Source organism: Alosa alosa, chromosome 6 (assembly GCF_017589495.1).
Source record: "Alosa alosa isolate M-15738 ecotype Scorff River chromosome 6, AALO_Geno_1.1, whole genome shotgun sequence".
NCBI classification, from domain to species: Eukaryota; Metazoa; Chordata; class Actinopteri; order Clupeiformes; family Clupeidae; genus Alosa; species Alosa alosa.
The window spans coordinates 26,725,585-26,792,082 of NC_063194.1; the positions used below are offsets into that span (position 1 = coordinate 26,725,585).

Genomic DNA, 66,498 nt, shown 5'->3' on the forward strand with positions numbered 1-66,498 from the left:
TAAGCCTTTTCACGTCCCCCATTCTTTTTCTTCTTTCACAAGCGGGAGCGCAAAGTAGCCTAACACTTTTTGGCTTTGGCTAAATATTTCTAAAATCATTTGAGTTTCACTAGTCACATGTTTTAACAAGCAACAATTGTTATTGAACTAATAGACGTGTGTAGTTAATAAATAAGTAGTTTCCAATTAAGCACAATCACAACAGTTTACAGTCAGATATAAATATATATGTGTCTTGTGTAAAAAGGGCAAAAAATACTGTACCAGCTGGGAAAGTGTCAGGTGGGCCACTGGAGGGAGGGAAAGCGCCCAGAAGAGACACCAATTTACCTGTGCAAAAATAGTCACACATACGCTGATAGCCACACTCACAGCAAAGGGTGGTGCAAACACGCAATTAAGAGTACACACACACACGCTATAAACACACTAAGCATGCAGGTGACCATGACCAATAAGGAGGAGCAAAGACTACCCAACCACCAGTGGGCCCGACCGATCTCCAGCTGTGGCGATATACAGCCAGTATAGGGTGATGTAGCTTAATTGTAGTCTACGGGGAGATGAACACAGTTGGTCACAAACAAAACAAACAAAAATTCTAAGACGCCAAGAGACAAATCCCCCCCCCCCAGCATACAGACATGCAGGCGTAACGAGACCGATCACCCACAATCAACAAGCCTGGACAGCCGCGTCTGTGTGCGGGATAGAGTACATGCACTTAAACAATTTGTAGAAATCATACATAAAATACAAGGCAGAACAGCAATGGCATTAAGTAGTTCTTCCTGGGGGCAAACAGAGCAGTACTAGCATTACATTTGAGTAGAGCAACAGATACGCAATGCTACCCATGACAGTAGGCTACATGTTGATATTACCTTGCATCCACGCTAAACTGAGTGCCCATTCGACCAGTCGTAGTTGCAGAACCCACCTGTTAACCGTTTCCAGAATATAATTTTAAAACTAGCACACACAATGAATCAGTCAAAATTCGGAGTAAAACGCACCTGATGAGCAAAACGAAGGGCTCAGTTTCAGTCCCTTTCAGAATAGGCTGTTTCTGGTGTCTGTTGCCTTAAATGCAAATGAGCTGTTGTTGGCCACGCCCCTCTCAGGAACTGATCCCATGTTTACGTCAACGGGCAGCATGGTCATAATGTAAGCCAGGGAATACGAGTCTGTGTAGGTGACACGGTGACGGAGGATTCTCCACCTGAAAGCCTCCAACTGCCAATGATAAAATGCAATTTGTTATGCAGGAATAATAAAGAATGTGTGTCAAACGTCATTGACTGTTCTGTTTGAATTTCCAAGTTATTGGAGTTTCGCCGAAACGTCTGCCACATCTTGGTCGAACCCTGGTCGAGTAGCGCTGTCAGAAACTAATGACTTTCTGCAGGCGCTTATGGAACCAACAGAGTATCTCGTAAATTACCCCACTAATAATTCTCTGAATGGTACGAAACTTCTAAAGTAGTACACCTATGTTCTTTACTCATAAAACAAGGCATTGGAAAGTTTGTAAGTACACCAGGAGTTTATTTAAATAACACTTGCCTGATAGCTTCTACTCTGCTGCTATCTACCACTGCGTCAACGTTACTTCCGTAATTTGGGAAAAACCCGTAAAAGTCCTGGCAGGAAGCGATTACATCAACGTTTTTTGGTATATCCAGTTTTTAATATTTTTTTCCGAAGTGTTTACAACTTAGTGTTAACTAATAATTGTTGCAAACTAGTAGCCTAGAAATCTAGACGCACCCTAGCCGCAGCAAATGACATTTGCTGCCAGGGCTAGTCTGGCAACTCTCTGTTGGCTTGTGAGCTCGAAAAATTAAATTTCTATCAGGCCAATCAAATCGTGTATAGAGTTGTTAGGCGGGCTTAACATAATGATTGATGGCAGAGTTGCAACGGTTTTGCTTGAATTCCCTGCTACTTGAAAACAAATAAGATAATGTTGTTGTTGGGGAACAGTGTGACACGAGTTAAGCTTTTATTAAGTTGGCAAAAGTTTGAACTAGCCAACTAGCTCCGCTGGTGGGAAACCATGGGACTCATAGCGCTGTCCTATTGCGTGCAAAGTAAATTTGAAAGACAACCGATTATCCCGCCCCTCGGTGGCCCTGATGTGGGAGTGCTGACAGTACTTCATTTATTGAAAAAAATATCAGAGATAACGCCTTGTAACCTTTCAACGTCTTTCAGAAATGTTTTCATACTTCCTGAATGAAGAAGGACTCCCCATCCCCAAGGGTCTCCAAACAATTGCCCGTTTCAAATACATTAGTGTCACACCAAATCCATTTTTGGGATAAAATCTTTTTGTTTAGGGCTGATTCAAAATATTATGCCTCGACTTTTAGAATAGGAGAGCATCTGTGTTATCATGTACTTAAATAATGAATTACAATTGCATTCATTTTTATTGGTTTTATTCAAAATCAAACTTTGTGAAATGTGCTTGGGACAGTCACGCCAGTATGAGCTTTGTCTGGTTTGATTGAAATTGTTGAAAAACAGGAATATGAATTGCATGTATGCTCTGTGTGTTCTTATAAAACAGCATTTTCTGAATAATACAGTATAACCACATTTCTTTACAGATTTTGCCATTATTTAGATATGTTTGACACTCAGGCCAAAAAAATGCATCCACATGCAGGCTTCAAGATGCAACAATGCTCTGCATCAAATTGGGAGCACATGCTCAAATTCATGCATGGCATGGAATGTTTTATTTGTCAAAGAATAATCAAACGACTAAACTTTTGTGTACCTGAGAGTGTGTGGGGAGGGGGTATGTTGTGTGTTTGGGTGGGAGGGTGATGATGAAATGGTGTGTGTGTGTGCTGGGGGGCAGTGTATGTTGGGGGATTAATGGGGTGTGTGGGGTAGGGGGGTGTACCTGTGTGTGTTGGGAGGGAGGGGGGGGTGAAATGGTGTGTATGTGTGTGTGTGGGGGGGGGGGGGTAATGGGGTGTGTGTTGGAAGGGGTGTGGTGTCTTTGGATGGGGGGATGATGAAATGGTGTGTATGTATGGGTGGAGGGTGGGGCGTCTGGATATGGTGTGTGTTTGTGTGTGTGGGGGGAAGGGGGTGCACGGGTGTGATGAAATGGTGTGTGTGTATGGGGGTTTGTTGTTTGGCAGGCGGCACATATATCAGACCAGACACTATAAATGGTTACAATAATAGTATCAGACAGTACAATATTTATTTCTTGCTACAAATCTACACATTTAAGCAAATTATGTCACACAAATCACATTTCAACAGATTCAGCAGCCATTACCAGTGTCGTCCGCCATTTTTGTTTACTTTTCACAGCTGTTTCACACGTTGCCGCAAAAGAATTATGGGTAGTAGGGAGCATGGAGGATGCAACCAGACTAGAGACGGTTGATAAAGGTAACTAGAAAATCTTTGATGCATCGATGCTGCCTTCAAAAATGACCGTTATTCGGGTAGTTCTAAGATATCTTGGAAGGTAGCAAAAAGAGTTTTTTCGGTTTTGAAGCACACTTGCTTCCTCGCTCCCCAGTTAGATCATCTTAAAAGGCAGCAGTTTTTACCGTTTCGAACAGAGCCTAAGTACCCAAAACAAAGATAGAACTGGGAAGAAGGGGATAATATTCACTTGAATTGATTTTAAACTGATGCTATATTGATAATTATATTCATCATAAATACAATAATATACTGCTCAAAAAATTAAGGGAACACTTAGTTTTCCACAATTGTTAAAACACATTTTTTTAAACCTTCCACCCTTTTCTCCATTCTCAAACTACATTCACAGAATGTCTGACAGTTCTTGCGAAATGAAACACTCGCCTCAAAAGTTTTACTTGTGCTCAGAGCCAAACAGTGTCAGAGTACCGATCCAGTGTATGATTGAAGTGTTCCCTTAATTTTTTTGAGCAGTATAGATGGATTGTAACTTTTCATGAACACTAGAGACTAGAGAAACAACCATGCAGATTTATAACGCAAGATGTGAGCCAGATAATAGGTCCTTATAAATGCACTACAAATGTACAGCTAATTTATTCATGGGTTCTCCATAAAGCCTTTCTTAGCTTACACCTCTTCTCCCTTTCTTACGGTCTCGGTCAGACACACACACACAAAAGTTGGGAATGAGGGTCTGTAATTCAGGGTCTGTAATTTTTTTTTCCATTGGATTTTACAAACGCTGATACTTGTAGATGTGCAATTAGCTTATATTGTCCAGAATATCACTCTACCTAAGTGTGTATTTGTTGTGACTATTGCAATTTGCAGCACACAATTAATTGGAAAAGTAAGAAACAAAGGAAATTATCAGTGTACAGGTCACTAACTGAATGAAGGTCACTAACAGCTAACTGAATGAATTTTTGAAAATCAAGATTTGCACTGTTTGATTTAAGCTTACCACCACCATGCTAGCACAAGATGTGGTAGACAATAGTTAAGACCTACACATTCAGTGCAATTTTATACAATTCAAACTGTTATACACTCAGCCTTAGCTAGGCACACTTGATTTTATAATAAGCTCTGAACAAAGCCAAAGTTTCATGTATCAAAATCAAAAGTTGGATCCATCTGGGCACAATATGAAGTACTGGGAAGACTGCTCACTGGCCTGAAATGTCCTTTGCAGTACTGCAACACTGAACACAGTTCGCTAGAGCATTGCATCAAATGTGTTTATTATTCATATCAATGAATGTTCTTTGATGTCATTTATGGAAATGTCTAAGATATACTATTTGATGCTTTCATACTGTAACAGATGTTTGGGAATTATTACATTAAGATCTGATCTGAACCATTCAATAAAAACTTTCAATGTAATCTGTCAGAGAAAGTGTTCATAAAGTGTTCACTGTGCAGCATGGTAAAACAATAAGATGATGACAAGACACAAAACATTAACAGACCATATATTTACACTCAGTCTCTACTAACCATGTTAAAATCAAAAATAAAATATTTTAAATAAAACAATACTGACCCTGCATTTTCTAATCATCTCGGACAAATTTCACAGATTATGCTTTAAGTGGGCAATCCAGCCAGGACATCAATATCCACTTAAAGCTGAGTACATTATTGTGCAAAGATTTTCTAGGCATGATCACTTCAGTCTACCATTAGTCATTTTCAGTTAAAAGAGGTCTCATAAGCTTAAGTAAAATTAAGTACAGTACTACATACAGTAGTCATTTCCGCAAGTATGTACAATATATAATGCAAAATATACACAGGAGATGAAGACATTGCTACTTAAGGGGGCTACCTGAAACACGACATATGATGCAAAAATAGATGAGGGCTACAACACCCACTGGGATGAACTCTGAAGGTGAACTGATTTCACATTGTTAGCATATGCGTTTGTATGTGTAGATGTAGCCATTGCAGTAGGGGCAGGTGTGCGTTACATCCTTCAGGTCATCAATCAGGCAAGGAATCAAGCAGCATCCAAGATCACACCTAGAGTGCAAAAAAAAAAAAAAAAAAGAAACACTGTTCACTGAGCAAAAACAGCTACACACTCACACAAATGTTCTAAGGGATTACAAAAACTCCAGGGAAACCACTGAGCCACTTACCCCACAAAGAAGCAGAATAGGCAAAAAAGTGAGTTCATGAGGCCGATGTCATGGCTAATGCGTGTGATAATGGCCTGCTGGCAGTGTGGGCACACTGTCTGCACTGGACTTGACTGGAACATCTCACCCTGAAGCACAGTCACTGTAGTGGCTGCTCCAGGAGGTGCAATAACTGTGGCTGTGTGCCCTCCAGCAGGGCCAAAACGACCGGGCCCTGAACCAAACTGCCCTGGCACCATCTGTGGAAAATGGTGATGACCTGGTGATGGATAAAAACCACCTGTAGAGAGTGGAAATGATTTAGGATGGGGTTAGATACTAGTAATTCAATAATTTATGACGTGAATTTGTTTTTCACTCCGTAAAAGACTGGAAATCACAGTGTGTGTACTGTATTATTTTGGCAGGCATACCATGTAGGTGTGGCATAGGCATTGGCTCTGGGCCATCACCTGGGACATGAGGTGGCACAAAGCCTGGGTGAAAAGACGACTCGTATGGAGGTGGACCATAGTCGGGAGGCTGGGGCTGACCCTGAATGGGTACAGAGGTCACAGGGGCAGAACCTGCAGGACAAATTAAGAGTCACAGACTGCTTTACATCCTTTATATTATGTTTAAAAACAGCATTTTAAAAAAACGAATGTAGCTCTCTTGCTGTATCCATATTTTTCCTTTTGTGTCCTGTTGCATAAAACTCTAATCTAAAGCTAAACTCTTAAAGGGATACTTCACCGATTTGCATTAAGCTTTGCATCATTAGAAACTCTGTAGTATTTTCGAATGATCGTGTTTACGAGGGAGGTTAGCACAAGAGATTTCTCTATTTCTTGCCTGGAAAAAAGCAAGCAAGCAAGACAGGAGATTTCTGTATTTCTTCCCTGTAAAAAAATTCTCCGGTAACATAAAAATTGCCATTTTGAGTCATCGGAGGATTTTTTGGCCAGAAGCTGGAGACTACATCTCTAGTTCTGCAGGTTTTCAAACCACCCATAGGGAGTGGGACGTCACGCCCATAGCTGTCAACCCTCCCCTTTTTTCCGGGTTTCTCACGTATTTTAACTTTTTTCCCCCGCTGTCTTTCCGACAGCTATGCATGCTCAGAATTTAGAAATAGTGTGGGCCATCTTTCTTTGAAGCTATGCTAACAGACTAGACTCCTGCTCTGCGGAGAAAGCTGAAAAGTAACGACGTTTGCGGAAGGTAGTTTTGAAACTGACATGGCAAAAGGGGATTTTGAAGACCTGGTGCACGAATCCGATGCTCATGACTACCTGTACGAGCCGCAATACAGTGAGGAACAGTTGAGGATGATTGAGGAACAGGAGGACTGCAGCAAGACCGACTGTCTGTCGGTTAGTAGGAAGAGCCGGGCCGACTCTAGCAGGGGGGGCTGGTGGTGTCAGTGCTCTCGCGGAATCGGCTGAGGAAACGGCAGTATGTAGAGCACCATAACTTTGCGCCACACATGGACCTGGAGACATTTTTGAAGGCGAGAGACTGGGGAAAGGCAATCGTCTTGTTTTGCCTGCCTGTGTCCAGAACAGGCAGGCAGGATTCATGGCAACGTTACGGACAGTAACGTTGGCTATCAAGTAACTGGGGCTATCAAGTAACTGTTGATGCTCAGGATTAGCTATAATACAACCCCAAATAAGAACAAGTTGGGACGTTGAGCATCTCATGGTTAAATGTAGACCTTTCTATCTACCCAGAGAGTTTACCGCAACTGTAACAGATTACATAAATTCGTCGACGTAAATCATTTGCGTCGACTGTTCGCAATGTAGATTTATTAACGCATCAGTGATGATCTACATCCCGATTTAAACCAAAGATTCTAGAGCGCACTTTGAGAGATGTATCCAAGGCTAAACATATTTGTTACACATGCTACAAAAAATAATTCTGTGCTATGGATGATTTACCAACGTAACACCAGTGCAATACAGTTTTCCCTATGGCTATACATGCGTGAGACTGACAGGGGAGCTACACCAGGTACGTAACTGAAGCGTTCCGTTCTTGTTGTGTCTGCTGCACTATAATCCACTCTATTAGCTACACCAGACATGATGGCGGCGCGTACGTTTGAAAAAAATAAAGCAGTCTTCTAAAATACTTTTTACACATCGCGAACGGAACGCTTCAGTGCGTCAGGTGTAGCTTCCCTGTGAGACGCTTGTTTGTTTGAAGTGTGCCTGTAGGGTATGTGAGGGGAATCGATGCGCTTTGATTCCAACTTGGTAGTAGTAGTCTACAGGATTAAAAAGCATGCCCACGTGTGTGCACATAGTATCCAAACAATCCTACAACAGCTTGCGAATTATCCTCCCAAGCCTAGCAAGTGTTTTGCCTAAAGCGAAAGTATATTCCGACCGGCCGAGGTGCATTCATATCTCGTCTAAACGTCTATGACAATCGCCTTGTTCCTTGTACTGAAAACCCAGACACCACCATTTAGTTGTTTGAGATTTTAAAGGTTTTATAACAATGATACAGATTTTGTGGCTGGTGCTACAAATCTATTCACCTTTGCAGCACCAATACTATGCAAAAAAGTTAACTATGCATACAACCCTGGTATCGCACATATCTCATGTAGGCTATTCTGTCTGATACGCCATGCTGATGTTATAACCCTAAAATAACTAGCCCTCATCACCTCACACATGAAACATAAAAAGGTTAATGCAAAAAAATTAATGAAATGTTAATGAGAAACTTTCTGATATTTGGGAATGGAAAAATAATTGCAACAATAATAATGAACAAATTAATTGTTAGATTAATCGTTTAAATAATAGTTTGGGACAGCAATTTAATAAAAGGTAAATCATGGGTTACACTTTACTTGACAGTATCGACATAAGAGTGACATGACACGGTCATGAACATGTCATACAAATCATGCATAATTAAAAAATAACTCAATTTCGGCTAGGTCTACTTGGCTACACAATAATGTTTCCATTCCAGCACAGCGCACGTTCAATGAATGAATGAAAGCGGCTGCATTGTTTCGCCATAAACAGCGGGTGGAAATCCCGACAGTCTTTCAACTACATGAAATGTAATAGTGACCCATCAAATACCGTCCCAAACAGTGAACCATCAAATACAGTCCCAACATTTAGCAATATATTAAAACAGACCAAAAGTAAATTAAATCCCAAACCAAACTGAAAATCTTCTGATTTTGATAGCCTACCGGTATAGACCCTTTCAAGAGAGTTCCATTATCAGCATCATAGTTGGCCCCACAAGGCTTCCGTTTTAACATTCCATATGTTATCTTAATGCAGAGGAAGTAGATGTTCAAGCATTGTTTTTGATATTATTGTTAAAAGGGTCTATACCGCTCCAAACGAAATGCATGTCTCACAATAAAACGCATGTAAGAAATAAGGGCCTACCTCAAATACAAGCCTGCCCAAAATAAAAGCTTGTGCTTTGCGCAGCCTAATTAAATAAAAGACCCCGGCCATAATTTGAGGATTTACAGTAATCTTAACTTTTTACTTTACTTTACTAGCTAACTCCCTCCTCTTTCAGTCTATGCTCCCTGCTCTGGCTCCATTTGTTCTTGTTCGTTAGGGATGCACAATATATCGGCGGCAGATATATTATTGGCTGATAAGTGAAAAAATGAAAATATTATTATCGGTTCGATAACAGAATTCTGGCCGATAATTTGCGCCGATATTTTTTAAAGTCCTAATTTAGGCCTAACGTGAAGGTCCGGCCTGGCTACACTGAGCTACTTGAGCTTGGTTGGCTATACTTTTTCCTCAATATAATGTCAGCGGTGTAAATGTATTTCACCACTCTAACAAAATCTGTGGATATGCGTTCATTTGGGAATCTGTGATCTCAAAATCGTCTCGTGAATGATCCGCCATTTAACCTTACCAGAGCGGAGCTCAGCCCTATCTAGAGCCGTCTTGTGCTGGTGTGTTTGCACTTTACCACGCTGATCGGGGAAACAAATAAGCAAACTCGTTAGTGGGACGAGTAGGCTACATATGTAGGCCTAGTTCTAAGTTGTGTTTTAGTATTATATTTGCATTACGTTAGCTTGGGTTTTTGTATTACTACCTAGAAATATGCTAACCATTCCTGTGTCAGTTCCAGACAAGTCATCATAACAAGTTATTAAAACCTTCCGGGTGACCCTTTCATTATTGCTGCAGCAGGTTGTGCGCAACAGAGTAGACGGACATAAGATACAGTCTGAGGAGTTGCAGCTTTATTCAGTTACCCGCAGTTGAAACTAGTTTCCCTCACAAACTCTGATTTGGTCACTATACTGCCTATTCCCAGCTGAGCCGTTTATGAGCGTTTAGTCCTAAATTAAAATGATTCATACTCTCTAGCCACTCACTCGCAATTCACTGACGTCAGGTTCACTTAAAGGAGCCACACATACTGTAGGGCTAGGCTACTGTTATGTTGTTGACTGCCGCACTATTGAGGACTATTATGAGTTCTGTCCATCATTTGGTGGTAGGTAAAATTACTGCAATAAAATTATGCTTATTAAATGCTTTCCCCAAATCACTTTTCACAATTTTTTTTCCAAGAGTAATATTATCGGTTATCGTATCGGTATCGGCCACAACAAACCAATGAATATCGGTTATCGTTATCGGCCCTAAAATTCCATATCGGTGCATCTCTATTATTCTTCCTTGTGTTTTCTGCTGCTCCATTCGTTTCCATGGTTTCTCGCGCTGGCATTTCACTGATTGATTTTCTTTACAGAAACAGGTCTGGTTTTGATGCAGTGGCATCTAATGTCCAAAGGACCACAGCCATCCAATATTGTTTATCTGCTCTATCCCTTGTATTTCATTGGATTCTCTGAATATTTTAATTATATTATGTACTGTAGATGATGAACTCACTAAATACTTCACAATTTCATGTTAAGAAGCATTAAAAGGACATTGTTTAATCATTTGTCCACACATGTTTACACAGAGTGATGAATGCCCCTACATCCTTACTTTCCCTGCCTCTCTGAGAAGCTCTTTTTCATACTCAATCGTGTTGCCAGTTACCCTAATTAGTTATGAAATAGTCCCCCTTTTGTTTTCTTTATCATTACACAACTTTTTCAGCATTTCGTTACTCCCGTCGCAACTTTTTTTGGAACATGTTGCTGGTATCAAATTCAAAATGAACATATATTTTCCATTTAATAGTCAAATTTGTCATTTTCAACATTTGGTTTATTGTCTGTACTTTTTGCAACTAAATATGAGTTTAAAGATGAACTGAACTGGAATTGGAAACTGGAAAAGTAAAGGTGATATAACAGATGTATTTTATTTCTTCTCATTGGTACAATGATTAAAATGACTGAATTTATTAAAAGGGATACAATTGTTATTATAACCTTTATTTATTTATTTAATCACACAGATAACAAACATTTTAAAAAAGAAAAAAAGATAAACAGATTTTTTTCATATACATATTTCTTCTCATTGGTACAATGAATAAAATGGCTGAATTTATTAAAAGGGATAAAATTGTACGGTGAAAGTGTTGTTGTTGTCACACGGGCGCCGCCATGTTGGATTTTAACAATCGTCACTGGCATGGTAAGCTACTCTGCACTAGCACTAGCAGCCATAGCAGATAATGAGTCTGAGGCTAGCTGACATGGCTGAGAAAACTAACATTAGGCCTAGCGGAGTTACATATTGGCCGGCCATAAGCCGTTTATAGGCTAGCCTACATCACAAAATCTCATACAAAATTAAACCAAACTAGTGTAACAAAGGCAAACACTTTAACAGGGGAAATTAATTGGGCATGAATCATTGTACTGAACGCTATTTTGTCAATGAGCAGAAACACTCAACATTCAAACTATTGAGAAGATGCGCACTATGGAAACTGGTCTGTAACTTTATACGAATAACTAAACCACAGCGGGTCTGTAAACAGAATCCAATGTCCCTTTCTACTCACCCTGAAGCAAGTTGTTCACCGTCTCAGGGCAGATTGTTGATGCATAGGGAGTTAAACTTGCAGAAATAGCTGCTAATTCCACAGCCATTGACTCGTGCAATATCAACATCCACAAGGTAAATAACTGGCAACTCTCCACTAGCCTAAAGTAAACGGCACAACTCGCGAATCCTCCGGGTAACTGAGTTTTTAAGAGTTTCAAGGGAGGGAGAGAGAGAGAGCCCGTGTGAGTTGCTGTTATGAGTGCCAGTAGTCCAGACTGCGTTAGCCTACATTGCCGTGACAATGCGTGTTATATAGCTTATTCGTATACACCATAGGCTTAATGTGGTGGTGGCCGAGTATGCAGTTGTGTGGAGGACGTACAGTAGGCAATGTGTGTGTGAAGGAGGGAGGGAGGGAGACAGAGAGACATCGTGCGTGTTGCTGTCACAAGTGTCCCTCGTCCAGTTTTCTATATGGCCTGTAGGCTAGGCCTATGTTGTGCCGCTATACACTGCACAAAAAGTATTTATGTATGTGTTTATTTCGGGGGCATACTTTTTGTGCAGTGTATAGCGGCACAACATAGGCCTAAAAGTATGCCCCCGAAATAAAAACATACATAAATAAACATATTTATTTATGTATGTGTTTATAACACATATAAGACGCTGCAGCTGTTGCCTATAGAACTTCTCAAGTCCTACCATGCCAGTGACGTCATCGAAACTGGCAGTGTTCTAATACTAAAACACAATTTTTGTGTTGCTTAAAAAAGGCTACGTATAGATTTTTTTAATTAAATTTTTTAGCGTAATTTATTTTTTATTGTCATAATCAACACATTATCAACGTTGATTCTTTCAGTTCAGTTCATCTTTAAGAGATTTGCAGATTATTACATTCTGATTTTATTGACATTTTACCAGGGCTCCGAACCGGTTCAAGGAACGAAAACGAAAACCGAAAACGAACGGAATTTTACGAGGAGCGGAAACTGAAACGAAAACAAAATGGTCTTCAACTGTTCCGGAACAGAAACGTTATTCTGAAATCGACAACACCGGTTAATAACGTTTTTTTTTTTCGTTCTCTAGATATTTTATAAAATATCACAAAAGCATATCCTAAGTGTTCTACTCGTTTGATTGTAGGCGAACAGCCTAATACTTTGATTTCTGCAGTTTGAAAAAAAAAAAAAAAAAATGGACCTTTGGTCCAAATGTGTATATTTTGTCTTGCTGTTGTAATGTAACCTATCCGCCTGCCACCGGATCTTAGGCCAGCTCAGAGTGTAGGCTACTGAAACTGATTTGGAAATTGTTTGTAGCCTATGCGTAATAGCCTATTTTGCCTGTCCACGCCTTGTTGTTTTAAAGTCGGATTTGAAATGTCTGCTAATTATAGCCTATTCTATGTAGAAGAGTTAAACGGAAATTTGAGATAGGCCTTGTCAGCAACAGACAGGTTCGTTTTATAAACAGGGTTGGAATTATAGCAAGCCTTTGAAGATCTCCATATGGATAAAACTTAGGCTACAACCAGGTAAGGAGTTTAGCACGTATCCAGAAATATTTTTGATAAGAAATTATTTATAGGCATAGGTTAGGCCTACAGTAAGTCTGTAGGCTATGGGATAGATAGCCCATCTGAATGTTTTTGGATGCCGATGAACAATTCGATTATCGATTATCTCCCCATTAATTCACTAATAGCAACTTATACATGTTTATTTACACATCTGAATGAAAAAAAACATGAATTCTTTAACATTGCAATATATGTTTATTGCTCTTAAGATTCCAAAATAAAAGACTATACAAGTGCAAAGTAATGCATTCTTAGTCAGAGGTAGCATTCAATAAAGTTCAGTAGTGTATGTCTAATTGAGTGCCTGTCATTTTAAGCCGTTCGTGTAGGAATCCTTGCAATTAACATTAACACAGTTAAAAGGCTGCTGATGTGTGGATGCGATTCATAACATAGTTAGTTCAAATAACGGTTCGTACTTCTCCTTTGGACAAGCTTGGAAAACACTTTTCCATTTACATCGTCGGGATTTTACAAACATTCAGAGTCAATAAAATGAGCCCTGCATGAGTAACGAATAAGCAGCTGCAAGTAAGCATGCTAAACTTGACACCCAAACAGTATTCTAACGTTAGCTTTGAGATACTGCTTGATTGCATACTGTAACTTAACTTAGTTTAGTCTCCTCAATGTACTATGTTGTGATAAGACCTTAGCAGAGTTTACTTTAACTTTAATTCAGCAGTTTTAATGCTGCAAATTTGAGCAGCATGGTCACGATGATGCTAAGCGGATTTAATAGCAATTTAGCCCACTGTGTTCTATGCAGTGCTTCTATGTGGCAACAACAATCCTTCAACAATCGTGAATATTTTGTTAAATGCACTGCAGAGGAGGAGCAGCGGGCTCGTTACGAGAGAGCGCGGCGGGGTGAGGAAAGGCTGTGTGAGTAAAAAGTGCAGCTCAATGGAAGATTTAAAATTAAAAATATTTAGCAGCACACTTGACGAATCGACGCTCATATTTTGCGTCGACGTCATCGATTGCGTCGACGTCATCGATTACGTCGACGCGTTGTCCCAGCCCTAGTGTGGAAATCGTCATATCATTACAATTGCAGTTATTTTTATAGTTATTGTTAGACATGACGTGGTGGTAAATGCTACTAGATTTCCTGTTCCAAAACTGAAAAGCTGTGTGCCAAATTTCGCAGGAATGAAGAACAAAGAAAAAGAATACTGCTAGTTGCCACTACTTCAACCCTATGGCCACTCCCCTGGGCAAAACGAACAATACAAACGTATCGTGATGGGAAAAAAAGATGGTACATTTCAACCATTAAAATAACTGCAAATGAATCAATCCAATAGCCTACACATATAATGCAAAGGAGGCTAACAAATTCAGATAATTTACCTGACACAGGTCCATTCTTCTCATCAACTGATGGGGCACTGGGACCCCCAGGGTATGGAGGGGGAGGATCACTGGACATGATGTACAGATGCAGAAGGAATTCCAGTCAAACCTAACCTTGTAATTCAGTCAGTGGATGTGGAAGTAGAGTGCAGACAGTCCAAGCCATATGCTGCCATACGATGAATCTCACCTTTTACTACAATTCAACAAATAACAAAATGTGCTGTTTTATAGTTATGTAAGCAAATGTAACACAGAATAAGCAGACAAAAGACAATGAAGTGCAGATTCAACTCATGACTTTTCATTGTCTTAGACATTTGTTGCATTCTGGAGTACAATAGTAATTGGCAACAATTTACACAGTTTCTCTTTCTAAGTTGTTTGAACGCAACAGTCCAAGTTAACTGACTCACATGTCGGACATTCCACTAAACATTTTCCTGCAGCTAGGCTATATGATTTCTGATGTTAACCACTACATCTAGAGAAGCACATTGTGAATGTTTATTTTAAACTACAATCTTGACTTTGTTAGTTTAATCTATGCTTTCTCACCAGTGGGACCACACCAGAGTTTGCCAGATGATGTGGATTGAGAAACTCTTTTTGGAGGTCTCAGACCGATCAATTTCGTGCACACCGGAGTATGATTGTTTGTGATTGTGATTGCTGCATTCCGACCATTGCAAACAAACCAAAACAAGGGGTCAAACACACTACAGTTTGACAAGTGCAATTGTGCAACCTACGCCGATGGTAGGTCACAGGCTGCGATGTAAGATTGTTGGTAAACAGACTGTGCCGGGAAGGGACATGGTCAATATGGCAGTAGTTCAAGGAGGATATAATGCTTTTATAGTTATGCATTCTTCCTTGAGAAAAAATTAACTCCGGGTAAATAGACAGTGTTGATTTTGGGCTGAGCTCAACTTGCCGCTCTGCCCCACATTGAGGCCAGCCCCAATCTGCAAGCTGCAGCCAGGGGTACTTGGCCAGATGGGGGCATTTCACTGCTTGCTCACATCAGCCGAAGTTCAGTGCCATGGCGCCATCTCGTGGCCATGAAATATTCAATGTTATTATGTTAAGGTAAGATACGGAGCCCGCAAAGGATCAGGGTGGGGATTTATTTATGTTTTTGCGTTCCCTCTCAATAAAGTTTGTGTTCCCTCATAATACAGCCTATTTCATTAACATACAAGGATATGAAACATACTTGGAGGTTCCCTTTGAGTTGGATCATTGGATGGCAATTAATGGATTTTCCTTAGCCTGTGCTTTCCACCAAGTTACGCAAAAAATGTACACGTAGCTTCTAGTTTTTGCGATATTGTTGACATACCGAACCGCAGTAAGCCATATGGTGCAGTAAATGTAAGCTCTTGATAGCGCATGCCACTAATCATTGCTTTAACCACCTTGCCGTGTATATCTTGTACCAAAATGTAGTTAATTATTAAAGTGAAATGGTTGCCATCATAAGTTAGTGGCGTCAGTTCGAGTACAGTTTCGAAGTATTGTTTTGATGTGTTGAATAGAACGTAAATCTCTAAAAAGACTATAACGGTGACCAACGAATATTTTGCCCGATAGCGTGACAGCGGTCACATGCCTATTGCCTAACTATTAAATATCGTGGACAAAGGTTAAGTTAACGTAAAAACAAACCATAACAATAACGTTATCTAGCATAAGATAAAAAATGCCCCAAATAATTAAGTAATCTAAATGAACAAGTCTTAACTTAAAGCTAATGTTATATCCTTATGTCTTAAGGATAGATGGAGGAGATCAATTGTCCTAGTTAACTTTATCTGATTAGAACTAGATTATGTAACCAAATAATCTATGTCAAAATTAGCCAGGTCAGCTAACGTTACGTTCTAACGTTGTTTTCGCTGTTATCAATAACTTGCATGTATTTTAACGTTACAACCGTAGGGACAGAAATGTTAACGTTGGAGAACAAAAACGTTAACGTTACGTTACTCTATGAATATCAAAGCTTGATACAACTGTTAATTGTCAACATTAACTCATACCGTTACATTTACTTCAAGTTAACATTAGCTGCTACAATAAAAACACAAGGGCAGCTAACGTTAATGCTACATTTCGCTAAATGAGAGTTATGCTTTTCCATGGAATTTATTCGAATTTCGTGTCTTTTGACGATTCCGGAAACCATAACGTTATAGGTTTGTAACTTTAACGTTAGAAGCTAGTTAATATAGCTTCTAGGCGTTAACGTTAGCTATGCAACGTTATCCAATAACGTTAGCTAAGTAACTTAACGGTGAACATTTTGTAAGCTGTCTCTGGCCTTCGCAATCACCCACACGGAATAAAATACAAGTATGACAATTACCTTTGCAAGTGGAAAAGATAATATGGGGTCTTGTTAAGTCGTTGAATAAAAATGGTCAAATTAGTGCTGGTCAGTTGAAACAGAGAAGACTGAGCTGGAATATTCTGAAATCTTTGGCCTAGCAACAGATCCTCAGAACCTTCTTGAATCCCATGACGCTTTGCGCAGTATCACGGAAGTTCAACCATTAAACTGAAAAGTAAACAAACCATAGACAGTAAAAGATGGACACAGCTACCTGGTTAATAAGTCGTTTAGGTTTAGAGACTAGTGACCGTCGCAGGAAGTGCATCATAACCAAGGGGCACCAGACCCTCTTGTAACAGCTGTGGCTGCAGGCTCGGAAAATTAGTTAGAAAATAAGGCAGAGATTCTCTGAAAGTAAGTTCTTCTTCTATAGCGGTTGGCAACCAACTTTTTGGGTGCATCACCGCCACCATCTGGACTGGAGTGTGGATCAAGCTGTCAATAACCCAGTAACCTTCAAAAAATAATACATCCTCTTTGTAGTATATCATAAGTTTAATGTCATCTGGTTTTCATTAAGTTGTAAAATCAACCTTTGCCTGGCTTGATGGTATTTAACAATACATAACAACAATTTATTGACGGTATTTAACAATACATAATTGCATGCTCCATGGTCTCTTGATTACTGCAATCTATCTAAATTGCAGGAACGTCTGTCTGTCTGTCTGTTTGCCGCATTGGCACCGTTGGCGTGATTGATTTGAAACTGGGCAGGTGCCTCGCTACGGGTACGAGTAAGTGCAGTGGCAAATTTGACGTTGTTTGGATTAGAAATGCAAAAGATATCGGTAAAAATATAGGTAAAATAGGCACATAGCCACTCCTCCATCTGTGTGTTTGTGTGTTAACCGCATCTGTCGAATTTTACTTCTGACTTAGAGTTGGAACCCTGGAGCTCTGAGCTGAGTGCTTGGTCTGGCTGGCTTGAGCGCACATGTAGCCTCAAGCATGCCTACGTTTGGTCAGTGTTTTCTTTCTCTCCTTTTTTTTTTTTATTTCAATTTCGGGTCTGTCAGTCAAAACCGGGGACAGCTCCAGCCGGGGACGTCTGGTCACCCCACCTTGAATACTATATCGATGTCTCCCAGACTGTTCATTATCCTAAACAAATTGCTTCATCATGCAATCAATCAATTTCCTTTTCTTATAATTCTTATACCAGAGGCGGAGAGAGTACATAGCTTCATTACTTGAGTAAAAGTACAGATACCCCTTGCTAAATTTTACTCAAGTACAAGTAAAAGTACAACAGTCAGATGTCTACTTAAGTAAAAGTACTGAAGTACTTGTTTTTAAAAGTACTTGAGTATCAAGAGTACAAGAGTAGGCCTACATTTTCTAAATATTGCATTACTACTGCCACATGTTCTCACATTTATGTACAGAAATGTCCTACATGGAGTTATGAAAAATGTTAATGTTAATACCTTGGAGAATGTAAAAGGAATTGAAAGTAAAATTTCCATCTTTTTACCATGTTGCCAGGGATGGGCAGTATTTCTAATACATGTATTTAAAATACGTTTTTCAAATACAAATACTATTTTGTAATTGAAACACTTGAAGCAAAAACTATCAATAACTTGTCCAGCAAATTGAAATTGTCTGGCGAGCTGGGGCCACGGGTTGGCACATTCCCGGGATGGACCTGCTGCGTCTTTATCCATTGTTTCGTCCATGGTTTCGTCTCTTATCTAAATCTGACCATGGAGTTGACTTTTATGAAAGCTGAAGGTGATTGCTGATAGGCTGTCCCAATCAGTGGCGCCTGCACAATCCAATCACGTTTGAGAGGGAAACAACAAATTGAGAGGGATTTTTTTTTTTTTTTCCTTTTTTTTAGAAGAAGTAACGGGTACTCATGGTTATGGATAGAAATGTAGTGGAGTAAAGAGTACAATATTTGCCTCTCAAATGTACTTGAGTAAAGTCATGAGTACTCCCCAAAAATGATACTCAAGTAAATTACAGATCCCTCAAAATTGTACTCAAGTACTGTACTCAAGTTCGTTAGCCTGCCTCTGCGCTGGGGATGCAGGATGTAAACTGATCCTGCTTCTCGCGATGTCTGAGACTTTGTGAGACTGAAGGTCGGCAGGTATGATACACCGAACTTGCAAGCGGGATATTCTTCCTACAGGCAGTAGGGGCGGGCAAGAGAGTCTTCATTCGCCCTGTAATGAGTAATTTAACCATATACCGACTTACGAAGATAATTAATTAACACGAAAACGTTGCCTGGTGTCCCTTTAAAATACATTGTCTATCATTAAAGAAATAACAAGGGACTGATAATGCTCACTTATTACACGGCTCTTCATAATGCTGCAGAATGCTGCAGAATAATGCTGCTCCATTCACTTGAATGGGCTTTCCCAACGTTCGGTGGTCTGCTAATTCTCAATAACAGACCGTTGCTAAGTATAACAGACCGCTGTCAAGGAAAATTGGCTTTGTGCTTCTATTTCACGTCTTTCATATCACTACGCAAGGACTGGAACTTCATTCAAAAGTGAAAGCAGACGGTTGATCAGCTGTGTTCTAAAGAATGTTTGATTCAAGTTCAGCGGGTGCTGTTGTCGAACTATTTGTTTCTCACCAAATGCCACGATGAAACGGTAACAAATAGGCTATAGCCTAGGCTATGTAGGCTAAAGAGTCACATCGTGGGGAGTTTATAGTTTTGTTTTGGCAAGTAGCCGTGTAATAAGCGGGATAATGTATAGAACGCCGGTCATTGGAAAATAAGTCCCTTCAGCGCGGAACAAGTCCGGTTCACCCTGTCGGGACTTATTTTCCCAATAATGACCGGCGTTCTATACATTATCCCTTACTTGTGGGTTGCCGTTTTCCACTCTGTAGCTCTCACTTAATTCTCCATTTATTTTCATCCTTATTGTTTTGTCAGATAAAAAAATATTTTATCCACTGAAACATCCTTCCTTTTACTCCCATTAGTTTTAATTAAATCAGAAGACCATTTTTCCACAACACATTGTATGCCTTTTTGAAATCAAAGAATACTGCCACTACAGATTCTTTATTTACCCGAGCCTTCCTTACATCTTTAAGGCATACAATGGATTCATGATAATTTTGCATCAATCCTTTAGTTTCTACCCAATTTGTAAGTCTGTCATTTATCACCCTCTCCATAGTTTTTCCCATCTGGGATGTTAATGCAATTGGTATAATTACTTTTTATTTGGGGATCTTTCCAATTCTAATATGAATATAGACTCTCTCCATGTTATAGGAATTAATCTGTCTACCCATACCTATACACAGATTTAACAAAACTTCCTTCCCCTTGTCACTTAAAGGGGCCATATGGAAAACTCCCTTTTTCTGTGTTTTTGTACTTCCATTTGGGTCTCTGATGCTTCTTCAAACACCCCAGGTGCGAAACAAAAGCGTGCGTTGTGTTTTTGTGGGTTAGTTGAGAGAGGTTGTGAGCTATTCAGAAATCTCCCTTATTGAGACGTCACAATAAGGGAAATTTGAATATTACTACACCCAGAGCCATATAGGGCGCTGACTACCCACCCCCATCTGAAAATTCCCACCCACTAGGTTAGGAACTTCCTTTTGAAGTTCCTCCATTTTGGTAATCGCCTATCGTTTCCAACCAGCACCATGCGAAAGTATCAACAGTATTTTGTGTAGTAGGCTATACAAAATATCCAAACGTCTTTTACACACCTGATAGCATCCATATTTCAAGTATACAAACAGAAACTCCCCAGAACACGTCTCGTTCTTGTTGGCATATTTAAGCAATATGACATGAGTGGGAGCAGGGTTGGTAAACAATACCCCCATAGTATGAAGGCCATATAGCATAGCCTAGCCTAGCCTACACTGGAAGCGACCCAGACCATCCGGTAATAGGCAGCCAATTTCACAAATGCTTTTAAACTTTTGAATAGGCTACATCAACTAGGCTTATATACCGAACCAAATAAAGTTTTACTCATTATCATTTAACTGTTAGGCCATGTTACATCATGCAGGTGTTGATTCTGCTATGGTTATTGTATTTAGCAGACGTTTTCGGCTAAACTCCAATAACTTGACTATTAGGCTACTTGCTTGCAAGACCTAAGCATATTCCCCCTTTAACTCAGAAGCAGCATATTATATGTCCCATTATTGTCAATGTGAATGTCAATTTATTTAAAGAGCATGTAACAACAATTTTTTAAAACCTTTCTATTTCAACATGTGTTCTTAAGGTTGCTATGGCATTTCCAATGACACATCTTTGGATGGTTGTAGGTGCACACGTTGTGGCCATTTAAAGTTAATGTTCTTATGATAACTAATTTCAGCTATTTTTACCACTGGGTATCACCCAGAGAGAAGAAATACTATTTTCTGATTGGCTGGTGGGGTGGCTATTAATTCTGAATAACAGGACACCTATGAAGTAGATCTGGTAAAAAAAGTTTAATCACCGTTCCATATCAATGCTTATGAATGGTAACTATAACAACCATAGTAGGATGATGGTTGATCCTGAAAGCAGGCTTCGCAACAATGGAATGTAAACAAGCTAACCCCTAAGTCCATGCGATCGCTGTTATAGGGCCAAAGAAAGTTGTTGGCTTCTTTTTAAACGGAACCGCTTGTTTCCTTTGCGTGTGAAAGGCATCACTTTTGCCTATAGTGGCAACCGGGTGATAAACGGGATAACGGCCTTCGAGGTGTCCTGTTATACGGAATTAATGGACTTTGGTGGAGGCAACTCCCTTCCGCTGCGCGTTGGGGAGTTCTTTGCATCTCGTATAACATACCAAATCATTATAGCTGGAAGTAGAGAATCCTCAGAGGATAAAAGGTGTGCATGGTGTGCAGATCTTAATGAGGAAATTACTGTAGAAGAATGGAAGGATGTATGTTTACAGTGTCATGTTCAAACAATAAATACAAGGTTCAAGCTATTACAGTACAAATGGTTGATGAGAATGTACATTACCCCTGAGGTACTACATCGTATCTACCCTAATATGCCTGATACATGTTTCAAATGTGGCACGCATAAAGGCAGTTTATATCACTGTATTTGGGAATGTTCCACCATTCAAGAGTTTTGGAAGGAGATTATTATAATCTTATCAAAGGTAATAAATGAACCTCTTCCTCTGTGTCCCAAACTTTGTATATTTGGACTTTTTCCAGAAGACTGTACACTTAGGAAGTTTCAGAAAATTATGGTCATACTGTGTCTTCTTGAAGCCAAACATAAAATTGCACTGTCATGGAAATCAGCTCATAGACCAAGTAAACAGAGTTGGGTTGAGGGGATATTGCAATGTCTTGCTATGGAAAAACTGACTTACATAGTTAAGGGGAAATATAAGACTTTTGTGAAGATGTGGGGTTCATTTATGGAATTTCTGGAAGGCAATGATTTTACTATAGTCCTGTAGCTTGCCGTCTCTGTGCATACACACTACATGCCTGTCTGCTGTTTTTTTTGTAGTTTTTTTTCTGAATGATTTTCTTTTTGTGATAAGCATCTGCTAAAACTCAACCATGTTTCTTTTCCAGTTTGTAATATTGTGTGCTTTAGAGTAATAATGGATGTGCCTCTTTGTTCAATTTTATGTTTTGTTTCTGCATGTCTTTTTTGTAGTAACTAAAAAAGTTAATAAAGATATTGGTCAAAAAAAAAATAATCTGTATAACAGGACATCTCAGCGGTGTTATCCCTTACGTATAACACGAGTCATTCTATGATACCATTTGCGTTCAGGCATTTGATGAGATGCAGAAGGCACAAACTAGAGCCAAAGTGTGTTTCTAAAGCCTAAAGTCAATAATTCAAGGGTTCTTGTTAACTGTTCTTGTTAACTTGTTGTTACTATTCTTGAAGAGCATCAAACTATTTTTAACCATTTTTCACAAGTCCATGACCATTTCCATGCCCGGATTGACCAAAATGACATTTACATCTAAAACATCACCACATAAATGTTATATTCTTATCAAACATTTGTATTTTTTTATGAAATCTGATGAACATTTTTTTGGAGGTAAATATTTAATATTTTGCTTGCATCCCCTGGTTTGACTTACCAACCCATCGCATCAAAGGGGTGAATGGATGAACAGAACATTTTACCTTGTTTTGTGATGTTAACACTGAAAGTATACAACTTAGGTCAGTCCAAGAAATGCTCAGATGTTATTTCACAAGCACAGTTATAATCCTGTAATTAGGTTTCTGAACTGGTTGCAGTTCCTTCTGTGGTTCCACATGAGGGCGCTCGTCCACGAGTGCAGAATGCATGGAGGTCTATGGAGCTGTACACCTCAAAATCCACTTTTCTTGGGATATAATCTTTTTTCAAGTAATTTGAGTATTGCATTCGAAAGGGGAGGCAAAGAAAATACACTTGGTTGAGTATTATATTTTTTAAAGTCACTTAATTGTTCTAAAAAGCCTTTCAAATGTGTCAATGATGTCATTCATTAGCACAATGCTAGCGTGTTATGTGCAACGACCCAACCTGTAGAAATCAAAAGGACATAAGTACTCGTTCATTCAACTTTGAACATTCATTCGACAATCAGGTGAAAGAGACAAATTTAGCTGTCTAGCTCCATTCACTCCCATTCATTCTGCACTCATGGCGATCGCCCCCAGTGGAACTGCATCCAAAATTCGGTACAATGGGTCTTAATACGGAGTGGCAAGGCTCTCCGTAGACGGGCTCTGCTAATTTCAAGATCTGCTTCTGCTTCAAAGCCAGTTTAGCCTACACATGGAGGCAGGGTAGGAATTTCACGGCGGCCATGGCCGTCTTTGCCCCTTGCGTTGGCCGTGATGCCCCATTGAAAATGTTTACAGGCCACTGTGGCCTTTGTGCCCCCTTCTTTCAATATTCTGGTTTGCGTATTTTATTAGCCTATAGCCTGACAAAATAATCTTAGCATTCACAGCGCAAATTAGTCTTTTATGCAGTGGAGAAAGTGACAGCGCATGGCAAGAAAGAAAGTGCCTCCAGATTCACCCATTCTTCTCAGTTTAACTACAGTACTCGAGAAGTAGCCTGCTCATCATACAGACATACAAGTATCACATCACATGAAAGAGCTTTTTCTCAGCTTGTAAACGATGTTAGCCGTTTGGTGAACGGTTCGCGAGACAAATAAATACTATAATTAAATTGAATCATACATTCTAGGTCCTGCGCCTATCTCCCTACCCATTCATCTTGGTGGAATACTTCATGAACCCTTCTTTCAAAACATGGCAAACCATATATCAAAATAAACAGCAGACCTTACCGAACACGGAGGTTTAAAGCAGTCCCCTGTACAGTTAGCCGTTCCAGAGTAATCCGGTTTTAAATTTGCAGCAAATTTCGACATGCATGTCTCCACATTTGGGCTTTAAGTTTCACAACGTGTTTAAATTTTTCGATGTGATTTCATAACAGGCCAAATACAAAATGTAAATGTTACAATTATCGCCTAGATTTCGGTAAATATTAAAATCAGAGGATATAGGCCTACAGCTGACTAAGAGTTTGTTAAAGTAGCCTTAATGATCACAAAATGCTAAGGCTATTTGAGTTTCTTAAAGCTGCTGTGCTTAAATTGTTCAATACATGACTTCAACAGGCCAAATATAAAGTAAATGTTAAATATAGCCTAGATATCTGTAAATATTAGACAATCAGATGATTTACAGTTCTATGTAACATGTCATGTTTCATACAGTGATAGGTCTACTGCATAGGCTGAATACAATTTTGATCATTTTTAGAGTCTACTACTGTATAGGCTAACTTTGGCCTTTGTGCCCTGACATGTGGCCTTGCCCCTAAAATGGTGAAATTCCAAGCCTGCATGGAGGTGTACATGATTGAGACAGAATTGGAGAAGGAATCAAATACTAAGAGAATCAGTCCCTCAAAGATTGGAATTAAATATTTCTGACTGTCGAATATTGTTATTTTGTAGGTCTATGCTTTCTCTACTGGCACTTCAGCCTTGGCACAAAACATAACCCCCAGACACGCACTACCAGTAGCCTATAACCAGAGCCCTTCTACGGAGAGCCTGTTCACTTCTTATTAGCCCCATTGTACCGAATTTGGTTGCAGTTCCACCAGAGTTCCAATGATCGCGAGCAAATGCAAAATTAATGGGAGTCTATAGAGCTAGACGGCTAAATGGGTCTCTTTCACTTGATTGTCGTTTCTGCAAGTTCAATATGGATTATAGGTCAAAAGTTGAATGAATGAGTAATTATGTCCTTTCGATTTCTTACAGGTTGGGTCGTTGTTGCGTTGTGAATAACAGTATTCTGCTAATGAATGACATCATTGACATGTGTAAAACGCTTTTTAGAACAAATAAGTCTAATTAAAAAAATATAATACTCTTATTCAAAATATCAGCAAGAGAAGGCTATAGGCCTACTGTTTCAACCTAGGTTATTGTTTAGACTATGAGATGTAACAGGCAGGTCAGCCAGGTTGATCTGTTGACTGTTTGCAGGTTATGACATGACTCTTAGGCAGAGAATAGCTGTTGCTCTCAAACACTCTCTACTTAATCAGACCCACAGAGTCAGTGTACTGATGAAGGAATAGATTAAAGCTGCAGTTGGCAAGGCTGACCGATTGAGGGGACTTAGCCAAAATGTTTAATTTTAATTACAACTCTCATATGCCCATCCCCCACTACCACCGAGCACCCTCTCATCGAGTTTGTGCTCGTCAGTGTGCACCAGACCACCTGACTGTGATTGACAGTCAGATCTCACACAGCCCTGCTCTGATTGGACCAGAAGAACCGGGAGCTGTTGATTTTTGCAAAACAAATAACAGGCTCTAGGTGGAGGTAGAAGTGCGTTTTTCTAAAACCGGCTGATTTATGTTGTTCTGTCGGAGCATAGTGTCGGTTTCAGTGAATATCATCAATTATTACACGGCTCTTCACAAGGCAAGTAGAACGCTCCATTGACTTGAATGGGATTTCCCAAAGTTCTAGCGGTCATTATTTCCGAGGAAAGGACCTCTGAAAAAATAATGATCGCTGTCAATGGCAAAGGAGTTTGTGCTTCTAATTCAGGTTTTTCATATCACTACGCAAGGACTGAAACTTCATTCAAAAGTGAAAGCAGACGGTTGATCAGCTATGTTCTAAAGAATGTTTAATTGAAGTTCAGTGTGTGTTGTTGCGAACTATTTGTTTCAGCAAATGCCACGATGAACGGTAACAAATAGGCTAGGCTATGTAGGCTAAAGTCATATCGTGGGGAGTTTATTATTTCGTTTTGGCAAGTAGCCGTGTAATAAGCGGGATAATGTATAGAACTCCCCTCCCTGAAGGACATTTACACCACCCACCTCACCCGCAAGGCGACCAAAATTGTGAGTGATGCAAGTCACCCCGCTCACAATCTGTTTGATCTACTGCCCTCTGGGAAGAGGTACAGAAGCCTGCGCGCCTCGTACTGCTACCAGACTCACCAACAGCTTCATACACCAAGCTGTAGGATGCTGAACTCTCTCCCTCCTCTCCCCCCCTCCCCTCAGCTACATAACATCCTGGACATTGAACCCACAATGGCCGCCTGCACTACTCCACTTGCACTTGAACACTTGCACACTTGTACACTTTACAACTTGGTGTTGTTGTCCTGAAAACACAACACTTCTGCTGCTCTTACATAACTTGCACCACTATGCCACTTTCTTTATTACTTAGGTCAAAACAGAACTACCCAAGCCTTTTATTGGCCTGACTTTGCACTAGTATTTTATTGACTGTCTATGCACAATTTCAACCAAATTTTGCTGCTCTTATTTTTTCATTATTATATGTGCCCTCTTATTTACTTAATTACTTACTTTTTTGTTTACTTGAATGTTATGTTTGTCTGTGGACTTAAATTGGTAAAATATGTCTTGTCTTCACCGTGGGATAGTGAGAAACGTAATTTCGATCTCTTTGTATGTCTGGAACATGTGAAGAAATTGACAATAAAGCTGACTTTGTCTTTGACTTTGACTTTGAGAACGCTGGTCATTATTGGAAAAATAAGTCCCTTCAGGGCGGAACAAGACCGGTTCGCCCTGTCGGGACTTATTTTCCCAATAATGACTGGCGTTCTATAAATTATCCCTTACATAAATCTTGGCAACTGCAGCTTTCAATAGACAGATACGGAAGGTTTGCAATGTGATGTCATGCTCCCTTTAAAGAGTATTTTTAGTACTTTCTTAATACAGAAATACAGTATTTTATTTTGATACATGGTGTGGCTAAAGTTTATTTATATATGCTTAAAATAGTAAAAAATACTTAAATACTTAAAAAGAGTAATTGATATTTCATTTTAAAATACATTTTGATGTACTTTTGACCATCCTTGCCAACAGCTAAATCAGCAAGGCAGCTACAGTGTTACTCTGGGGGCATCTTTAAAATCATGGCCCCCAGAGAGATGCACAACTGAATAAAACATCCTTGACTTTGTTTGGGTGGGCAAGACACAATGCTTGGGCTTAGCCCACCCTGGCCCCTGAATCGTCAAAGCCTGTCCAGCTATGGTTTAATTAGGCTCCTGGTTGTTCACTTTTTGCTCTTAAAATTAGCCTGGAAAAAGTGAATGAGTCTGGTGACTCTCGATTGGAAAATGGGTAATTGGCCTAACATGTCTGTAGGAACATGTCTTGTCTGAAGGAAACGGTTATGAACTATGGTGTTCCAGACTAGATCGCCCTGAAAGAAGATCTAGGTGGGCGGGGCCAGCTACTTAGCCATAGCGTGTTGAGCTTGATTGACTTCAGCAGTGTCTGCTGCCATCGGGTAAGTGAATGGGAGACCCATTGAACCATCAATTAGAAAGACACATCAGCTCACACCAGGGTCGGCAAACATATCGGAGCGGTCGCGAAATGATTTGCAGTCTGAATTAAAGACATTTTATTCCAGTTATACATTGGATGAGTGCTAGTTATCCTTTGGATGTAATACATCAGATTGTCAAAGGCTGCCATTGACATTAATGCCTTTGGTGTTGGCATAGCCTACCTATTGGAGAAGACATTTTCTGCCTCGCGACACTTGACCCATGTTTTTTTTGGGCATCGCCAGACGAAAAGTTTAAGAACCACTGGTCTACACTACACTAGTTGTGCCCACTTCAGGTGTATTTGTTTCGCAACGTGCGCGTAAAAAAATGGCTAATTATGTACTGTACAAACAGGCCACACTGAGGTAAAAGCGCAGACTGCTTGTCGCAATTGTCAAATTGCACTTTTCTGTCTCCAAGTTGCGGTTAAATGTGTCAAGAGAACGTTTCAAAGACAACAGAATCGCTATTTAGAGCACCAGTTTTGCGTCTTTGTACTATATCAAAAGCAACCTTAACTTTTGATGGCCTTTCGAATGTCTTACTTTCACTTTCACGTCATCCGCTTAAGCTTTCCTACTTGCTAGATTTGACCAGTCTTCCATAGCCTATGTGCACAAGTAGTTTGAGTAGAACTACTGCTCTTCATTATCTTCCTGCTTGTTGACATCATGTATTGTATTTAGGGCTGTCAATCGATTAAAAAATGTAATCTAATTAATTACATATTTTAATATCTTAAAAACAAGTTTGGCAGATGAGTGAAGAACAGCCAAACCAACATTATAGACTTTAAAGTTCAACGTGTCTCTCTTTTGTTATAATTCTCCCTTTGGGTCAGGCATCAGCATAGTGCCTGGTGTCAGATTTTTAGCATGATAAATGCAAATAACTGAAGTTACCACTCACTGTCAATGACATGTGCAGAGTAGGCTACCCTAACACCAAGGTAACGTGTGGAATACCACCTATGATTTATCCTTTTTTTTATTGTGTAGGTTTTTATTCACATACCGTAAAATATGCAAATAATAGCCCAGGCTTTTATTTTCCCAAATCGCCAAACTGCACCAACTAGTATTAGAGACGGGCGTGTCTATATGAGACAGGCCTTTGCTGTAATTCCCTTTACACAAAACTTGTCCTCTGTAAAGATGCAAAATATTATCAAATTCATTATTTCAAACACACTGAATGTCTACCCATGACTAGGCTATCCGATGACAATTACAGATCATCATTCATTTAGTGTTGAAATGTTCATTGAGTGAGATAAGATCCAAATAGCGGGGATAGCCAGAACAGATGAAACACGTTTTGATCAAACATAATTTACAGCAGCATTTTCAGCACGAATGAAACAGCATGAGAGAGCATGAACCATATCGTTTCTCCCATATTTTATTTGGCAAATTTGACAACAGTCAGCTTACATGGCGGTATGCATTTAGAATAAAGAATAACGTTCATGAACCTTTTTGTTTTGTTGTTGCCAGCATAAAAACAAGCTTACCATCGGCCTATCCGCAAATTTGAAACAAAAGGGATGAATTGAACGATGTCGAAGTCGGACAAATAGGTTCATATTGATATAGTTCATATTGAAAAAAGTTATACAATTTGGAACTCACAACAGTTTTTTGATGGCATCTAATCATAACGTTAGCATGCGCAGTCTGCACCATACTGGCTTTAACAGATGATCTTCCTTACTGCAGAACTAGTAGATTGATGTTCCTGTCAACAGTATTAGTCTGAGCATTCTTTTGAAAAAGTAGGCCTAGGCTAAATGTTTCATTCAAAGCAGTGCTTTCTCTTCTGCCTCCTTCAGTCATGATAGCCAGACTGCACTGGGTCAAATGTCACTATGAAATGCGATTAATCAGCGTTATTATTTCTGTAATTAATTAATTAAAATTAACATGTTATTTTGACAGCCCTAATTGTATTATTTCATGATCGCTAAACGTTTGATTCCTTTTAATGTTGTCATCAGTTAACTTCATTCAATTGCGCTTGAAGTATGTCTTTCAGTGGTTAACGTTTGTAAATTGCGGTAAGGGGCGGAGAAAGTCGCTGTTTACCCGATGAACTCCAGGTTTGATAAATACGATGTAACATAAGTGTCATAGTGTGCGGGTTCTGCGGGTTGGCCATGGCGCTGATAACGGTATGTTCACAAATGTACATACATCTGGCCCTGTATATCTTATACAGTTTATGCACCACCTGCCTATACTGTGTATCACATTGCACCTTTCTGCTTTTTTGCTGGTTAGACGCAAACTATGTTGTCTCTGTACTTACTTAATGACAATAAAGTTAAATCTAATATAATCTAATCTATGAGTTCTGAGCTGACAGACTGCATGATGCATTCAAATAATTCAGTTACTATACAAAAGACATAAGATGACTAACAGAGATCCAACAGACAATTTATTTGGCTCAGCAAGGACATTTACATCACTTGTGAATTGTTATTTCTTGTATGCTGGAAACAAGTTGAGTGGACGATGGGTTAGGTCCTTCAGCCACAAAGGTATTTTTAGACTGTGCTGCCAGCAGAGGTGGAAAAAGTACGAAAATATTGTACTCAAGTAAAAGTACCAATACTTTGATGAAATATTACTCAAGTACAAGTTAAAATACCGATCTGAAAATGTACTCAAGTAAAAGTAAAAAGTAGTTCATTTAAAATGTACTTTAAGTAAAAGTTACTTAGTTACTTTTTTTTTTGGTGTCGTGAAGCCTTACAAACACACATTTCTGCAGAAATAGATGCCCGATAAGTGCCCAAAAAGCGTTGCAATATGGCCGCCGAGTGGAGGTACTTGCCTAAAAGGACTTTGGTCCTAGCTCGAATTGCTGCAGCTAAGGCAGCCATGTTCATGCTCCCAGTGTGTAGCGCTGTAGCTGCAGCAACTCGAGCTAGGTAAAACCGATTGTTTCAGTTTTGTTCATACCGACAGTACTCGGTGACGTTGAGAAATGTCAAAAATGTGAAAAATCACCAGGGTTCTCCTTTAAGTTTGAGCAGTAGTTGACTTCCAAAGTTAGTTGCACTCATCCTTGGTCACTTTGCAGTGAACAGTAATCCAGCACAACTGAAAAGCCCCTGCAGGCAGCTGAGGCAGGCAGGCCAATGTTGAGTTGCAGGGAGTTTTTTTATATTTGGAAACGAGCAGAAGGTTCAGCAGATTAAAGGGCGTCAAACTAGGGGGGAAAGTGGGAAGTATAGGGCCCCAATGGAGGAGAGGGCCCTTGAAAAGTGGAATACGGGGGGCACAACATTTTCACCTGGCATTAGTAATAACTCAGGTAATCCACACAATAAAAATCCAAACAAGTCCATTAGTAGAGTCATGTGTAATGAAGTGGAATAACACAGGGAAAGTATTGAACACGCTAAGAAAAGGCACTAAGGCAAGTAAAGGGAAGGAGCGAGCTGGAATCTGTAAGTAGTTAGAGAGTACTTATCCTTTCTATCTGTGCAAATTAATATAAGCTTGGTTAGTAGCCTACATATTGATGGGCTATAAAAAGGTTTTTCATTACCAAGGTGTCACACAAGAAACATTTCATGATGGATAAAAGCAAAAAGCTCTCCCAAGACCTTTGCAACCTTATTGTTGCAAAACATATCAATGAAACTGGTTACAGATGCATTTCAAAACTTCAGAATCTTCCAGTAAGCAGCATGGGAGCCATTATCTGCAAGTGGAAGGAACATCACTGCATCATCAACCGGCCATATTTATGACCAGGGAGTCAGAAGGATAGTCAATTACAAGAGCCAAGGACCACTCGGAGAAAGCTCCAGAAAGACTTGAAGGCAGCCAATTCAATTAAACAGTTCTGGAAGTAACTAAAGATCAGGATTCACAAGAGGGACCCCTGGAATCTGTTTAGAACAATGGACCAATAGCACACCTGATACTGTGACTAATCAGTTTTGTCATACAGGAAATGTCTTGAAGCTGTCATTACAAACAAAGGCTTTTCCACAAAGTATTGAAGAAATTTCAGTAGGCATGTTCAATACTTTTTTCCTCTGTCATTCCACTTTATTACACATAACTCTTATGTTTGGATTTTTTATATGTGTGTTAACGTGTGGTGAACATTTTGAATAGACTCACTGGAAGTTTAGGCTAATTACTGAAAAAACATTTAAGTGTTCAATACTTATTTCCACCATATATTTATTTTACCTGAATATTTTAACTTCCTTCCTTTTAACTTCCTTCCTTACTTTAAATGTCAAAATGAATGTCAGACGAAATTTAAAGTTTGACTGATTGTGATTTTGTATACAACATAGTGAAAACTGTCTAAGGTCACTCTCACTCTCCCTTGCTAAAGAGCTAAATTGTTTATTCCGCCTGCACGATTCATAAGTAGTCTATCTTTTGTTTACTTAGTTGAGCATCGCTAGTAGGCCTAGTGGACCGCTAATTGTTGTGCTGCTGGTACAATGTCTTTCTCCAAGGAAGCCAAGTCAGGTTACCAAAAACAAAGGCCAAAACAGGAAAAAGAGAGACAGAGGAAACAACTGCTAATAAACTTCTTTCCAAAGAAAGGTGAGCACAAACGTCAAAACACGAAATCCCATGGGGTTTGCTTGAATATCTCCGCAATCATTAGTGCTAAAACGAGACAACCCATTGAAATAGCGGAAAATACATACACATGTAGATGCATCTCGTGATCCATCTCCATCACTTTCAGAAAGACTGCATGGCGCCAGCTTGATTCATGTCCTGTTGTTGGCTAGCCTACATGCTGATCATTATCACTTGGCTAGTGGTTTTAAAGCAGCATTTTTTCTCTCCCTTCCCGTTTCCGTTAGTCTTAACCTTTTTTTTTTGTTTTACTCAAGTAACGGATGGGATTTTTGATGTAGCGAAGTACAATACTTCACTCAAAATGTAATCAAGTAAAATTTAAAATACAGATTTTATAAACTACTTAAAAAATACAAAATACACAGAAAAACTACTCCATACAGTAACGTGAGTAAATGTATTTTGTTACTTTCCACCTCTGGCTGCCAGTGAGTATAATTCAATAACTTAATTACAAAATATAAGGGCATTTCTACGGAGCCCGGGAAGTGTTATTGCAAAATATCTCTGTATTTCGAGAAAATGTGCATCATTTTACAAAAATTAAAATGAGAGCACCAATTAGTGAAATGAGCACACTATTTTGTAAATCGTGCGCACGATTTAGTAAATTGTGCTCACAATTTAGTAAAATGTGTGTACAATGTACTAAATTGAGAGCATAATTTACTAAAATGAGCACACTATATAGTAAAACGTCCACACAATTTAGTAAAATGACTGCACGTTTTCTGGATATACACCAAAATTAGCACCAATACATTTCATTTGTTCATGACAATATATAAAATTGTAATCACAACGTCTGAAAATTCCTATAGCAAATACTGTCACTTTTGGCAACAGCAATCAGTCTCTAAGCATTTGTGATCTTGCGATTCCATAAAATCAACATACATTTCTCACTGGCAATGGATTGCAGTTTTTAATATTACCACAAAAAGTCATGCAAAAACATACTAAATTATAACATTATTCATGATTACTTCGTTTTCTTTAGTGTTTTAGAATAAAAATGTAAATGTTACTAAATAAGGCTACAGCATCCAATTAATTAAAGGAATGTTCCAGAGCAAAAACAACCTAGGCTAGCCTGGCGGGCCATCCTATATCATTGAAATGTATAGTCTGGAATCGAATCATTCACCTGCTTAATCCAAGGGGCGGGCAGAGAATTGTCTTTCAAACTGCCTAGGCATGCAATAGGCCAGCTACGACCATATCCGTATCCGATCGGCGGCAAAGCGGCAAATACATCCTTCTTGAAAGGAATGACTTAAGTGCATTGTGTTGCTCTACTTTCAAAGAAAAGCACAAGTCCAACTCCTCCAAAGTTGACGTAACGTCGATTCAAACAACCGCTCTTCGGTTAGCCATAGCCACCTTCCTTGTTGTTCACCGTCGCAGGATGTCGTTATCCTGTTAAGCCCGCTTTAAGACTCTCTAACGAAATAGAGCGCTGTGATTGGAGAACATCCACGGTGTTAAGCCAATAGAAATTCCTATGGTTCGATACTAGATGTACAGGCTGAGCAAATTAATTTGCCGCCGCTCGGGTGCGTCTAGATTTCTAGGCTAAACCTAGGCTCTATTTTCAGCAGAGCATAATTACGTTAATTGATGGAGTTTTGAGCAAGAACGTTGTTTGGATTAACACCAAATTGGTTTACAGTGAAAGCAAACAAACATTAGCGATACAGGCTATACTTTCCGAGGTAGCTGCCAGATGCTGTCAATGACCATCATTCAAAATTGAGGCAAGCCCAATTTTACATTTTTAGCGCTTCTTGATAAAGTAATGTTTAAAGGAACCATATGTAAGAAATGTAAAAGAAAATGGCCCTGATATGTCACTAGACATTAAGAAATCATGTTAATTTCAAATACTTATATCACTGACAACAGTAGTCCGGCCAGGATATTGTCATTTAAAAAGTGAAGTTGCAGCCCTCAACTGTTGTTGATGTTGTGTTTTGTCATGTCATGTTGTGTTTTGGCCTGATGCGCCACCCTCTACCTCTATCTACTAATCACAAAGTCAGTAGTGTTTCAGCATCCGGGTTGGCAACCTCGAGTCAGAGGGGAGGGGGAGGGGACACACCACTCTACAGTAATTTGAAAGTGATTGCAGTACCAGTTTTGGCCACAATCTTACATATGGTTCCTTTAATATCAAATGTAGCTAATTTATGTAGGGGTACATTATCACAACTGTTCTTTTAAAATGTAACATATAACTGAACATTTCAGCAGGCGTCTGGAATACCTCCTAGCTGCTCCTAGGTTCAAGCGGCCAAAACGGGACTTCCAGAGTGTTTTTTGCAGCTGAAGTCGGCAGTGGTGTATTTAGTGCTAATGCAAACAACGTTCTTGCTCAAAACTCCACCAATTAACATAATTATGCTCTCAAACAACATTTTGATCCTGTTAGCTTCTGAAAATAGACCCTATGTTGTTTTTGCTCTGGAACATTCCTTTAAGTCCATGTCACACGGATTAAATGTTCTCCCTGTCACATCATTGCAAATGCAGATCATTAGCCTAGTGTTGTCCTGAGTATTTTTTTTTAAATAAGAACCCCAGCTATGAAGAAGCAATATATTTTAAAATCATCAACATACTTCATAAGTAATTATTTTAATACTAACATGATTTCATCCTGCTATTGATATGACATGAAGGTGGCAGGATTAGGATTAGACATATTTTTGGTCTCTTCTTCCTTCTTCATTGGCAATGTGCTGTACAGTTGCATTGTGGTGGGAAGGAGCTTTGTAAGCCACTGCTCCATAGCTGTCAGAGGATGCAGATGTGAATATTTCAAATGAATGCATGTGTTTATGACTAGTCTGATTAAAAGACAAAAAGTGCAAGACACACGATTGAACTATTTCCCAGCTGTTTTTACATCTTGTACAGGTTGTTGTGTTAATATTTATTTTACAACATTGTTTACACATAGGTTATGGTGCAGAATGTGAACATACTTAGTCTTCTCAGGCTGAAGTCCTTTGTAAGCAACACAAGCCAATATCCCACCCAATAGCACCAATGCTCCTCCTATCCAAGCCACAAAAAGTGCAGGTCCAAAAGTGTACCTGGCATTTGAGACACAAACAAGCATTAATATCAAACACTATTCAGTGTACTGTATTATCATAGCAAATTTAACCTGATACAATGGCTTTGACCAGGGGTGAGATTTATAGTGAGATTTATTAGGATTACAAATACTGTACACTGCATACCTAACTGCAATAAGGATTATTTGTCTCCAGAGTTGCCATTCTGTCTTTAATATCACACATTCTGCTTTTCATTTCTACCTCAACAGGATCAGCTTACCTTGGAATAAGGTTTCCTCCCATTCCACCAATTCCTCCCATCTGTCCTATCATGCCACCACTATTGGAGTTATACATGGTACTCATAAAATTAGCCACAATCTGATTGGCATAGATTGAGGCTCCAGCGATGCCACAAATACCTGAATAAATAAAACTGAGAATCAGTCTTCTGTCTGTTTAGTCTTCAGTTAAGAAATATGCCATGCCAAAGTGATTTGGCTGTAGGCCAAATAATTATGCCTCATGGCTGTGATTTGGCTGTAGGCCACAGGTAATCACAGCCATGGGTACATCTTTTACCAACCCCATGATCACAAGTGCCTATACATACACACGTATACCCCCATACACATACACACACACACACACACATATATGCACACACCTTCATTTAGACCAGGGGTCTCAAACACCCGGCCCGCGTCCTGCCCAATTCCGTTGCAGAAATTGAAGCAGAAATTAAGCAGAAATAGGCCTACACCAAATGTTGAAAAACGTTCACGTGTGATGAAGTCTTAGGTAAGCTATGTTATTCACCTATTCTAATTCTGAAGGAGAATATCCTTTTGGAGATTATGATCGATCGTCTATGACAGTGATAGTCACGGTGCGTCTGTGAATGGAGGTGCGTGTATACAACGGTGTCCTCTAAGCATACCATGCTTTCCTCTGCTTAAATATGTTCATCCAGTATTTACTGAAAGGTGCATAATTTGAGGTGCTTGCCATCCAGTGACAAATTAGATGGGTAAATTTACCCCCTTCATAAACTTTTGTTTTACTCAAAGATTTTTACATTTACAGTAGGATTTTTACATTTTTACAGTCTGACCACTTTCAAGCCATGGTCTTTTGAAATTTTGATATAAAAATCCAATTGTGTTGCTTTCTTAACCCTGACGCCTAGTTTGCCAGGTTTAAAAAAGTTATGAGAGGAAATTTGGTCAACGATACCCGGGACACCGAAACACCGGGGCACGTGAAATTTGGTGGGTATGTAGCCCCATTAGGCTTTTACGGAAAAATGTTGTTTGTCTGTTGTTTTTTCGACAGTCAAAACAAGGTTTAGTTATGTCATTTTATTTGTCATGGACATGAATAAAGGGAACATTTTACCAACCCCTATTTCTTCATTGCACAGAAGTAGGCTCAACACAAAGTTAGTGTGGTTAACATTACCATTTGTCGAATCGGAATCACATCTGCAGGGAATAAGGTAAAACTACCTGCTTGTGATGACGTGCCAATTGTTTGTCCCCAGTTATTATACGGCTCTTCACAATGCAAGTAGAACGCTCCATTGACTTGAATGGGATTTTCCAAAGTTCTACCAGTCATTACCCAGCAAACATAAAGGTATGGTTTTCTACTATTAGGGAACCTCCCAGAACGTTCCCTAATGGATAATAAAAAATTATCCTTAATATGACCATCAGGGAACGTTCCCTTAATAAACATTCCCTAAAGGTTTCCTAATGGTTGCACAAAATACCTTTAGGGAACAATTATTTTAGGGAATGTTCCCTAATGGTTAAAAAATCCATATACCATCAGGGTATGGTGTTCCCTAAAGGTAGTTTTGTGCAAAAGAAAAATGTATACCTAATCCTAAATAATTAATTAAGGTTGAATTTTTGTATAATCAGTGGAGTAGATCTGTCATCGTGTGGAGATGATTTTGCCTAACATGCCTAGGTGTGTCTGTGTGAGAGAGAGAGGGAGAGAGACGTCGTCGGGGTTGCCCTGACAACGCTAAACTTTTTGCCCCAAGTTTCAACCAAAGGTAGGTTAGCATTAGCTCTCCGTCTGGTTCGACCACGGATTCAAGAGGCTTAACAGCACCGGGGCTGTGCTGATTTGCACAGCGTCATGTTGAGGTTGCAACACTTCGTAATTTAGCTTTAGTTAGTCCCGGCATGCATTAATGAATTTCAATTGAAAGTTTGTTTTGATTTTAAACAATAGCCTATGGTTGAAACAGTAGGCCTATCCTTCTCTTGCTGGTGTTTTGAATAATAACATGATGGATATGCCCATTGAAAATGGTTTAGTTAGGCTAGTTTATTGTTTATTATTTATAATGAGACACTGTAAACGTGAAAGAACTAGGTATGACCCGGTATATATATATATAGGCTACAGCTGCTTCATAGTAGTAAGACGAAGGAGGATATATATGTCGCGCTGGCATGAGGTGAGTAGCCTACTAATAGATACACGCAGAAAATATGATGACTGTATATGATCAAATAATGACTGTCACATATGATACGTCTACTTAAATTTGTCCTATCATGAGCGGATATGTCTCCCAAGTCAAGTTATAGCCTAGTCAGTGCCCTGTAAGAAGGCTTTGATTTTTCTGTGCTCAATCGAGTTTTAAACATGATTCAAAAAACGTTCAGCTAACGTTCCCGGAACCAAAGATTTAACGATGAAGGAACGTTCCGGCGCTGTCAAGAAAACTTTCCTGAACGGGAGAGAAAGAAAGAAATCCACGTTTAAGGTGATAACACAAGCTGAGGGCCGTTACACCTCATTAGTGCATTTCTTTCTGTGAACCGAATGCCGTGGAGTCCATTATCCCACTTATTTGCCAGGGTACTTTTGAATGGGAATCGTAGGGGCACTACTATTTTGATACATGGTCGCGTCAAAATCGCTATTTTTAAAACACTAAGAAGGCTCAACACAACATGAAACTTTGATCGAAGTCATCAGTGTCTCTACACATGAACTTGAGCATTGAGAGCATTGTTTGTGTACACAGAGTTTACTAAAAGAAAGGTTTTGAACAACTCCCTTGGTTTTTCTGCTCGCCGCCATCTTGCCAGTCAAGGAGTGAGTTGTCCAAAACCTTTCTTTTTAGTAAACAATGTGTATATGAACCATTTTCTCAGGGACTTCTCTTTGGACATGTTTCTACCTCTTTTCTGACAAGTCCCTTTAAAGACAGTATTTAAATAAAAATATATTTTTACACCAGGACCCCCGACTCCAAGCATTATTGAAGGGTACAGTGTTCTCCCCAGTGGTGGATGGTGCAAGCGGAGGTGGCACTAGCGCCCCACTCTTGTGACATTAACATCACAGAACAAGGTAAAAATGTGCTCAAAATTGGATGTTTTATGGGCACAATCCACCATATAGCTTGTTGGCCTGAGTCCAGGCTCAAAACTATATACAAATTTTTCTAAATGAATGGGAAATTTGCTTCTGGAACCAGAACATATGTGGAGGTAGGCAGTCACTGTTGAGCTCTGTAGACCTCTCCATATGTGTCAATTTACACGTCACTTCCACAGGTGATTTCTGGGAAAATAATGAGGATTTTGAATAATCATACTTGTCTAACTGTGTCTGTATTGAAGTAGCCGGGAAAAAAGATGTTGTGGCCTGCATACTTTTGATCTGACTAAGAGTGGTTTTTTTGCCATCTTTGAAACCATTTTGAAAGTGAACTTGCTATACCAAAGCTAACTACTTACAGTGACGGACTGGGATTAAAAAACGGCCCTGGCATTTTCACCAACCAGCGGCCCACACGGGGACGTGCATTGCACGCGCGTGCATGTGCCCGCAACAGCCAGATATAACTTCACATGCACGGACATAACACGTTTGTAGCCCCATTGGTGATGAACTCTAACTTTAATATGCATAAAGACTGAACCAAGAACATGGCTATATCAATGCACAACTCCAAAAAAATGAATGCAATATGAAATATGAAAATGAAAAAAGAATAGCCTAGAATACATGGATTTCTATGCAACGTCACGAAAACATGCGTGCGCAAGAGCAGTGCTCTCCATGAAAAGAACAAAATGAGTTTCTGTGCTGAAAACTGCACCAATTCGAAATCACGATGGTTAGAGAATGTTCAATATGTTCAATATCCCTAAAGGAATGCATGTCTTCGCCAAAAAGGACAAAATACGATGTTAATGCAAATGAACGGCAAACTCTAAAATACAGCCTGAAATAAGATGTTATCATCATTGAGACAACAGGGGACCAGGGGTATATAAAAATTTCCGATTGTAGCTTACAGCAGCCGACTATTTAAGTCAAGTTTATAACGTTTATAACGTAAGTCTTATTCCAAAAATAATTCAGTGGAAATGCATAGATTCCAGTTTCTTCCAGTAGCAGCAACTGGAATCCATGCATTTCCACAGAATTATTTTTGGAATCTGATCCCTTATCATACCTGTTCATTCTTACTTTCGTAATTTCGACTTATCGTGACTAGATTCAAGATGGCTGCAAACGCTAAACTTCGTGAAGATACTGTCTGCATAAATCGTCTTGTAAGTAAACTTCCAGTGCTTTTTCAAAGTTCTCAATGTTTCGTTTTAAATGTCAGGGCCCTCGCAAGTCTACCAATGAAGTGTGGAGATACATTGAGCCTCGTAAATGGTGTAAAACAGTGATTTATTTGCATGGCTAGCCCGATGCCGAAGCACCACCATTGAAAAAGCTGTTGGTAGCATCGGCTAACTAGCGCCAGATTTTGGAGTGCAGGGGACAAGCAGTGATGGGCTATGAGACATACGTTCACACTCGGTATCATGTTTCAACACACTTTAGGTCAATATCACACCGGAATTCTCCTTTAATTAACGTCATGCAGTTAACAAGGTGCGAAGGAGCTTGCTCTTCTCTGCAACCCTGTCTATCACGTCATCAGCATCCAAGTTCATTATAGGACCTCTTTCTCTGTCGCCATCAGCATAAAGGCCTCCAAATTATCCTATGACAATCGTGTCCTTAGGCGATTCTTGATGAATTTAAGAGTGGAAAAACTCTGTTTGCATGCCACTTGAGTACATGACAGTGTTAGTAGGAATTCATTTGCTAACCATATAGGCTATAGTTGTAGGCACAGGTAGAGAGGTTTAACTGCTGGAGAAGGAAATAGCAACAGATTGCACAATTCTTGCAGGTAGCACATTTCTTGCTCACCAGGTTTATTTCTGTATCTTCCTATAACTCCGCGGCATCATCAAAGTCTGATGCTTTGACTGTATACTCGTTTAGAGGAGACTTTTTCAGGCTGTCCCAGTGCGTGGCGAAATGTGTCAATTCCGACTGTAGATTTTCAACCGTAGCACCTTCAACTGAATTTAAGCAGACATGCTCTTATGTTTCGAAGTGCATTTGGGGGCAGTTTATTAGCTTTTATAAGGGGAAAATTCTGAGGATCAAGGCATGCTAGATCGGCAATTCCCCGTGCTGAAGGAAGTAGACGCATTTGGTTATGAAATTCCCAGAAGTCATTGCTTCATGTAGCCTAACTTTTGCAAACCAATAATAAAATAAAAGATACAGGCAGCATATTTATTGTATTCCAATTTCGAACAATGCACTTTTAAATCATTTGATTGAATAAGGTTACAAAAGAATGTAGACTGATATAAATATTGAGGGTCACCATGACTGTAGTGTAGAGACTCATGTCTGGTATAAATACTGATCAGTTTCATTTAGTGAAGGAGGAAAAGGGAGTTAAGAGATAAATAGCTTATTCGAAGCCATTTAACAATATTGATGCTTGATAGTGGGCCGAGAGATATTGTAAAACCGTCTTTATGATAAATGGGCCGCGCAAACCCGACAAGCATGCCGCTCCGTGATTGGCCGGCCCAAACGGCCCACGAGAGGCCGCGGCCCTTCTGGCATCTGCCCAAATGCCAGACCGTCCAGTCCGTCACTGACTACTTCTACATATTCAGGGCAAATGAGGTTTGTCGTTGGCTAGCCACTGTAGCATAATACATGTAGTTAGCGGCAAATAAGTTTTAGCTTCTACATCTACATTGACTGCATTCTATATGCCACTATGCTGTTCCACTCAGTTCCATCGGCTACTTTTAAGTTCAAATAATAATCTTCAAGACCCAAACAAAGAACAAAATCAACAAAAAAAATCATTATGTCCACCTGCAACCATAAACATGATTCCAGCAGTCAGAGTCATTTTTCCTCTGGGAGAATCTTCCATGTTGCCCATTCTCAAGCATTTCAGGGAGAAAAGGCTAATCAGGCCACTGATGACCCCCATAACGATTCCCACAATCATCAGGGCCCTCACAGCTTGAAAAGAACCTAAGAAATATAATAAAAAAATACTTCAGTCCCATTTCAGTTAGTGAACTTTGAGACCAGGCATTTAAAAAGAATCCTTTGCATTTCCCTTCATTCTGAGCAGAAATGTTAGTTATTACGTTCCAAAGGCCTTTCTTCTAATTAATAACCAGTTAAAACATTATAGAAGAATGGTTAATAACATTCTTTTTAAAATTACAATGCCTTTATAAAATGATTTATGGCAGATGGCACAATAAATGCCTTAATCAAAGCATATAATTTATGAAGGCAAACTGTTAAAAGCCTTGAAAGTTATCCCACTTTAATAATATAAACGAGCCATACCAGTCAATGGTATGAAGGAAATGCTTTAAACTATGACGGATAAATTATTATTGCTGTTGCAATATCATTGACTCAGTGTTTTACAGTAGGCCTACAGTAATGGCTTTTTACAATCTATGAGTATATGTTTGTCATTTTACACCTAAACATTAATCAATTAATCAGTCAATCAATTAAGAAAAAACTCGCACACCATTATTTGCCGTTGAAAAATAAATAAATAAAGTGTTTAATCCATCAAGCCAAGATGCTACCAAGTGAGGTGATGTACAAATGTTTCGGTCCTCAGACCTTCATCAGTGCAAACACATAAACATTAGGAATTTAACTGAATAGCGAAATATCTTCCGACCTAGAATTTACACACTGTTTCAGTCTCAAGTTAGATAAGGCAGCTAACAACTGAACAGAAGAGTGGTTTTACACAGTAAAATGAGGATCTTTACTCTCATTAAATTTAAATCCTCAGACAAAATACTGTGATATAAGTAATTACTTCAACAAGTTTTAAATTATGTGTTATTACATATTTTAACTATTGTTTGGGTTGTAAATACAAAAGCAATAGAATGGTACTATTGCATTGGGATACTCACCTGAGTAACCCAGGAGACCATAGAAAGGCCGACATTCGGTAAACCCTGATGTGGATACTTCACAATTTCGCCAAAGTCCCTTATAAGTGTACACAGCAGTCACAACATCCCCTTGACGATCCTGACTGCTCCAGTTATCCATGGCAGTGGAGGCAATAAGAGCTGCAACACCAATAATGCCCAGGACAAAAGCACCAGTCTGTAAGATGGTGGAGGCCATGTTTGGTCTTTTCTCTTTTCTTTAAAAAATATTTCTCAGCAGTGAAGCTGACCTAGAAAAACTAAAGTTGTGTTAGGTGGGGCTGCTCCGTGGATTGATATAGCGCATGCTCTGAACGAGGATATGTGAAAAGCAGAGATAGGTGTACCTGGTACCATTTCACTGTTCAACGATGTATGGGTGATCCAAATATGGTCACAGCTTCTTCCACAAGAAAGAATGGACAAAACAAATACACCCAGGCAAGGGTGTAACCAGGTATGTACAAATATGCAAATATACACATACAAACAGTTTCATTTGATGAACAGTTATTGAAAATCAAAAAAAGTTAAACTATTGATATGATTGTAAAGTTGGTCAAATGAGTAACAGTCTAGCTAAGCTAGTCTCTGGTCAACAAATTTGATGAGAGGAATGTGTGGCTATGCAAACACACACAAAATAGTGTCTCTGAAATGACCAGTGGGTCATACAGTACGTAAGGACATTTGAGTCAGTCAGCTTTTCCAATCTGAGTCAAAGAAGCACATATAAATGATGTGCTTGCTTAAATGGCCTGTAAACATCCACCACATGGGAGTTACAGCCATGTTGTTTCAGCCATGTATGCTATGCAGTTGATAGCCTGACATTACAAACTGAAGTCATTCTTCAGGTCATAGACATTCAAGGCGCGGTACTCAGGAGGTGGAATAACAGACTGGCATTGCAAACATTGTTTAATTCCATCTCTACGTAAATGTTAAATTCTATTCCCTGGGTATAAAAAACGAAACACAGTTAATTTTCACAACACATTTCACTTTAAAGGGTTGTTGCAAAAATCCGGTAATGTTAACATTGTGACAACACAATGATGACTCAAAGAACACTTGTGTTGAGCTCAGTTTACCTCTGGGCACACCAACTCCATATCACAAATGCACACACAGTCACAGGTCTTATCAGTTTGCAAACACATACTTGATGCTGTGATTAAAGAGAGCTTCATTCTTCGCATATGAGTCGATACTCACAAAGTTTCACACACGGTCTCTTCAGACCAATGACGAATAAAGACATTATCTAAAGTTATCTGGAATAGTATGAGTGCAAATATCATATCCAACATTTTATTGCACATGGACATGTGCTATCTGCAAAAAACGCCTTCAAAAAGATGCAGTCAACTGGTGGGACTGTTACCTTTAAGGGACACCTGACTAAATACAGTATGACCTTCACTGAAGAGTCAGTAGAAGAAAACATTTCCTGTATCCTCACCACAGGACTTCAAGGCTGTAGGAAATGTTAGGGACCTGGTAGGAGGGCATGGCTGGTAGTCCTTCTGTGTCAGCAATGGAATGAACTGGACTTGCATCATGATGAAGCTGCACTGGACTTGAGAAACGTGGCCCTACATCTGGTGTGGAGGACTGTGGAGAGCTTTCAGCTTCATTATCTGCCTCAGGATCATGCATAGGATTTGGGCCTTTGACCTGAAATGACCGCAACTTTAGATTAGTTTCTAGTTTTGTGTCTTCTTTGTGTCAGAAATGTTTACAATCGGCTGATTAACATAAATCATTAAAACAACGGATTTATTAATACATACCTTATCATGGCTCTCAGTGTCTGAAGTGTCCGACTCTGTGATTGAATGTACAAATGGTCTTGTACACAGGTAAAGTCTAACCATTTTCAGCTTTGACTGCTCATAAAGGTCTGCGATAGTACTAGTTATGGCCACAGGCTGTTTCTTGAAATCACATATCTCATATGTAAAGTCCTCAATAGGTCCTTTAGGTCAGGGGTCCCCAACCTTTTATGTACCATGGACCGGTTTGATTCCTATTTTTTTTTCACGGACCGGCAGTGGGGGGGGGGGGTTCCATGTTCCATATGTGTTGTGCATGCATTACTTGAAAAGAACTAGCTCCAGTTATGTATGAACAGTGAAGGTAACGATCTCTTGTGAAAAACGTGAACTTGAAGAAGTGAAAATTGAACAATATGAACTATGAATATTGAACAACTTGAAGCTACATCTATAAGTGTGAACATGCTTAACAAAATATGGGAACAAAATATGAGAACTAAACGTGCATTACGAATATAATCAGTGGGAGCCCTGCTTGTTTCCCTGCAACAAGAAGCTTCCATCTGGGGGTGATGGAAGACAGTGACACCCTCAGTGTGTTTGAAATGTCCAGTCGATTGCATAATTTGGTCTTAGTTGCAGTCATTGCGAAAACCCGGCCTCGCGATAGATACGTGGTGGGAAACGTTTTCAGCTTTTACGGCTATCTCGGGATATTCTGCTTTGTTTTGATCCAAAACCCGCCAGAGAGGTTTCCTTATACACACTCTTAAGACCACCGTCATTTGCAATTTCGATCAACTGCGCTTCCTCCTGCGCTGACAAGTTAGGACTATTCGGGATATTGACAAATGGGTTGCGGACCCACTCATTGGTTTGTGGATCTTTGTTTGGAGGATGGGAAGTAACGCTCAAACTCATTTGAAAGCGCAACAAGGTGATAGCGCACCAGTTGCGAGAGAAAGGGCCCTGCCTCAGTCTCTCCCAAAACCCCCACTACTGTTTGGAACATATCAAATACACCCCGGTCCACTCGTCGTCCCCACAAATCAAGCTTGGCTTTAAATGCAGCGACTTTATCTGCCAGTTTAAAGACAGTCGTCATTCTCCCCTGGAGTGACAGGTTGAGGTCATTAAGCAACCCGAATATGTCGGTAACACTTTATTTTAATGTGTCGCTGTTACAGTGTACCTACCTAATTAGGTACAGTGGTACAACCTGTGTAACAACATGTACTATCAGGTACTATCATTGTACTTGCATTATGTATTTGTGGGTACCTACATATAGTTGTTACATTGTAATACTGAGTGCTTTTACAAAACTTTGCCAATTTGCCTAAATTTTCATCAGAGGCAAAGAGCTGACCTGAGACCTGCTGGATGGGGTAAATCTGGTCATGATAGATTTGATATACAAAGCATTCTTAGCTCCAGTCAAGGCCTCATTGTCTTCAGTACATGTAACAGCTGTGCTGCTACAACCTTGTTACTCTTTGATACAGTGGAATAAACCTATTAAGTGTACCAGTTAATTACTTACATGTACATATGACATGTATGTTATGTCTTCGATGTCTTGGAACAGGTCTACTAATTCACTACATAGTACATATATCAACACAGTTGATATATGTACTATTGCTCTTGATACAGTGTTGCTCTTTGCTCTTTGATACAGTGGCATAAACCCATTAAAATGAAGTGTACCAGTTAAGTACTTACAATTACATATTACATGTATGTTGTGTCATTGGTGTCTTGGAACATGTCTGCCATTACCCTACATACTGTAGTACATGTATCAACTGTGTTGGTACACATTTATTACTCTTTTTGATACAGTGGAATAAACCCATTAAAATAAAAGTGTACCAGTTAAGTACTTACATCTACAGATATACATCCTGTAATTGATGCGTTGAAACGTGTCTGCTGTTACACCACACAGTACATGTGAATTAGTAGACCTGTTCCAAGACAAGACCTGTTCCAGTTTATTCCACTGTATCAAAGAGTAACAAGGTTGTAGCAGCACAGCTGTTACATGTACACTGAAGACAATGAGGCCTTGACTGGAGCTAAGCATGCTTTGTATATCATCTATCATGACCCGATTTACCCCATCCAGCAGGTCTCAGGTCAGCTCTTTGCCTCTGATGAAAATTTAGGCAAATTGGCAAAGTTTTGTAAAAGCACTCAGTATTACAATGTAACAACTATATGTAGGTACTCACTAATACATTATGTAAGTACAATGACAGTACCTGATAGTACATGTTGTTACACAGGTTGTACCACTGTACCTAATTAGGTAAGTACACTGTAACAGTGACACATTAAAATAAAGTGTTACCACATTTAAGACAGCTCTGTCAATCTGCAATAACAAACAAAGTTATTGTTTAGCACCCCCACCCACCCACACACACACACCACGCTTAGACATACAAAATGTGTTAGCCCTAATCATTTTCAGTAAAGGCAGTGTAGAAGATTTGGGTGGTCTAGATTAATCTAGGCACAGTTGTAATGTAACATGTTTTGACATGGTTAACACAAACTCCTACTAATTTTAGTGTGTATTCAACGTGCTGTAGACAACAAGTTATTACTCCAGTTAAGATCTGTGAAATTATCAACATAATCTTTGTCCATTTTCATTCTCTGCAGGTTGTCCTCACTGATATTTCTTAATATTAGGAAAGACTCAAGATCCTGGTCCATGTCTAGACAAGATGAAACACAGAATAAAATACAGCTATGGCTTTAAAATGGTTGACAAGAATCTCTGACAAATTCGGTTTGACGCTATTAACATGGGAATGTGTTAAAAACATAGACGCTTTGTTTTGAACAGTCAAGTTGCGTCCCAAACCATGATTAGCTAACAAAATTCCCGTCTGGTACGTTCAGGTGCTGTCACATGTTGAACTGTAGCCTACGTCAAGGGCGTGGGAAGGGGGGTGCTGAGGGTGCTGCAGCACCCCCTGCTGGCAGGAGATAGATTTAAAAAAAATATTATATATATTTTTAAATAATTACTAATTCGCTGTCTGACATTATTTATATTTTTGTATGTGAAATGATGAGTCAAATAGCAAAAAAGGGTTATGGATAGGTTTAAATATAAACAGTTATAGAGATCAACGTGAGTTGATCTCTATAAGTATATATATAAACAGTAATAGAGATCAACGTGAACGTGAGTCAGTTACTGTAAGAACCGTAGCGTGGTTTCATCTATGTGATAGCGATCAAGTGTGTAGGCCTACGGTTGATATAGGCCTACATATTCTATGTGATTTACACGTTCAAAAAAACATGGATAAGCTGAAAGAAACTTTAATTGTGTTTTACAGTTTTGCAAAAATAATAAATGCATAGCTAGTGAAATCATTTCACTATCCTAGTCGCTAAGATAGAAATTATTAGGACACATACTTGCTGTGGAGATGACACTTTAGGCTATTCAGAAATAATTTGCGAGATCATTGCAGCCTGATTATTAGCCTATATTTAAAGCCTAACATCTCTGGAGTGGTTTTGACGATCAGAAAAGTAATTTTCCTTAGCTATACTGAAATAGGCTAATGATGTCAAGTGCACTTCTGTGGGGGTTAGGGTGGGCGCAGTGGACTCGGAGTGCTGTCGCGGAACATTGGAATTTGTGGCTGCCCAGGACTTTTCTAAAACGTCTCGCTATCACCCGCACACCTAGGGTTGGGCACCGAAGCATAGTTCTAATATGGCACCGGTGCCGACGCAAACGGTAACTGCATCGAATAACAACGTGGATTTCGGTGCCTCATTTCGGTGCTTAAATAGTGTTTTTTATATATATATATTTTTTTTTTATACGAGGCATCACTGCATGTCATGCGCCATCTCTAACGTTTTGCTCTGATAGCAACACATCCAGATACAGTTAGCATTGGATGTATAAACCAGAGGGGTGCACCATATAGGCGAGTGGACAGTGTTTGACAGCTTGCGTGAGCCCAAGTGCTTAGGCCTACTTTAAAGCGATATCACAAGCTGCTGTCAAAATCTAGCAGTGGGCCTAACTACACACAAGCAAAAGGCTATGAAACAACATCAACAGTAGCCTATATGTTACACAATATCCTTGCTAATGCGCTAACTGGCATTTATTTGAAATGTTATCAGCAAAGTTGTAAGGTGAAAACTTTATTTCACAGTGTGTTCTAAACGACATAATGGCATGATAATAATCTTCCATGTGCATGAGGCCCATATAGCATCACAATAAATATGAAGATCATGTTAAAAGTTTGCTGGCAAAAATATAAATATGTAGTTTACATACCTGATGTCACTGAGCTGTCAAAGAGGCTACGAAACCATCTCCGTAAGTTATGGCTAATTAAACTCAGCTGATTGGTGTTAGCGCATAGCCATAGTTGCTGTTAAAATGCTGCCTACTAGGCTAGCGCTGGGAATCTAAACACTTCAACACCGACATGTAGCCTCTAACATGTTCAAAACTATTGCGTGTTATGGGTTAAGACATTACATTTCTTGAAGCATTTGGGAACACACTGAATTAACTGGAAAGTAGAGTCCGTGTTAGATTAGCTTGCTTGCAAATGCCGTTGTCCATGACTTGGCATTTCTATGGCAAGCGGTTTTAAGGCAAACCACCTACACTGGGTAAACTTGAAAGCAGAGCTTACCATTGTGTGTGCATGCATGGCAAGCTGTTTTAGGATTTAAATGTATTATTCGTAGGAGCAATGAGATGTTCAAATTTGTCTTATCAATAAAAAATAAAAAAGCAATTCATGCTTTAGACCATTTTAATTTAAAACATTTTAAAAACAAAATACCGGTTCAGGCACCGGCACCGTTTTAAAAGTATCGATTTAGCACCGGTATCGGATAAAACCCAAACGATACCCAACCCTACGCACCGCACTAAAATTACGTATTTAGCAGTCAAAAATCCTAAACATGTCCCGAAATCATCGGACATCCATTATTTTTGTTATTCAGCACCCCTGGTCAAAAAAAGGTTCCCGCGCGCCTGGCCTACGTAAGATGCTTTGTGAGGTTAGGGTTAGCAATTAGCTATTATGCTAGCAGAGCTGTTAAGTAGCCAGTCGACGGTATAAACACGAAAAAGGAAAAGAAAACATGAACGTACATAAGGCACACTAAAGTTGCTACTTCCCATCACTGTTGTATAGATAACTTAGCTATATTTCATACAATTCTTACAGCTGTGCAAGCTGTGGCAACTTATTCCGTCACCTCACAGGATCCCGTTATCTTGTGAATCCTGTTGCCGTCTGCTGAGTGTGTGTGTAGGCTACATTCGGTCTCCCCCCACCAGATTCCACTCACTATGGTTAGTCTACTCATGTTAGGTCTGCAGCTGATACAAACCACTAGTGCACAGCAGGACCAACTCTAGCTTAAATGAATTATTCGGAGTAAAATTCACTTTAGATCAATTTACGGATGATTGGGAGTACATACATTGAGTTGACATCAAAATCATGTCATTCGGATGTGTTTTGAGAAAGTTTGATTTTACCGTTTTTAGTCAAAACTCGTTAGCCTGTTAGTGACCAGAGCATGTCATTTCGCCTACAAAACGCTATTTTTATACCTCTTCTACAGTTCCAAACAACATTACACTTACGTGGTAGTGAGTAAAGGGTCCCTAAAGCCAAACCGAAATATCCCGAGGTCTTTATGTGGTTGGATAGAGAGTCCAGAATGAATTTCATCAAGCCAGCACCTTTCCGGAAATGTTGCTGCTGCAGCTAGCATCTTTAGGGCAAAGTCTGTAGGAGTCGATTGCATCACGTCGTTGCACGACATCACGTCACGTGACATCACGTCACGTGACATTTCAAAATTCCAACCTGTTAGTAAGCTAGGGTTTGCTGTTGCATACAACTTCATTTCAATTTCGAAAGAAATACTGGACTGTTTTTTTTTGTTGTTTTTTTTTTTAACGCTTAATTTAAATTGTGAATTTCCAGAGCGTGTTACTCCACACTCAGCAATCGACTCCTACGGACTTTCCCCTAAAGATGCCAGCTGCAGCAGCAACATTTCCAGAAAGGTACTGGCTTGAAATTCATTCTGGACTCTCTATACGACCACATAAAGACCTCGGGATACTTCGGTTTGGCTTTAGGGACCCTCTACTCACTACCACGTAAGTGTAATGTTGTTTGGAACTGTAGAAGAGGTATAAAATAGCGCCTTGTAGCGGCTAAAATGACATGCCCTGGTCACTAACAGGCTAACGAAGTTTTGACTAAAAACGGTAAAATCAAACTTTTCAAAACACATCCGAATGACATGATTTTGATGTCAACTCAACGTATGTACTCCTAATCATCCGTAAATTGATCTAAAGTGCATTTTACTCCGGATAATTCCTTTAAGCAGCCGTGCGGCTGCAAAACTTTAACTTTTAATTTGTAGATAGTGCAGGCACTGAAGCACCTACTTTACATTGTTAGTGGCTTGGTGGTGCTCACGGCTCAGGGAGGAACGTTCAAGCAGTTCATGCAGTTGTTTAACATAACCAAATCTGCAACGCACACTAAACTTCAAGTCAAAACGATTTAACTGAAACATCCAAACTTACCTGTTTGTGACAGCCAGCCTGGACCAGTAGCCTAGCCAAGCCTATGTATTCAGGAACTGACAGTGCGCCTCCTACGTGAATGGGGTCTGCAATGTACAGAGCCCCCAACATACCAGAGGAAGAAAAAGGTTTTCTTAACACCAAAAATATTGCGAGGGAACGCAAAAGTATTGCGTGGGAACGCAAAAAGTATTGCGAGGGGACGCAAAAAGTATTGCGAGGGGACGCAAAAGTGCGGTCTAAAAATATTGCCCACCCTGTCCACAGGGGGGCTCCGTAGAATTCTGTGTCCAAAGTTTGCAAAGGAACATAAAATACAAGCCGGGTGCATTATTTTGAAAAAAAGTGTGACATCTTGCAGCTGCACGGATCTGGCTAATTCTTACAATACAAACAAGCATCACGTTCAGCCAGATCTGCATATTTGATCCTTTTCAAAACACATAGGACGATATTTTGCACCCTGGCGCATGGTGTAAAACTCGTTTTCCACCTGGCGCAAAGTTTATTTTCTTATTTTGCACGTACCAGGGGTGTGGCAGTTAACAACCTAGGGAGTGGCCTAGCGCATTGGTTAAAAATCGCTATTGTACACCACCTAAAACGCATTACGCCACTGACCAAGAGAAACCTGGTCAGAAGTCTATGGCGAGTTGTTTATATGTTATTTTAAGAGCGCATTGTCATATTGACGTATTTTTAAAATACGGTCTCGCAAGCAGCCTCCTTCAGCCAAGCCGCTGACTGTCAAAATACCGATGCATTCTTTGACGTCACGCTTTGCGCCGTTAAAGGGAATTACAGATGTCATTCTCATTGGTTTAAATGATGTTATGCCCCAAACACACCCATGACTGATTAAGAAACCCAGGAACACCTTGTTGCGCCATGCGCTTGACGTTGGATAAAACCCTCCCAATGTGGACTAGACATCCTACTAAATTTGAATAAGCTTTTGACGAGTGACGATGCGCTTTAGACTGTCATGATAGGGCCCATGAATAAAATCAAAAATAGGCCTGGATTTGATCCTTTTCACCACAAGACATTTGAGTTACAAAATGTGTCTTGATTCCGACAGGTGTTGCGCTAGTTTGAGTTCTCTGTATTGGAGTAGAATGTGTTCTGTGGTGTTTTTGAGATGAATTAAGAATGTCAATTTTTCATGGCGGAGCAGAGTGATTCAGCATCAGTAACTCTCTACTCCCTCCCCTCGACTTCTCATGTAACTTACTTAACAGTCTAGTACTTGAGACATCTGATTTATACAATCCAACCGATTGTGACTGCCAAACCCTTCTGTAATCGACATGTTAACTTTATTTAACTGCATGATCATTGTGAGAAAACTTGTTATCCTCGCTCGGTAAATTAACTATGGTTAGCCTCGCCTTGTGACAGCGCAGGAGACAGTTTGTACTTTAATGTTTTTCGCTGGTAGCAGAGGCATAGCAAAAGTAACTAGAAATGCAATTCCAAGAAATTACCAGTGCATGAAAATGCAAAAGTTGTGATGTAAAATATCATGTATAGTTAAAATAGATAATACAGAGATGGTTACTACGGTTATGCTAGGATAACTATGTTAACCATGCTACTTAGCTAACTTAGCTAATGTTTACTAGCAGTTTTGGTAAAATTCTAACTATGTTAACATGCTACTTACCTAATGTTTTCTAATAGTTTTGCTAAAAATGCTAACTATGCTAACAATGCTACTTTGCTAACTATGCTACTTAGCTAACTTAGCTAATGTTTTCTAGCAGTTTTGCTAAAATGCTAACTATGCTAACATGTTAACTATGCTAACTAGCTACAGTGGGTAGGAGTCATAGTTGATGACACGTGTTGACATAGTTGATGACAAGTTAAAAGTTGTTGATAGACAGCTATTTTAATAGATAGATAGTTTAATGATAGTTTAAAGGTAGACTGTTTAAAAGTTGAATGTATATAGTTTAAAAGTTTAATGTAGATAGTTTAAAAGTTGTTGATAGACAGCTAGTTTAATGTAAAAAGTTCAGTAGTTTAAAGAGTTAAATTGTTTAACAGTGAATTATTGTAGTGGGGACTTTTATTTTGAAACAGTTTTGGGCAGAGGAAACAGTTGAATCGGATGTGTAGTCTTAATTGACCCAGATTGTATGCTTAAAGCCTGAGGCTGCAGGTGGCCTGAACACCTGGCATAGGATTCTAATTGCTTAATGGCCATATTATGATGTCACAATCGGCAATGTTAAGTCTATGGGGATTTTTAAAAAGTTTTTCTTTAATAGTTTAAAAAGTATAAAAGTTTCAAAGTTGAAAAGACATAGCAACCTGGTCCGTTTGAAGACCTACGTTACAAAGTTTGAACGAAGTTTCTAAGTTAAACTGTTCAAGAGAAATTGCGTACGGAAAAAGTGGTAAGCGGAATAAGAAGTTGCCTAGGAAGAACAGTACAGTGCATTTTCATGCACTGTAATTATTTAGAGATATGGCAGACCTAAAGTCCTCACAGAGACAACACGCTGATTTTATTGAAAGGAAACTAATGTGGGGACTCTGAAGAATTGAAGAACATTGCAGGTCTATAAATTACCAAATGTGACCCCTAATAAACCCTATTGCCACTAGAAATGGTGAATCAAAACTTGTAGTATTTGTTTTGTTTTATTAGATTTCAGACAAACTGGCAATGACCTTCAACTAATTATTTTACATTTAATCAATTACACCAACAATATCTTATTGATAAAATATGTTTTTTAAAACAATCATAAAAGTGTTTTAACAGAGCTGAATTTTCAACAAACGGTTTTGTTCCACTCTGGGTGCCTAAGAACCTCTACAAGCTTGTCAGTTTTTCACGGGCAACCAAAGCCTGGTGAATTTTGCACCCCAAAGTCCATGTTTTCCTTAAACAGAGTATAGTTAGCTAGAAGAGGTATTGTTATTGTGTTCCCACACGTGTTGGCCAAAGGATATCTGGAACAGGATGTGAAGGTGATCGAGGGCCGTGGAAACATTCTCCCTGGTGGTATAGCGGTCAGGCCCGTGCCAAACATCATCAGTTCCATTAGACACACCGATCCTTTTTCTGTTGGAGAAAATAAAAACATAGAAATTAGAAACAGTGGTGACCATAACCTGAATTTCATCCTCATCAGTCAGCATTGTCCTGTAATGTTGCATACCTTCACAGTCCAGCAGGTACTCAGCCCAGAAAGTCAGAACTAAATTTTCCTCCGTTCTCCTGTTGCTGCCGTATGTGCTGAGGTTTGGGGTGAAAAGCTGTTCAATGATGGTTGGAGACAAAGCGGTGGTTGTGTGTTGCAGGATGGGGGCCATTGCTGTGGGGTGCTGGCACAGTGCCTCCAGGAAATTTAAACTTGCCAGTCCCTCTTTAAATCTATTATAAGTTTGCAAAAGTCTAGTAATGCTTTGTTGCAATCTTCCATATGTGAGGGACATGTACTGTATGACAACCTCATCTAAGTGGTAATTCATTTCTATTAATTCTTTTTAATTCTAATTAATACTAATTCACCGATTGGGTTAAATGCAGAGACCAAATTTCCCTCACGGGATCAAAAAAGTATATATACTTATACTTTTTTTAGTATTTCACTGAGCCTTGACTCCCTTACCTATCAATGACGCTGCAATTTCGTTGAATAATAAACCATTTCAGGTACTCAGACACAATGACGTGCCTCTCCTCCATGTGTTGTACACATCTAAAGCATCCCGCCATCTGCAGCATGGAGCTGTGGACCACCAGGAGATCTTGTAAATGCTCTAGAGAGCCAGCAGACTCAATCTGATTGGAAAACAAAACACATTCGAGAATACACTCAATTTGAGTGCTGACAACATAAAAACAATTTACATTTGGACAATTAAATGAACTAAATAAAACTACTATAACTCTTGTCATACCTCTGAAAGAGCTCCCCCTATCTCTCTCTCTGTTACGTCCTGGACACTCGCAGAGAACTGTTCCCCGACAATGTACCCGACCAATGTTTTAGATAAAAAATTCGGGCCTTCTTGAATGACAGATAGAGAAATCAACTTCCCTGCCAAGAAGTACTCATCGTCTTTGATCGCTGGGGGGTGCACATGGTGGAAAACAAGTTTTATAGTATCACAGAATATCTACTTTGTTGCATTGCATCTGAAACCCAATATTTACTTTAGATTTTTTGATGAATGTTTTCAATGAAGACAAAACAGACAAGAATTTCTTTTACTAGCTTCAGTGCATTGAGATTGGTCATACTAGTGACTTAGATGAAGATCAGATCTCATTCAGAGACCAGGTTCAGAAACATTGCATTTTGGTCAAACATACCTTGAGCATTGTAAATAAGGTACCGATGTTGGGGTGGCCCGTCAAAAATCAGCCTAGATGGGAGGTGATTCATAATGAGACAAAAATTCTCTTTTTGGAGCCCCGTATCTATGCTGTCTTCGAAAAGCCCAGCATCATCACTGAATTTGACATAAAAGTCAGCTTTGTCTTGAAATGTTGAACGTTTCAACCCCCTCATGGCACCATCCCAGACATTCGACCTGGTGATGTTGAATCTGTTCACTACGGTATGGTCAATGCCAACTGCCAACTCCCTAATCAGCTCAACAGCAGATATACCTGAGTCCCTATAAAAAGATGTAAAGTTCCTTTTTGTATGGCCATCAGGCCATTGCAAATCTATGTAAGAAACATGTGTCAGACATTTGTCTGAAAGCTATGTATCTCTGCAGTAAAAAAAACTGGACTGTTGCGTAGAGTAAAGAAAAGATAGGACCCCATGATATTTACCTGCACATTTCTGGGGGCCTTCCTCTTCTCTCCTGCCATCTTCCCAGAGGAGAATTTTTGCCTCTCCTCACTCTTCTTCAGTCGGTACTCCATAAAAGTGTTGAGATGGGGAGTACCGACAGGTTTCTGTGATACTTCAAGGGAGCGACACATAACGTAATGAGCTCTAACATGCTATGTATAGGCCTAACCCACGTTACACTATTGATGTTAATCAGTGATTCGGTGTGTGAAAGTGAGTGTGTACTCAATTAGTGTTGACAAGACGGCAGTAATGTCCTGAAACACTGACTAAGACTATCTTAAGATGCATTATTGTTGACGAAAAAAGACGAGACTAAAATGTTTTGCATGAAATAAAAAGCTAAGATAAAATCTCGTCTACAAAATGAGAAGACAGAATATCTAGCTGTTACGTAAAACTATTTCGAATGAGTTCATACACAACAGCTTTCCTGTAGGCTAGTCTACGTAGTGTTGCTGCAACCCTGTAGCCTAAATACATTTTGGAAAAAGCTACAAATATAAATGATAATTTAAGGTTTTTTTTTTTTACCACATGGAACGATTGTTACTTATTAATTTGTCCTTTACCATTGTTGTGGTAAAGCTGTGGCCCACTGGTTAGCACTCTGGACTTGTAACCGGAGGGTTGCCGGTTCGAGCCCACGGCTGAAGTGCCCTTGAGCAAGGCACCTAACCCCTCACTGCTCCACGAGCGCCACTGTTGTAGCAGGCAGCTCACTGCGCCGGGATTAGTGTGTGCTTCACCTTGCTGTGTGTGTTTCACTAATTCACGGATTGGGTTAAATGCAGAGACCAAATTTCCCTCACGGGATCAAAAGAGTATATATACTTATACTTGTTCTACATTGTTTAAAGAAAATCAAACTTCAATTAATGCATCCGTGTATTTTAACTGAGCTCAGTAGGTATACCCTTTGTCTAGAGAAAAATCAATAACTGCAACAATCGTAAATTAATGATGTTAATATATAAGGTCCTTTTACTTTTCACTATTGCCACCATAAATTGGCTAGGCTACATAGCAGATAACCAGCCGACAGCCAGCCAATAGAAATCAATGTCGCTGCCATTACCATTGTTTATGGAAAAAAAAAACTTTATCAATAACACCAGTGAGAATCTCTGTACTGAACTCTCTGTAAGTATTATACATAATAAAATATTCGCGCATTTTCGTTTTTACATTAGCTAACTAGAACTCTTTGTAACTTGTGTATTAACCAAAAGATCCTTACCTAAGTTAAATAGCAGCTGTTATCGTTGCCGATCATGTTGCTGATGCCAGGAGAAAGGAAGCCATGATGCAGAAGTGCCGAAGTGACTCAGAAATTGCTGTAAAGCAGCACCTCTGGCGGTATGAAAATCTGTGACGTCATCACAGTTTTTGAACGGATTTTTAGAACAGATAAGTGAACTTAAAAATGCAATTTTCAGCTGAGTGTATTATCCTAGCCCCTTTTGAATGCAACTTTCAAATTACTTGACAAAACATTACATCCTGAGAAAAGTGGATTCTGGGGGTGAAACCCCATAGACTCCCATGCATTCTGCACTCGCCTACGAGTGCCCCCGCATGGACAGAGACGTGTTACTGCAGCCAGTCCAGAAACCGGAAGTAACCAGAGAATTCTCTTCCTATTAGACATTCTCTGGTATCGTCCGCAGAATGGAAATGAATGCCATGTTTCCTAATTACAGAGCCTAGGGGAAGCATATAAAGAGAAAATAACAGGGGCCCCAGTACTGAGCCTTGAGGCACTCCATATCTTACCATAGTCTGGTAGATGGTTTATTATGGACCTGTACAAATTGTTGACGGTTAGTATGATCTAAACCAAGCGAGTGCTGAGTCTTTGATGCCTATCAAATTTTCAAGCCTGTGAAGCAGTATGTCATGGTCTATGGTGTCAAAGGCAGCGTTGAGGTCCAGGAGGACCAGTATTGATACATACCCATTATCAGCAACAATGAGAAGGTCACTAAAAACTTTAACTAAGGCTGATTTATTACTGTGGTGAGCTCTGAAGCCAGACTGATATAATTCCTGGATTTTGTTCATATGTAAGAAGGCACCAATTTGTTTGGACTATTTTTTCTAGTATCTTTGACATGAAAGGGAGATTAGATATAGGCCTATAGTTGGCCAGGTTGTTAGGGTCAAGGGTATGTTTTTTAGGGGATGGCTTAAAAACAGATGTCTTAAACGACTGCAGTACATGCCCTGATAGCATTGAATTATTTATAATCTGGAGCAAAGCATTATCCAGGAAGGGGAGAGCAGTCTTAAGAAGGTGAGTAGGAATAGGGTCTAGTAGACTAGCTAAAGTCTAATATGTCGATGGGTGTAAATGAATTAAATGTTGTTCGATCTGTGATTCTATTATGTTTTCGCTATTGTCCATTGAGGTATGTGTATTTGGTGAAACTGATTGGATACTGATCTTATCTCTAGTTCATGAAATCATTACTGTTTAGTTTTCAGTATTGAGGTGAAAACATGTCAAATACTTTGTGTTGATACCCAACTTGCTCAATATTGACCACTTTTTTGCATAAGCAATCAATGGCCAATTTCATCTCTCCTATGTCTTAAAATCAGTATTTTTCCACCACTGGGTACCGATCGGAAAGTAGTCTACCAGGTACAGTGGGAATGAGTTAATTTCTTGTTAACATGATTTTTCTTAAACCCTGGGACCAGGGCTACAAGAAAATAGTAGTTGGGGGGGGGACCCTCCTAGCCCATAGATAGACTATATATTTTACTGTCTATGGGCCCTATTATGACAGTCTAAGCTTATTCAAATTTAGTAGGATGTCCAGTCCACATTGGGAGTGTTTTCGTTATAAAAAACATCGGGCGGATGGCGCAACAATGCGTTCCTAGGTTTCTTAATCAGTCATGGGTGTGTTTGGGGTGTAACATCATTTTAACCAATGATGACATCTGCCATTAGATATAGCGCAACGTCAAAGAATGCATCGATATTTTGACAGTCAGTGGCGCATTTGAAAGAGTCTGCTTGCGAGCCCATATGGTACAGACATTCCACTAAGTTAAACCATGCTTTACTAAAACCTAGCATAGTATAGCCTTCAAGTATAGCCTTCATTTGCACTTGTCTATTATTTGAACTCATTGGCAAAGTGGAACTAACCTCACTGTGGTGTCAGTCAAAAGACAAAACAGTTATACACAGTAAGTTAGTTTCACTATTGACTGACAATGGGTTACCATCGAAAACATAGGCTGAAAAAAACAACACTTACCCTAATATTGTTTAAATGACTGAATAAAACGTTTATCCTGCAGAGGAGTTGCTTATATCTCGTGACAGTGCGTCTTCAGCTGTGCTCCATATGTGTCTCCCGCCTCTCCCCTAATCACTTTAAACCGTCATAACCAATTTGCAAATGATGGTGAATAACTGCACGTTCATGGATGATAAAAGTATGGTGCGTTGTGCACCCGCCAATATGACTGTTGACAATGCACTCTTAAAATATAGATATAAACATATATAAACAACTCGCCATAGACTTCTACCCAGGTTTCTCTTGGCCAGAGGCGTAATGCGTTTTAGGCAGTGTACAATAGCGAATTTTAGACAATGCGCATTGTTTAATAGACGTGCAAAATAAGAAAATAAACTTTCCACCGGGTGGAAAACGAGTTTTACGCCATGCACCAGGGTGCAAAATAGGGTCCTATGTCTTATACCAGAGCCCATCATTAGACATTCTCTGGTTGACATTCTCTGGTTATCCCAAAGATTATACATGCCGGAGCAAGATATTTCATCAGGAGCCACTTCCGGGAACCCGGATCGCACAAGGAGGGGTCAAAATCCCCGATTATGCAGAGCAGAGGCAGCGACTGTTCCATTGAAGTCTATGGCCATAGCTCAGAATTTCACCACATAAGATCTTGGTTCTATAGTTAGGAATGTGAAGTCTGACCATTTCAGGTACATTTTTAGCATTTTTGAGCATTCCAGTCTGGAGAAAATCGACCTTATATCAGGTGTGCGCCTTTTATTTATTCTGCTGCTGTTGGCTGTCAGTTGCTACGTACGCTCATCAACATGAACTAGAAATGTAATTCCAAGGAATATTATATATAATAATGTTTGCAGTTATGCTAATAATGTTAACAATGTTAAATATGCTAACCATGTTACTTAGCTAATGTTTATTAGCATTTTATGTTAAAAATGTTAACAAACCTAATTATGTTAACTATGTGTAGTATGTTAACTATGCTAACCATGTCACTTAGTTAACTTAGCTAATGTTTGCTAGCAGTTATGCTAACAATGCTAACTATATTAACCAAGTTACTAAGCTAATGTTTGCTAGCAGTTATGTTAACAATGCTAACCATTTTACTTAGCTAACTTAGCTAATGTTTGCTAGCAGTGAGGTTAACAATGCTAACTATTCTAACAATACTAACTTGTTCCAATTGGTGGGAGTATTGGTTGATGACAACTGACAGTTGGAATGGCTGAACAGTTAAAAAGTTGAGTCATTTATATGGTTAAATTGTTTAACAGTGAATTATTGTAGTGAGGACTTTTATTTTGAAACAGTTTTGGGCAGAGGAAACAGTTGAACAGGATATGTAGTCTTAAGCAGAGGTGTCAAGTAACAAAGTACAAATACTTCGTTACATTACTTAAAGGGACACCAGGCAACGTTTTCGTGTTAATTACTCATCTTCGTAAGTCGGTATATGGCTATAATGACTCATTACAGGGTGAATGAAGACGCTCTCGCCCGGCCCTACTGCCTGTAGGAAGGATATCCTGCTTGCAAGTTCAGTGTATCGTACCCGCCGACCGAAGCAGGATCAGTTTATATCCTGCATCCACTGCACAGAGGCAGGCTAACTAAACGCTAGTAATTGTTGCAAACGTGTGTATAATGGCAGAGCCGGCGAAGAAGCAGCGAAAAAACCCTTGACAGAAGATGCAAAGAAAAGGAAAAGAGCTTCAGACCGAGAGAGGGGGAGTTTCGTAGAGAAAAAGCATCAGGCTTGCCTGGTGTCCCTTTAAGTAGAAATTTTGGGTATCTATACTTTACTGGAGTAATTATTTTTTGAGCTGACTTTTTACTTCTACTCTTTACATTTTCACGCAAGTATCTGTACTTTCTATTCCTTACATGTTAAAAATAGCCTCGTTACTCCTATTTAATTTCGGCTTGTTTTCATTCCGGCTTGTCATTGTTCAAAAAAAAAAACCTTTTCAGATAAATCGCGCCATCCAGATAAGGAGAATTTGATTGTGGTTGGACGAGAAGTATAAACATACGGTATAGGCCTACCATTCCGACACCCTACTGGTTTGTACACGATCCATCACAACACCTGCAAATGACACAAATCACAACACACTCCAACAAGGAAATAGCAAACGTATCTAAAAAGATGTCCATGGCAGAGAAGAGTACTTGAACGAAATGTCCCAACTAACCACTAGCGAGGAGGTTGATAGCCAGGAAGACCAGCCAACCTATGTACATCCCTGGAAGAACTTTTCGAAATGGTTGGATGCAAAAACAACAACTTTCAGATTGCATTGCTGCAAGCTCTGCACACCCAAGTACCACAAGCTAATGGCTTTCAAAAACTCGCCGTCTAATTTGAAAAAGCATATTGAGGTAAGCTGAAAGTTTGTTATTATCAGTCGATTATTGACAAAACATTGTAGTAACCTATTAACATACTAATAGTACATTTGCAATGTATCCTAGGTACATGCAAAGACATGCCATGGTTTGCTTGCTAGCAGTAGGCTATGATTCAATGTTGCAAGTTTGTGGGCTCTGTGTGAGATTTGAAATTCAACTTTAGCCAAATGTTATCTGAGCTTATATTATTGCTATATGCAATATTTGTAAGTTAATTGTGCAAAGCTATATTCTACAGCTAGTTGATAAAGCATGTACTAAGGGTATACATGATCCTGTCTGTGTACCCTGACTGTGCCTGAGTGGGGCAGGCCCTATGGGTCCAGGTAACTACCAACTATCAGCCAAATGCTTTTAAAAATGAATTTAGTCGGACTATCTCATCAATAATGCTACTTTTTAGTCATGCCAGCAGCTGCTTGTGGTCCTATAATAACTTTAAGTGGCAATATTCTGGTCTGCTCAACATAACTGCATAGACCAGTGAAACTGCTCCTTTGTTCATTTATTTATTCATTACTTTATCCTCACAGATTCCTGCAGCTAAGCCTGAATGTACATTACATTCCAATAAAGGTTATTGATAACATGCCTCTGAAGCTTGACTTTTTGCACCATTAATACTTATCGGCAACTAGTCATCATATCTTTGGCTCCATGAATGTTAAAGCTCAATAGTACACATATATGGTTCTTTAATGTATTTGCATTGTACTAAAATTCGGTCATTTTCAATGAACATATATGCGGCTGAAACAGGTCGCTAGTGCATCCCAAATTTTAATATAACATTATAGTCATTATGGCCTTTAAGAAAAAAAATTTTGGGGAGGTGGGGTAAACTAGTGCACTATAGGCCCCTGTGGCACGGCTTTAGTTTTTGTCCTTAATGACATTTTTTCCCCTTACATTACTTTTACTTTTATACTTAAGTAGTTTTAAAACCAGTACTTTTACACTTTTACTTAAGTAAAAAGCTTGGGTTGATACTTCAACTTCTAGAGAAGTCTTTTAAAACCCTAGTATCTATACTTCCACTTGAGTAATGAATGTGAATACTTTTGACACCTGGTCTTAAGAGAGCCAGATTGTATGCTTAAAGCCTGAGACTGGCAGTTGCTGCAGGTGGCCTGAACACCTGGCACAAAATTCTAATTGCTTATTGGCCGTATTGTGATATCATAATCACCATGTTAAGTCTATGGGGAAATTTGTAATCGTTTTTAATTACTAGTTTAATTAAAAAGTATAAAAGTTACAAAGATGAAAAGTCATAGCAACCTGGTCCATTTGAAAACCTACGTTACAAAGTTTGAACGAAGTTTCTAAGTTAAACGGTTCAAGAGAAATTGCGTACGGAAAAAGTGGTAAGCGGAATAATAAGAAGCCTAGGAAGAACAGTATAAGAAGAAGAAGACTTCGGATAACAGAACAGTGCATTTTCATGCACTGTAACTAGAAAATGTAACTTTGAGGAAATTACCAGTGCATGAAAATGCAAAACATATATTAACATGAAATGCAAAACAAACTTTTATTTGGAAACAGTTGGCGGGAGTCATAGTTGATGCCAACTGACAGTTGAAATGGCTAAACAGTTAAACAGTTGAGTAGTTTGAATAGTTAAATTATTTAATAGTGAATTATTGTAGTGAGGACATTTATTTTGAAACAGTTGTGGAAGTTTCGAGTTGTGAAACAGTTCAGTATCTCCTGAATAACAGTTCAGTAACAGTTTGACATACAGTTAAACAGCTGGATAGTTTAAATAGTTAAATTACTTAAGTTAATTATTGTAGTGAGGACTTTTTATTTTGAAACAGTTGTGGGCAGAGGAAACAGTTGGCGGGAGTCATAGTTGATGACAACTGACAGTTGGAATGGCTGAACAGTTCAATAGTTGAGTAGGTAAAAATAAGATGGTTGCTAGGCTGTTGCTATGGTACCTATGGTGGTTGCTATGCGAAATAAAGCAATTGCTATGCTGGTTGCTAGGGAAATCATGTTGGTTGCTAGGTTTACATTATAGTGGTGGTTGTTAGGTTGTTGCTAGGGTAATTAAGAGGGTTGCTAGGGTGTTGCTAGGCTAGTTGTGGTGGTTGCTATAGTACCTCAAGTGGTTGCTAGGCTGGTTGCTAGGGGTAATCATGTTGGTTGCTAGGTTGTCATTGTGGAAGTGGTTGATAGGTTGTTGCTAATTGGATAGGTTGTTGCTGGTAATTGAGGTGGTTGACTACTGTATGCTGTTGCTAGGTTAGTTGTGGTGGTTGCTATGCTGGTTGCTAGGTTAATCTCATTGGATGCTATATTATATATATATATATATATATATATATATATATATAAGGCTGCCAGTCTTATGACATGTTATTTTTCTATATTTTTGATATGTTGCTGAGTGGATCATAAGCAATGAAGAAAAGTGATTGATAATGACTGACTGACTATTATTGTGTTACATGCTTCAAATGTAAAGCACTTTGAGCTGCATTCTGTGTATGAAAGGTGCTATACAAATAAAGCTTATTATTATTATTATTATTATTATATTGGTTGCTAGGTTTTAACTGTGGAAGTGGTTGCTAAACTGTTGCTAGGGTATGTTACATGGGTGCTAGGCTGTTGCTAGGGTAATCAGGTTGGTTGCTTTATTGGTTGATAGGTTGTCATCATGGAAGTGGTTGATAGGTTGTTGCTAGGGTACTTAAGGTGGTTGCTAGGCTGTTGCTAGGTTAGTTGTGGTGGTTGCTATGCTGGTTGCTAGGTTAATGTAATTGGTTGCTATATTGGTTGTTATGTTGCTACTGTGGAAGTGGTTGCTCGGTTGTTGCTAGGGTATTTGACATGGTTGCTAGGCTGTTGCTAGGGTACTTGAGGTGGTTACTAGGCTGTTGCTAGGGTAGTTATGGTGGTTGCTATGCTGGTTGCTAGGTTAATCATGTTGGTTGCTATTTTGGTTGCTAGGTTTTAACAGTAAAAGTGGTTGCTAGGCTGTTGCTAGGGTACTTGAGGTCATTGCTATGTTGTTGCTAGGGTATCCATGGTTACTACTCTCAGAAATAAAGGAGTTACTATAGTGGTTTTCTAGTATAATCATGTTGGTTGCTATGGAAACTGACATAGATGCTTTATTTCAATGGTTGCTAAGTTGGTTGCTAGGTAGGTGGTATAGTTGACTGTAGGCATAGTTGATGATAACTGACAGTTGGAATGGCGGAACAGTTAAATAGTTGAGTAGTTTAAAATGTTAAATTGTTCAACAGTGAATTGTTGTAATGAGCCAGATTGTATGCTTACAATGCCACGCGTTTGTTAGGCTAAAACATTTTATGTCACTTACCGCAAACATCACCTAACCAACTGCTGGCTGTCTGTGTCCTGAATACACTGTAAAACGCGATCTCTGTGGACAGCGAGCCCAGGCTCCAAAAACCTGTAATTATGATGTGTCAATAAAAGTTTTGAAGTAACTATTTGTGTTCATGGTGTGTAATGTCTCACTGTGATAATGAGTGTATTTAGAGCAAGAGGTAGCGTTATTCCTTCAATTATTATTATAGCATTATCCATGTTGACAGATGAGTTTCGAGATTTGAGCTCAGCATTGTTCAGGAGAGAGGTAGGCTACATTCTCTTTATTATTATAATCACTATTGATAACGCATTATATATGGAACAGGCGAGAATGCATCTCGATCAGCAAGTGTTACTGGGTTTCGCCTGAGCGTTGTAGAGAGATACCTTTGGCTCTGGGTTTCGCGATTTGATTTCAGCATTGTTCAGTAATAGGTGCTAGGCTACGCTCATTTTTAAAAGATGCATTTAATCCAAAGTCATGTCAGCTCTCTATGCAGGGAGTAGGGCTGTCACTTTTTATTCGAACATGACGTGAAATATCCATAGTCGAACTATAAATAAACTATTCGGTTATTAGTACTGTGTAGCACATTTCTACAGTCTATGATTAGTTTTATTTTATTGTTTGCCATCTCATTCAGTGCTCTATGATCCAGGGCTCATGACCAAATCAAGCCAATATAATAGCCAGTAGCCACAATGAGCCCATGCAGCCACCCTGTTTCGACAATGAAAGATAACGCACAGAACGGCCAGCAGACAGATAATTACGTCCCCAACTCATCTAAAATGTGGTGTCTTGAAATACTTTGGGTTCTACATCATAGATGGTAAAGTAACCGTTAAATATAATGTTAAAGAATGTATCTGTCGATTGTGGTTTTACATCGGTCGAAGTTGACTCCATGTCGTGGTGTCTCACGTAACTCAAAGCCAGGCAAGCTGAGGACAGGCGCTCTGCTCCATCATCGTTATGGTAACCAAACAATTCTTCTTCTGTCTAGGTTTGTTTCTAGGTTTAAGTGTTGTTCTTCTATGTGGTCCACCTACTGGAGGGGAGTGTTTACAGCAGTTCCGTTTCACACATGTGCAGTCTCTGGCGTCACTTTGACGGCCGGGTCTTAAGGCCCGGTCGACTCAAAGACGCGACGCATGCCTTAAAAGTGACGCAATTCTCGTCACGCGCTCACCAGTGCCGCGTGCGCAGGACCCAGACGCGGGAGCGTACCATAGGCTTTACAGCAAATCACTGACGAGATGCGCGTTTAGGACAGTTTCAATTGCATGGGAGCAGCACGGGAGTGCACGGGAGAGAGGGGGAGGAAGTAGCGAGCTAGCTCTCTGTTTTGTTTGAAAGTCAACA

The 66,498-nt window shown here is 39.4% G+C and overlaps 3 protein-coding genes across 4 annotated transcripts; all 3 read right to left on the reverse strand.

Moving 5' to 3' along the window:
* Positions 1–4,692: 4,692 nt before the first annotated feature.
* On the reverse strand, positions 4,693–17,283 carry cdip1 (cell death-inducing p53 target 1). Of its 2 annotated transcripts, none has more exons than XM_048246587.1 (5): positions 17,138–17,283; positions 14,526–14,724; positions 6,029–6,181; positions 5,616–5,895; positions 4,693–5,496 (listed from the first exon to the last, which is right to left on the reverse strand). In XM_048246587.1, the coding sequence occupies exons 2-5, from the start codon at positions 14,602–14,604 to the stop codon at positions 5,385–5,387; spliced, it is 624 nt and encodes a 207-aa protein (XP_048102544.1). In that variant the 5' UTR covers positions 14,605–14,724; positions 17,138–17,283; the 3' UTR covers positions 4,693–5,384. The 2 variants fall into 2 exon arrangements, with proteins under 2 accessions (XP_048102544.1, XP_048102543.1); XM_048246586.1 differs by lacking the exon at positions 17,138–17,283 and adding an exon at positions 16,900–17,108.
* Positions 17,284–35,132: 17,849 nt separating this feature from the next.
* On the reverse strand, positions 35,133–43,202 carry cldn18 (claudin 18). Its single transcript, XM_048245491.1, has 5 exons — positions 42,818–43,202; positions 41,730–41,894; positions 35,782–35,923; positions 35,424–35,534; positions 35,133–35,229 (listed from the first exon to the last, which is right to left on the reverse strand). The coding sequence occupies exons 1-5, from the start codon at positions 43,035–43,037 to the stop codon at positions 35,133–35,135; spliced, it is 735 nt and encodes a 244-aa protein (XP_048101448.1). The 5' UTR covers positions 43,038–43,202.
* A 10,869-nt stretch (positions 43,203–54,071) lies between these two features.
* LOC125295905 (G2/M phase-specific E3 ubiquitin-protein ligase-like) lies at positions 54,072–56,210 on the reverse strand. The gene is made up of 6 exons (XM_048245492.1): positions 56,058–56,210; positions 55,587–55,869; positions 55,172–55,341; positions 54,880–55,052; positions 54,427–54,641; positions 54,072–54,329 (listed from the first exon to the last, which is right to left on the reverse strand). The coding sequence occupies exons 1-6, from the start codon at positions 56,208–56,210 to the stop codon at positions 54,097–54,099; spliced, it is 1,227 nt and encodes a 408-aa protein (XP_048101449.1). The 3' UTR covers positions 54,072–54,096.
* Between the last annotated feature and the right edge of the window lie 10,288 nt (positions 56,211–66,498).

What these genes read in the sequence shown, in the direction of transcription:
- LOC125295905 (XM_048245492.1), bottom strand. Translation starts at nt 56,210, where the DNA reads ATGTGTCGCTCCCTTGAAGTATCACAGAAACCTGTCGGTACTCCCCAT. An exon ending in TAGGGGGAGCTCTTTCAGAG is followed by an intron (nt 55,053 to 55,171) that starts GTATGACAAGAG and finishes TTTTCCAATCAG; the next exon opens with ATTGAGTCTGCTGGCTCTCT. An exon ending in GTACCTGCTGGACTGTGAAG is followed by an intron (nt 54,330 to 54,426) that starts GTATGCAACATT and finishes TTTCTCCAACAG; the next exon opens with AAAAAGGATCGGTGTGTCTA.
- cldn18 (XM_048245491.1), bottom strand. Translation starts at nt 43,037, where the DNA reads ATGGCCTCCACCATCTTACAGACTGGTGCTTTTGTCCTGGGCATTATT. An exon ending in AATCATGTTTATGGTTGCAG is followed by an intron (nt 35,924 to 41,729) that starts GTGGACATAATG and finishes TTATTTATTCAG; the next exon opens with GTATTTGTGGCATCGCTGGA. An exon ending in CTTCAGCCTGAGAAGACTAA is followed by an intron (nt 35,230 to 35,423) that starts GTATGTTCACAT and finishes ATCCTCTGACAG; the next exon opens with CTATGGAGCAGTGGCTTACA.
- cdip1 (XM_048246587.1), bottom strand. Translation starts at nt 14,604, where the DNA reads ATGTCCAGTGATCCTCCCCCTCCATACCCTGGGGGTCCCAGTGCCCCA. An exon ending in GCCTATGCCACACCTACATG is followed by an intron (nt 5,896 to 6,028) that starts GTATGCCTGCCA and finishes CACTCTCTACAG; the next exon opens with GTGGTTTTTATCCATCACCA. An exon ending in CTATTCTGCTTCTTTGTGGG is followed by an intron (nt 5,497 to 5,615) that starts GTAAGTGGCTCA and finishes TTTGCACTCTAG; the next exon opens with GTGTGATCTTGGATGCTGCT.